Here is a 72,089-nt window from a genome sequence, read left to right as displayed (position 1 = left end):
CAATAAACCATGAATTCTCAACACCCCGGGTTAATTAGGTCCGCTTAAATTAACCGTCAAGTTTTCCTTAAGTTAATGAATTGGATGATTGCATACGACAACCCAAAGCATTCCTCACAAGTTCCCTACATGAATTGCATAATAGAGATACAAGCAAGAATCATTAAGCATCATGAAAACTATAAGTGTTGACTAGGCATTCGTTACTATGATTGCATGAAACTTATGCCAAGAATTTGTTTAACGCGATTGTTTATAAGCAACCTCCACTACTTGTGAATATAAGTTCATAACTATTACGTGAAACTCACTTATATTCTAGCGTCAAATTCATGCATGAAAATTAAGCGTTCATTCTTAATAAACATACATAAATAGGTTATCAATCAAACAGTTAAACAAATTGAATTCACAATTTATGAAACGTAATTAAGAGTAATCAAATCATATTATAAACATAAACATAATTTCGAATCACCCCCTAGCTAAAGGGGGGTTTAGTTCCTCATACAAAACAAAGAGAATTAAAATTAAACATTGAAATCAAAGAAACACCTAAACATTCCAACAACTCAAACTTGAATTGTATGAACGTTTAGGCCCTCTTCTCTTCCTCTTTATTGTAGCATAAGGTCTAAGGATAGTTGGTTTGGGGGAATGGAAGTGTGGAATGGAGTGAGGAGTGATGGAAATGGAAAGATGGTTTTTGGATTCTAAGGGAGACTCACGGCTAAGAGAGAAAGGGATGTGTTTGTGGTGTGTTGTGTATGAAATGAGATGTGAATTGAATGGGGAATGAATGAATGCAAGGGTATTTATAGGAGTAGTGGAGGGAACATATGGCTATGTCATTTGTAGGTGAAGTAAGTGTGTGAGGTTGGTGAAGTAAGTGGAGGTTGTAGGTGAAGTAGGTGGAGGTTGTAGGTGAAGTAGGTGGATGTTGTAGGTGATTATGAGTGATAAGTGTATGATATGTTAAGTGATAAGTGAATGATTATGATAAGTGATAAATGAATGTATGATATGATAAGTGGTGAATGATATGTGGAATAAAGATGGAGAAGGTGGTGTAATGATGCATGGTTGTAGTTTAAGGTGTTGAATATGGATTTGCATGGCCTTTGAAGTGATTGTGGGTTTTGGAATTGGAAGGAAATGCATGGCCTTGGGGTTGGTTTAAGAGAGAATGGGCTAGGCCCTTTGTTTTATGTCCAAAGTGAAAATAAGGCCTTCAAATTCGTCCAAACTTTGGCTCCATGGATAAGCTATCCAATCCATGCCCAAAAATGCTCCAAAAGTCTCCAAAATGCATCTTTTTGCTCCTTTAGCCCTTTGGACCTATAAACACACGAAAATAGCTTAAAGTACTAAAATAACTAAAGAAACATAACGTAAATGCACGAGAACAAGCCATTTAAGTCGCATGAATATGCTCCTATCAGATAGGCATTAGATCTATCGGCTAATTGTATGATCACACCATCGTTTTTCAACGCTCCTAGGTTCATAGATGCATAAATTGAATATGGCATGACATTTATAGATGCACCTAGGTCTAACATGGCAGATTCAAACCTAGAATTACCAATAACACACGGAATTGTAAAACTACCCGGATCTTTGCATTTTGGGGGCAGCTTGCGTTGTAAGATGGCTGAGACGTTTTCACCTACTTTGACCACCTCCTTGGTCGAAATCCTCCTCCTATTGGTGCAAAGTTCCTTCAAGAACTTGGCGTACCTCGGGACTTGCTTGATTGCATCCAAAAGGGGGATATTAACTTGAACTTTCCGAAACGTCTCCAAAATGTCCTTTTCCACTTCTTCTTTCTTTGTTTGCTTAAACCTACTAGGAAAAGGAACATTCGCAGGAAAATCATTAGTAGGAACCGAACTTGACACGTTCTTACCTTTATTGGATGAATTGGACGACTTGGGATCACTTGGAACTTGCGGCACATTTGGTTCCACCTTGGCCGTTGGTGGCCTTTGCTCCTCCTCTTCAATTCTCAACTCATCCTCCTCGTTGGAACGTGATTTGGATGGGTTGAGGTCAGATCCGACTTGCTTTCCACTTCGCAAATGCATAGCTTTTGCAGATTCGAATTCACCTTTCGGATTGACCACCGTTGAGCTAGGCAACCTTCCTTGCTCACGAAATTGCCCCATAAACTCGGCAATTTGTCCCACTTGCTTTTCTAAGTTGTCCACCCTCTTGTCTTGGATTTGCCTTTCTTTGTTTTGAGTTTGGACTTCCTGCGTCAAAGTAGTAAGTAATTGAAAAATCTTATCATTATCACTTGAATTACCTCCATTGCTTTGGGCAGGTTGTGCTTGGGCTTGTGGTGGTGCCAACGGCTTTTGATAGAAACCCGGGGGTTGTTGCCTAAATCCGCTTTGTTGTTGACCTTGTTGGGGGTCTCGCCATTTGAAATTTGGATGATCACGCCAACCGGGATTGTAAGTATTAGAGAACGGATCACCACGTGATTGGTATTGGTTGCCATATCCCACGACATCGAGTGTCTCCCACCCTCCATTCTCGATCAATTGTGGGCACTTGTCCGTAGGGTGTTCTTGCATGGAGCATACGCCACAAGAAGCTACGGTTTTGACTTTTGGACCTTCCACCACCTGAGAAAGCAACGTAGTAAGGTTAGCCATTTGATTTTGAAGTTCGGTTATGGCACTTACCTCATTGACTTGGTGTTGCCGTGGGGTACTCCTCTGTCCAACGCCTTCGTATTGTTGAGCATTCAATGCTCGATTAGCAATCAAGGACTTTGCAGCCGTGGGGGTCTTGTCCACCAAGGCTCCTCCCGCTGAGGCATCTAGCATTTGACGTTCAATAGGTAGAAGTCCCTCGTAAAAGTATTGTAAAAGTAGTTCCTCCTTCATTTGATGCTGTGGACATGAAGCAACAAGAGATTTAAAACGTTCATAATAAGTAGGAAAGGATTCACCTTCATCTTGTTGAATTCCACTTATCCTTTTTCGTAGGAGGATGACTCGAGAAGTTGGGAAAAACTTCTCCAAGTAAGCTCGTTTCATGCTCTCCCATGATGTGACAGTTCCGGGAGCCAATTCGTACAACCAATCTTTCGCTTTCTCTTGGAGAGAAAAGGGAAAGGCCTTCATCTTCAAGATGCTCTCATCTACGTTCACCGGAGTCATGCTTGAGCAAACGACTTCAAACTCCTTCAAATGCTTGTTCGGATCTTCCATGGATAGCCCATGGTACTTCGGAATGTGATGTAACAGGCTTGACTTCAATTCGAACTCAGCAGTCTTGTCTTGAGCCGCCCTTGGGTACTGGATGCACAAGGGTGCGGCATTGGCCAATCCCGAAGCGGAAAGCTCCTTGATTGTTCGGTTGTCCGCTGCCATGTCTTCCACTTCTTCTTCAAATTCAGAAACGGACTCGGAACTTGCACTTGATTCACTAGGTTCCGGGTTCTTCCTCTTACGTCTCAACTCACGCTCAAAATCGTCGTCAAAGTCTAAAATATGTTCGTGAACCGGATTAGAACTCCGAGTCATAAACAAGTACCTAAAACAAGAAACAAAATAACATAAGAATCTGATCTAATAAGAAAAACGAAAATAACAATCCAAGGGATTAGCAAAGTTGCTAATCCCCGGCAACGGCGCCAAAATTTGATGCGAGAATTATACGCACACAAATTAAACCCTCTTTTTATCAATTGTAGTGAAGAATGTAAGTAGGGATCGTTCTGGACCGGGGATTAGGAGGGATTGTTAATCACTTGGATTTGACTCAAAAACGTAAAAACACAATATAAAACACCAAACTAGACCCAAAGAATGCAAAACTAAAGTTTAAAACACTAAGACAAACCAAAAGACTCAAAACAGCACCAAAACACTCAAAACTGCCTTAAAAACACAATCTGGGCAGTTTTGAGCACTTTGACTACTTTGGACGAAATTGGGTAATAAATTGATTCAAAACACTTAGAAACACAAACTAAGACACTTTCTAACTAAATTGGACACTAAAGTAAAGGGGGATTGAGGTTTTGACGAATTTGAAAACAAAACTTAAAACTTTGTAAAACGAACAGATTTTTAAACGAATTTGGATTTAATGAATGGAATGAAGGCTAGCTAAGGGGTTCATCTCCACACATGTTATACTTGCATATAAAACGATTTCCAATTGCTTTTCAATAACCCATGAATTCTCAACGCCCCAAGTTAATTAGGTTCGCTTAAATTAACCTTCAGATTTTCCTAACGTTATTGAATTGGATGATTGCATACGACAACCCAAAACATTCCCCACAAGTCCCCTACATGATTGCATAATAGAGATACAAGCAAGAATCATTAAGTTCTATGAAAACCATAAGCATTGACGAAGCACTTGTTACTATGATTGCATGAAACTTATGCCAAGAATTTACTTAACGCGATTGAGATCATCAACCTTTACTACTTGTGAATATAATTCCATAACGATTAGGTGAAATTTCCTTATATCCTAGCATCCAATTTATGCATGATAATTAAGCGTGCACTCTCAACCAACACACATAAATCAATGTAATTCACATAGATAAGTAAATTGAATTCACAACTTATGAAACGCAATTAGAAGTAATCAAATCATATCGCAAGCATAAACATGTATTTCGAATCCCCCCCTTAGCCAAGGGGGGGGTTTAGTTCCTCATACGCACAAAACAAAGAGAATTGAATTTAAACATTGAAATCAAAGGAAAAGAAACACCTAGAAATTCCAGCGACGCGAACTTGAATTGCATGAACTTCCGAGCTTCCTTCTCCTCCTCCTTGGTGCGGCAAAGGTCTAGGGACAGATTTAGGGCCTTAGGTGTATGGATGCATGGTTATGGAGGGATGTAGTAGTGTTTAGGGGAAGGGGATGGTGCGGCAAGGCTTAAAACTAAGGAGAAAGGTGTTTGGTGGCTGCGGCAAGGGTGTGGAGAGGGTTGGACGAATTTCTGAAATTAATGAATGTGTATGAGAGGTGGTGATCTGATCTAGGGGTTAATATGAGTATATATAGGCACTTAAAACCCTAGGGTAATCAGATATGGACTTGAATAACCCAAATCCACAAGGAAATAGGCTTAGAAATCAGAAATAGAAAGGGATAATGCTTCCTAGGTGCGGCAGGTAAGGAGATAAGGTGATAAGGCTTCTAGAATGCCTTGCAAGGCAAGGGAAATCAGCTTTCTAGAAGGATTTGGGGCGGCACTTAAAGGATAGGGCAGATTAGGGCTTCTAGAAACCCTCTAATGCAAGGAAAACTCATGGCAAGGATGGATAAGGGTTCTAGAACAAGGATAAGGTTTCTAGAACAAGGATAAGGTGCCCTAAATGGATAAGGACTCCTCATTGCACATGGAAACTTTGCCTATTAGGATTAGGAAACCTTGTCTTTGTCATTCCTTCTTCATCTTGGACTCCTTTTCCTTCTTGGACTTGGAAAACTTCTTTGTTGCTTCACTTGAGACCATTTGGATTTTGACTTTCCTTCATCAAGTAGGAAACCTTATTTGAGTAGGAAACTTTGTTCTTCTAGGAATCCTAATTCAACTAGGAAACCCATTTTAACTAGGAATCCTAATTCAACTAGGAAACCATCTTCCATCAGGGACTTTCCTACTTCAACTAGGCAACCTTGCTCAAGTAGGAATTATCATCTTCAAGTCTTCAATTTTGTCCATCCTCTTGGCTCCAAGCATATGATGTCCCTTCCAAGCTCTAATTTGCTCCAAAAGGCTCCAAAATGCATCCTTTTGCATACTTTGCCCTTAAAACCTGAAAACACATAGAACTAGCTTAAAAGACTACTTTACTAAGGAAAAACACTATAAATGCACAAAAACAAGCTAAACTAAGGTGCATAAATATGCTCCTATCATTGTCCACCCTCTTGTCTTGGATTTGCCTCTCTTTGTTTTGAGTTTGGACTTCCTGCGTCAAAGTAGTAAGTAATTGAAAAATCTTATCATTATCACTTGAATTACCTACATTGCTTTGGGCAGGTTGTGCTTGGGCTTGTGGTGGTGCCAACGGCTTTTGATAGAAACCCGGGGGTTGTTGCCTAAATCCGCTTTGTTGTTGACCTTGTTGGGGGTCCCGCCATTTGAAATTTGGATGGTCACGCCAACCGGGATTGTAGGTAGTGGAGAAGGGGTCACCACGATTTTGGTATTGATTCCCATATCCCACGGCATTGAATGTCTCCCACCCTCCATTCTCGATCAATTGTGGGCACTTATCCGTGGGATGTCCTTGCATGGAGCACACACCACAAGAAGCTACGGTTTGGACCTTTGGACCGTCCATCACCTGAGAAAGCAAAGTAGTGAGGTTAGCCATTTGATTTTGAAGTTCCGTTATGGTACTTACCTCATTGACTTGGTGTTGCCGTGGGGTACTCCTCTGTCCAACGCCTTCGTATTGTTGAGCGTTCAATGCTCGATTAGCAATCAAGGTCTTTGCAGCCGTGGGGGTCTTGTCCACCAATGCTCCTCCCGCTGAGGCATCTAGCATTTGACGTTCAATAGGTAGAAGTCCCTCGTAAAAATATTGTAGAAGTAGTTCCTCCTTCATTTGATGCTGTGGACATGAAGCAACAAGAGATTTAAAACGTTCATAATAAGTAGGAAAGGATTCACCTTCATCTTGTTGAATTCCACTTATCCTTTTTCGTAGGAGGATGACTCGAGAAGTTGGGAAAAACTTCTCCAAGTAAGCTCGTTTCATGCTCTCCCATGATGTGACAGTTCCGGGAGCCAATTCGTACAACCAATCTTTCGCTTTCTCTTGGAGAGAAAAGGGAAAGGCCTTCATCTTCAAGATGCTCTCATCCACGTTCACCGGAGTCATGCTTGAGCAAACGACTTCAAACTCCTTCAAGTGCTTGTTCGGATCTTCCATGGATAGCCCATGGTACTTCGGAATGTGATGTAACAGGCTTGACTTCAATTCGAACTCGGCCGTCTTGTCTTGAGCCGCCCTTGGGTATTGGATGCACAAGGGTGCGGCATTGGCCAATCCCGAAGCGGAAAGCTCCTTGATTGTTCGGTTGTCCGCTGCCATGTCTTCCACTTCTTCTTCAAATTCAGAAACGGACTCGGAACTTGCACTTGATTCACTAGGTTCCGGGTTCTTCCTCTTACGTCTCAACTCACGGTCAAAATCGTCGTCAAAGTCTAAAATATGTTCGTGAACCGGATTAGAACTCCGAGTCATAAACAAGTACCTAAAACAAGGAACAAAATAACATAAGAATCTGATCTAATAAGAAAACGAAAATAACAATCCAAGGGATTAGCAAAGTTGCTAATCCCCGGCAACGGCGCCAAAATTTGATGTGAGAATTAAACGCACACAAATTAAACCCTCTTTTTATCAATTGTAGTGAAGAATGTAAGTAGGGATCGTTCTGGACCGGGGATTAGGAGGGATTGTTAATTACTTGGATTTGACTCAAAAACGTAAAAACACAATATAAAACACTATACTAGACTCAAAGAATGCAAAACTAAACTTTAAAACACCAAAACAAACCAAAAGACTCAAAACTGCCTTAAAAACACAATCTGGGCAGTTTTGAACACTAGACACAACTTTGGACGAAAATTGGTTTTAACTTGACCTAAGACACTCAAAACTACAAACTAAAGTGATTTCTAACTACTATGACTCAACAAAGTAAAGGGGGATTGGTTTTGGACGAATTTAAAAACAAAACAAACTTTTTAAATTAGAACAGATTGTAAAAACGAATTTGATGGAATTGAATGGATGGGAAGCTAGCTAAGGGGTTCATCTCCACACATGTTATACTTGCATATAAAACGATTTCCAATTGCTTTTCAATAACTCATGAATTCTCAACGCCCCAAGTTAATTAGGTTCGCTTAAATTAACCTTCAGATTTTCCTAACGTTATTGAATTGGATGATTGCATACGTGATAGGAGCATATTTATGCACCTTAGTTTAGCTTGTTTTTGTGCATTTATAGTGTTTTTCCTTAGTAAAGTAGTCTTTTAAGCTAGTTCTATGTGTTTTCAGGTTTTAAAGGGCAAAGTATGCAAAAGGATGCATTTTGGAGCCTTTTGGAGCAAATTAGAGCTTCGAAGGGACATCATATGCTTGGAGCCAAGAGGATGGACGAAATTGAAGACTTGAAGATGATGATTCCTACTTGAGCAAGGTTTCCTAGTTGAAGTAGGAAAGTCCCTGATGGAAGATGGTTTCCTAGTTGAATTAGGATTCCTAGTTAAAATGGGTTTCCTAGTTGAATTAGGATTCCTAGAAGAACAAAGTTTCCTACTCAAATAAAGTTTCCTACTTGATGAAGGAAAGTCAAAATCCAAATGGTCTCAAGTGAAGCAACAAAGAAGTTTTCCAAGTCCAAGAAGGAAAAGGAGTCCAAGATGAAGAAGGAATGACAAAGACAAGGTTTCCTAATCCTAATAGGCAAAGTTTCCATGTGCAATGAGGAGTCCTTATCCATTTAGGGCACCTTATCCTTGTTCTAGAACCCTTATCCATCCTTGCCATGAGTTTTCCTTGCATTAGAGGGTTTCTAGAAACCCTAATCTGCCCTATCCTTTAAGTGCCGCCCCAAATCCTTCTAGAAAGCTGATTTCCCTTGCCTTGCAAGGCATTCTAGAAGCCTTATCACCTTATCTCCTTACCTGCCGCACCTAGGAAGCATTATCCCTTTCTATTTCTGATTTCTAAGCCTATTTCCTTGTGGATTTGGGTTATTCAAGTCCATATCTGATTACCCTAGGGTTTTAAGTGCCTATATATACTCATATTAACCCCTAGATCAGATCACCACCTCTCATACACATTCATTAATTTCAGAAATTCGTCCAACCCTCTCCACACCCTTGCCGCAGCCACCAAACACCTTTCTCCTTAGTTTTAAGCCTTGCCGCACCATCCCCTTCCCCTAAACACTACTACATCCCTCCATAACCATGCATCCATACACCTGAGGCCCTAAATCTGTCCCTAGACCTTTGCCGCACCAAGGAGGAGGAGAAGGAAGCTCGGAAGTTCATGCAATTCAAGTTCGCGTCGCTGGAATTTCTAGGTGTTTCTTTTCCTTTGATTTCAATGTTTAAATTCAATTCTCTTTGTTTTGTGCGTATGAGGAACTAAACCCCCCCCTTGGCTAGGGGGGGATTCGAAATACATGTTTATGCTTGCGATATGAGTTGATTACTTCTAATTGCGTTTCATAAGTTGTGAATTCAATTTACTTATCTATGTGAATTACATTGATTTATGTGTGTTGGTTGAGAGTGCACGCTTAATTATCATGCATAAATTGGATGCTAGGATATAAGGAAATTTCACCTAATCGTTATGGAATTATATTCACAAGTAGTAAAGGTTGATGATCTCAATCGCGTTAAGTAAATTCTTGGCATAAGTTTCATGCAATCATAGTAACAAGTGCTTCGTCAATGCTTATGGTTTTCATAGAACTTAATGATTCTTGCTTGTATCTCTATTATGCAATCATGTAGGGGACTTGTGGGGAATGTTTTGGGTTGTCGTATGCAATCATCCAATTCAATAACGTTAGGAAAATCTGAAGGTTAATTTAAGCGAACCTAATTAACTTGGGGCGTTGAGAATTCATGGGTTATTGAAAAGCAATTGGAAATCGTTTTATATGCAAGTATAACATGTGTGGAGATGAACCCCTTAGCTAGCCTTCATTCCATTCATTAAATCCAAATTCGTTTAAAAATCTGTTCGTTTTACAAAGTTTTAAGTTTTGTTTTCAAATTCGTCAAAACCTCAATCCCCCTTTACTTTAGTGTCCAATTTAGTTAGAAAGTGTCTTAGTTTGTGTTTCTAAGTGTTTTGAATCAATTTATTACCCAATTTCGTCCAAAGTAGTCAAAGTGCTCAAAACTGCCCAGATTGTGTTTTTAAGGCAGTTTTGAGTGTTTTGGTGCTGTTTTGAGTCTTTTGGTTTGTCTTAGTGTTTTAAACTTTAGTTTTGCATTCTTTGGGTCTAGTTTGGTGTTTTATATTGTGTTTTTACGTTTTTGAGTCAAATCCAAGTGATTAACAATCCCTCCTAATCCCCGGTCCAGAACGATCCCTACTTACATTCTTCACTACAATTGATAAAAAGAGGGTTTAATTTGTGTGCGTATAATTCTCGCATCAATACGACAACCCAAAACATTCCCCACAAGTCCCCTACATGATTGCATAATAGAGATACAAGCAAGAATCATTAAGTTCTATGAAAACCATAAGCATTGACGAAGCACTTGTTACTATGATTGCATGAAACTTATGCCAAGAATTTACTTAACGCGATTGAGATCATCAACCTTTACTACTTGTGAATATAATTCCATAACGATTAGGTGAAATTTCCTTATATCCTAGCATCCAATTTATGCATGATAATTAAGTGTGCACTCTCAACCAACACACATGATAGGAGCATATTCATGCGACTTAAATGGCTTGTTCTCGTGTATTTACGTTATGTTTCTTTAGTTATTTTAGTACTTTAAGCTATTTTCGTGTGTTTGTAGGTCCAAAGGGCTAAAGGAGCAAAAAGATGCATTTTGGAGACTTTTGGAGCACTTTTGGGCTAAGGATGGATAGCTTATGCTTGGAGCCAAAGTGTTGGACGAAATTGAAAACCTAATTGAAGACCAAAGTGTTGAAACCTTGTTCCCTTTAGTTTTAGGACATTTAAAACCATTCATATTCTCCCGTAGCCGTGACTTCCCCTTCTTTCCAACATAATTCACATGCATTTCAGATTGCATTCCCATTCTTTAAATTCAACCAACACAACCATGCACTCCACATGCATTTCCACCCTTACAAGACCCTAATCATTCATCCACACAATCTGCCATCATTCACACAAACACCATCATTGCCATGCATCCCATTCCATCTCCCATTTCAGATTGCATTTCATTCATTCCAACCAAGCCACATGCACTCCCTTTAAATATATTCAACCTAGCTGTCATTCCACTTCATTGCACATGCATTCCCTTCATAAATAATTCACATGCATTCATCATCATTCCCCCTTTAATCCACTTGCTCTCCCATTTCAAATTACATTACCATTCACCACAGAAAAACACCATCATTGCCGTGGCTTACATGCACTCCCATCCTTTACCATTTCAGCCACATGCATTCATACAAAGCTTAATCCACATGCATTTCTACCTAGCTTTCCACCTCACAACCACCAGAAATCAACCAAAACCGTGCATTCCCTTTCATTTCTGTCAAAGCACATGCACTCCCACCCTTTAATCACATGCATAAATCAGCACATGCATCTCCCATTCCCATCAGATTTCCATCATATTCACATGCATTCCATCCTTTAAAACATTGCACATGCACTCCCTTTAATTAATTAAGCCACATGCACTCCCATCCATTTCATCATTGCAGCCAACACATGCTTTCACATGCATTTTCAGATTGTCCCCTTGCACATGCAGCCACATATTCATTGTACATGCAATTCCAACCCACATGCATCCTTTAATCATTCAAACATGCAGCCACATTCCCTCCTAGCTGTCATGTTCCCCCCATTTCACCTATAAATAAGCATCCATTGCATTCATTCTCATACACACTCATTCATACACATTTCAGTCACAACACTCTTCCATATCCATTGTACATACCACAAACACTTCCCCCTTTGTGCCGTGAGTTTCCCTATTAATCCAAACACCACTCCCCAAACCATTCACACCATCAAACTATCCTTAGACCTTGTGCCACAACAACGAGGAAGAGAAGAGGGCCTAAACGTTCATACAATTCAAGTTTGAGTTGTTGGAATGTTTAGGTGTTTCTTTGATTTCAATGTTTAAATTCAATTCTCTTTGTTTTGTACGTATGAGGAATGGAAGAGAAGAGTGCCTAAACGTTCATACAATTCAAGTTTGAGTTGTTGGAATGTTTAGGTGTTTCTTTGATTTCAAAGTTATGAGGAAATAAACCCCCCTTGGTTAGGGGGTGATTCGAAATAAATGTTTATGCTTGCATTTTGATTTGATTACTTCTAATTACGTTTCATAAGTTGTGAATTCAATTTGTTTAACTGTTTGATTGATAACCTATTTATGTATGTTTATTGAGAGTGCACGCTTAATTTTCATGCATGAATATGACGCTAGAATATAAGTGAGTTTCACCTAATCGTTATGAACTTATATTCACAAGTAGTGGAGGTTGCTTATAAACAATCGCGTTAAACGAATTCTTGGCATAAGTTTCATGCAATCATAGTAACGAATGCCTCGTCAACACTTATAATCTTCATAGAGCGTAATGATTCTTGCTTGTATCTCTATTATGCAATCATGTAGGGGACTTGTGGGGAATGTTTTGGGTTGTCGTATGCAATCATCCAATTCAATAACGTTAGGAAGATTTGAAGGTTAATTAGTGCATCACGGTTAACTTGGGGTGTTGAGAATTAATAGTTTATTGAAATGCAATTGGAAATCGTTTTATTATGCAAGTATAACATGTATGGAGATGAACCCCTTAGCTAGGTTCCCATCCATTCAATTCCATCACATTCATCTTTACTTTCTGTTTTTACTTACAATCTGTTCATTTTATTTAATTTCGTCAAAACCCAATTCCCCCTTTACTTTAATGTCCAATTTAGTTAGAAAGTGTTTTAGTTTGTGTTTATAAGTGTTGTGATTCAATTTGTTACATAAATTCGTCCAAATTCACCAAAGTGCTCAAAACTGCCCAGAAAGTGATTTTAAGGCAGTTTTGAGTGTTTTGGGTGATGTTTGAGTCTTTTGGTTTGTTTTAATGTTTTAAGTGTTTAGTTTTACATTCTTTGAGTTAGTTTAGTGTTTTATATTGTGTTTTTACATTCTTGAGTCAAGTTATTACTTAATTTCGTCCAAATTTGTGTTTGTGCTCAAATCTGCCCAGAAAGTGGTTTTTAGGCAGATTTGAGTGTGTTTGTGTTGTTTTGAGTCTTTTGGTTTGTTTTAATGTTTTAAGTGTTTAGTTTTACATTCTTTGAGTTAGTTTAGTATTTTAAACTTTATTTTACGTTTTTAAGTCAAATCCAAGTGATTAACAATCCCTCCTAATCCCCGGTCCAGAACGATCCCTACTTATACTTATACTACAATTGACAAAAAGAGGGTTTAATTTGTGCGCGTATAATTCTCGCATCAAATTTTGGCGCCGTTGCCGGGGGTTAGCAACTTTGCTAATCCTTTGGATTGTTATTTTCGTTTTCTTATTAGATCAGATTCTTATGTTGTTTTGTTTCTTGTTTTAGGTACTAGTTTATGACTCGGAGTTCTCATCCGATTCGTGAACGTATCCTGGAGTGATTGGGTTCTTCATCCGGCTGCAAGACGTAAAAGAAAGCGCTACTTGGGAGGCAACCCAATACATTGAAAAAAAAAAAAAGAAGAAAATAAAAAAAAAAAAAAAGAAAAAAAAAAAGGAAAAAAAAAACATGGCAGAATGTAACTTTCACAAAGGTCGTTTGCTTGAAGCCCCACTACGTGGCACCATTCTAGAGGCGGGAGGCATCTGAGCAGGAGGCATCGGAGCGGGAGACGTTGAAGATGGATCATTCGAGGCCTCAACACTTGGTGGAACACTTGATGAGCCAGGAAAAATGTGCCTCTGGAAGAAAGCCGCAAGCCTTTGACGGTCACTTTGCATTCGACCATTGGATTCTTGCAGCTCATCAAGCTTCCTCTTCATGCCCGACGAATAGTTATTTGCAAGCACATGCAAACTTCTATTCTCGTACTTAAGCAGTTTGATCTCTTGCTTAAGCCTTTCCACCTCCGCCATCAAGGATTCAACCTGACGGGAGCGGGCAAGCAGGCGTTGGCCCATGTTGGACACAGAACTCGCACACTGAACACTAAGTGCGAGGGACTCTTGAACGGCCAACTCATCGGACCGTCCTGACAGCAGCCTACAATCTTTTGGAGTAAGGAGGTTTCTAGCTACTATTGTAGCTGTTGTGGCGTCCTGCATCACGGAGTCTTCACCTGTAAGAAGACCGTTAGAAGATAAGAAAGAAGGGCGCCATACGTTACCTTGACGCGGCGCGCCCGTATCACTGCTGAGACTCAATTCTAAGCTAAGGTTCGATGGGTTTGCCATTTTTCAAAAGTGTTCAAAGAGATGGGGTGGATGGAGTTAATTCTCAAAAGGCCTGAGTCGATCTTCAAGAATGGGAAATCTTCAGAGTGTGTTTGTTGGCGGTGATCGATACATCTATAAGAAGCCAAGGCGACGCGTCCACCGATTCAAAAAGCCGGAATTTCCGGCGTAATTTTGGCGACGCTTTCTCGGCTTTTCAGAAGACGTGTTCAACTTTGTCAAAAGATATCTGACAAAGTCGAAAACACGTGGAGGCCATCATCGTAACTACACATCTTTAGCCGACAAGCGCAAAGTTCGGCGACGCTTTCTCTGCTTTTCGGAAAACGCGTGCAGCTTTGTCAAAAGGAGCCGCATCCGCACTACTACGTGTCGTTCAGAAAGCGAAGGGGTGTCGTTCAGAAATCGAAGGGGCGTCGTTCAGAAATCGAAGAGGCGCCACTATTTCAAAAAGCCGGATTTGCGGGATCAAAACGTTTGTCAACAAGGGTAAAAGAACAGTACCACCACTTGATATTATCTCTATATATGTCGACCTTCATCTTTTATGGCAAGGCAGACCTGAAGAAAATGCCCAACTCTTCCTCACCTCTGAGGGCGCACTCCCAGCAAAGCCTCTTGAAATACTCAATTTTTTCTCCCCCAAAGAAGATACCAGAAACCTGGAGTACAAATGAGGCAGAAGGAAACGGTCGATCGAAGCATGTGGAGACAACCACAACAAATACATGTGCTGCTTCATTCGCCGTTTCTTCAAAAGCAAAGGTATCTCATATCATCAAGGTCTAAAGCAAAAGTATCTCATATCATGCTCTTTCCCTATCTTTTCCTTTGCCCTTGTTATTACTCGCATGGCAAAGTAAACGAAAGCAATCAGAGGCACTTGGAGTCAGTCTTCTGTTCTGGAACCGACTGCCTGGAATCCATTCCTGATTGCTTACCTAGCATTGCTCTCGAGTAGTCATCTTCAACGGTTGACACACTTCCAGAGAAGGGACCACTTCTGCAAGGGGAGCAAGCAAGGCAAGTGAAAATGATACATTGAAGCATGTGGAGACAAACATAGGCTGAGTTATCCTCCAACCCTTTTCAATACGAATTGGAAAGATTGAACAAAGAAACAGACCAAATGAGTAAGCTCAGACCTTCGGGGGAGACCAAAAGAATCCTGCTGCCCAGTTCAAGAGTAGCACAAAGGAAAATCAACGATGGGAGGAACCCCTGTGGAATCAACAAAATCAAGCATCAATGCAATCACCAAGGAGAAGATGGAATTTACATTCCACAACCAGATTTGCGTCCCTAAACTCTTCTCTTTGTTATTTACATTATGCCATGTTTAGTATGTTTAGTTGCTGTTTTTATGTTTACTTTTGTTTGGTGTGATTTTAAGCTTAAAACATTGAGGACAATGTTTGATTTAAGTGTGGGGGGGGTAACTAATGTTGTTGATACAAATTCGTGAGATTTTATCACCCATAACTTCAAATGTTGTTCCTTACTGTTTTAAGGTGTTTTTAAGTTATTTTAGAGTGTTTTAGTATGTTTTGTTTTTATAACTCCGAAAATACCATAAAAATTTGAAAAAAATTGTTTTGAAAAGCCTAAAAAGAGTGTTTTGAGTCGTTTTTGTGTGTTTGTGTCTTAGGATACCTTCCAACACAATGATAAGGATTTGGTTTGTAATTGCATGACGGTTAAAAAGAGTTATTAACATAGAGAAAAGTTTGATTTACTCTTGGTATATGCTTGGTTATGGTTATAATGTATGACTTCACATGCAATCATAAAAGAAAATTCGTTTTTGTAACATGCTTGAAGGAAGGAACTCAAACAAACGCTACAACCTTGCAAGACTTGAGCCTAAACGTTCTTTGGAGAGTTATTTTCTGTGATTCTTTGTTTTCTAAAGTTGTTGCATGATCTCATTATTCCTTGCTCGGTTACTATTTAGAATGCAATTGTATCATGATAGAACTAAATGCTAGAACTTATATCCGTTTCATTCAAAGCATGACATTGAATTGCATAATATATATCAAGATGAAGTTGTGTAATTGCCACCATAACCAAATAGCCTTACTTCCCATATTTCGTATATATTAGTTTTAACCCCGTTGAGCCTCGTTTAGCCTATTTTCTTTACTAACCACATCAACCATTACCTAGCCTAGAGTAGGACTTTCCTATACCCTTGTTCTTGAAGTATAGTGAGCATGACTTAAATGATTTCCTTTTGAGTTACATTATACAAGAAAATGAGTGTGGGGGAGTAAAAGTTTGTTCTTACGTTTATATGTATGTTTTGAGATACAAAAGAAAAAGAAGAAGAAAAGAAAGAAAAGGAGTGAAAATAAGTGAGAATGAACTCACGAGCATTGATGGTTGAAGAAAGGGTCCAAAAAAGTTGAATATGGCCCTAAGTTTTGTGTGACTTCCCCTTGGGTGTTCAAAGTTGATTTTTGCGTTCTAAAGGAAATTCTAAGTGCCTAATTCAATACTTTGCTCACTATTGCTTTAAGAACCTTTGTTTTACTTTACCTTTCTTTGTTAAACCATTACCCTTAGCCCCGTTACAACCCTCAACTTCTATCTTGAGTGTTATGTGTTTCAAAATGTGGAGTTTGGAATTGATATGAGCTTATGGAATCACTGGTTCTCATTCTAAGTAGTAGCATTCCATTCATGAGATCATATTCAATGTCATTATCGTAAATCCAGAAAATGCTTTCTTGGTTATAACATATGTGAGTGTTCGACTACATGTTTACATCAATCTTCTCACATATACCTAGTGTAGGGAGTGTAGTCAGAAAATCTGTGTAAAAAAACGAGAGTACATCTACTAAGGAATTGAGGGAATTCTCTAAGCATGTTACTACAGGATAGGTGCGGCACTAAAGGATAGGGCAGATTAGGGCTTCTAGAAACCCTCTAATGCAAGGAAAACTCACGGCAAGGATGGATAAGGGTTCTAGAACAAGGATAAGGTTTCTAGAAACTGAATTAGGTGCTTAAATGTGTAATTGATTCCCCCTAATTAGCTAGGTTTAAGCCCCCACCTGATTTGGATAGGATAGAATAGGATAATGTTAGAGATAGGATAGGATAAGGTTTCTAGGATAGGATAAGATAAGGTTGGATAAGGTTCCTTGTTTCTTGCTTCTTCCTTATCTTCATTGTATTAGGACTTCTTCCACCAGATTTGTAGCCTTTCCTAACTCTTCTAGTCTTCAATTTCGTCCATCCTCTTTGCTCCATGGTTAAGCTATCCAATCCATGCCCAAAAATGCTCCAAATAGCCTCAAAATGCACTTTATTGCTTCCTTTGCCATTAGAACCTAAAAACACACGAAAATACTTTAAAAGACTAAAACAACTATGAATTAATAACATAAATGCATGAAAACAAGCTAAGTAAGTCGCCTAAATATGCTTCTATCAAATTCCCCCACACTTAGCTTTTGCTAGTCCTCGAGCAAGACAAAATGAAACAAAGTAAATAAACGAAGTAAAACGAATAAAACACAACCTACACCTTCCAACAATCGCCTCAGGGATTTCCAATGCACATGACATGTTAAAAATCATCATTCCCACAGATTTTAGCCATCTTTACACTCGAGCAGATGCTTAATCATGGTCACTACTCATTAGTTCACAAATAACCACTTAAAACATGATTTTGAATGTAGTAACATGCCTTAGAGAATTTCCTCAATTCCTTACTAGATATGCACTCAATTTTCACACAGATTTTCTGACTACGCACCCTATACTAGTTATATGTGAGAAGATTGATGTAAATATAAAAACGAATGCTCACATATATGTATAACAAAGAACGCAATTTCCGAAGTTAATAACATGTTTAGATATGATCTCATGAATGGAACGTTACTACTTAGATGCGAGAACCAGTGACACCATATTCTCGTACCAAATTCAAACTCCACATATTGAACACATAACATCAAGATAGAAGTTGAGGGTTGTAAGGAGGCTAAGGTATTGGCTAACAAAGAAAGGTAAGGATAAACAAAAGTTCTTAAAGCAATAGTAAGCAAAGTAATGAATTTGACACTTAAACTCTCTTCAAATGGCCGAAATCAATTTGTACACACAAGGGAAGATTCATGCAACATTTAGGGTCAAATTCACTCTTTTGGACCCTTCCTTCAACAACCAACACTTGTGAGTTCATTGTCACTTGTTTTTCAACTCCTTTTCCTTCTTTTGAACACTTTTCTATTTTCTTTTGATTTTCCACGAAAATTTTTTCTTTTTTTTCTTTTCTTTTCTTTTCTTTTTCGTGCCCTATCATCTTCCCCCACACTCGTTTTCTGCCATAAATTGACCAAAGGAGTTCACCCTAAGTCGTGCTTTACTATCCTTTTAAGAACAAAGGTATGGAAAGTCCTAATCTAGGCTAGGTGAGGATAATGTGGCTAACAAAGAAAATAGGCTTTGAAAAGGCTCAAGAGGGTTAATCCTACAATACATATGAAAAGGGGTAGGCTTTTTGGCTCTGGCTTGACTAACAACTTCATCTTATTGTATGTTATGCAATCAATACCATGCTTTGAATGAAATGGGCATGAGTTCTAGTATTTGGAACTATAATGAAATGCATTCTAAATAGCAACCAAGCAAAGAATGATGAGATCATGCAACGACTTTAGAAAACAAAAAATCACAGATTGTACTCTCCAAAGAACGTTATAAGCTCAAGTCTCTTAGGGTTGTAGCGTTAGTTTGAGTTTCTTCCTTCAAGCATGTTACAAAAACTGATTTTTTTCCTTTGTGATTACATGTGAAGTCATAAGTTATAACCACAACCAAGCATAAACAAAGAGTAAATCAAACTTTCATCCATGTTAATCATTCTCTTTAATAGTCATGCAATTACAAACCGAATCCTCATCATTGTGTTGGAAGGTACCCTAAGCCACAAACAAACACACAAAAACAACTTAAAAACAACTCTTTTTGGGTTTTCAAAACAATTTTTTCAATTTTTTCTGGGATTTTCGGATTTTTAGAACAACAAATACTAAAACACACCAAAACAGCCTAAAAACACCTAAAAACAGCAAGAAACAACATTTGAAATTATGGGTGACAAAACCCTACGAATTTGCATCAAAACACTTTGGTTACCCCCCCACACTTAAATCAAACATTGTCCTCAATGTTTCAAGCATAGACTCACACAAATAACAAACAAACAAACAAAACAACATCTAACAACCTAACTTGGCAGAAACAAAATCAACAACAAAGAGAAATGAATGAGTTGAAGACTTGAAGAAACGATGAATTCCTACTCCAACGATGAATTCCTACCAAAACGAGGATTCCTACTCAGACAAGCATTCCTACTTGAAATAGGAAAGTTAACCCTAGGTTTCCCGTTTTGGTAACCTTTCCTAATCTTAAACGTCCGTATTTTCTAGCCACTTTGAAGGCCTTGTAGGCACTTTAGGACACAAAACGAAGGCCCTAGGCCCCTTAAACACCCTTGCCGTGCAAGGGAGGGCAATTTTGTCCTAGGTTTGCACTTAAAACACATGCTTTTAAACCTTAGCCGCACCTTGTCCTTTTATTTCTGAATTAAACCTATTTCTCTCCCAAATTCAATCCTAGCCGCACCTTTATATTTCTGATTTAATTTCCTAATTTTGTAAGCCTTTGAATTAACTTTAATTTAATTTTAATAAGCTAGGGTTTATTTTCTGAAACCCTACACATTTTTACAACCTAGCCGCACCCTATTCTACTCATTGACAATTTTCATTCAGCCACTAATTCCATCTCAGCCGCAAGTCCCCAATCATTCACCCTAAGAACCCAAAAATCCATATCAGCCGCACCCTTTTATTCACCCTAGCTCTCTCTTCTCTGATTCACTTATCATTCATATTATTCAGCCACCAAAACCTAATGATCCCACCTAAGCCGCAGCCACCCATTCATCTTCTCCCTTTGCCGTAGCTTCTCCATCAATTCCAGCCACCATCCAACCTTGCCGCAGCCTTCCCCCACCATTCCAGCCATCATCCAACCTTCATACACCTTCCACAACCCCTTGCCGCACCACTTCATCTCCCTAAATCCATTCCCTACCCAAAATAACATCCAAAAATCACCCACACCATCTCTGCCGCAGCAAGGAGAAGAAGAAAGAGGACCTTAAACATGCAGAAATTCAAGTGGATTCCTTGGGCGTTTTAGGTGTAATCAATCCTTTGTTCTTTATGTTAAAATTCAATTTTGTTTCTCTTTCTGTGAACATGAGAGGCTAAATCCCTAGTTAGCTAGGGGGTGATTCGAAACTATGTTTATGCTTGTAATATGAATTGATTACCTTTGGTTGGAATTTCATGAGTTGTGGATTCAATTTGTTTAACTGCTTGATTGATAACTTATTTGTGTATGTTTATTGAGAGTGCACGCTTAATTTTCATGCATGAATATGACGCTAGAATATAAGTTAATTTCACCTAATAGTTATGAACTTATATTCACAAGTAGTGGAGGTTGCTTATAAACAATCGCGTTAAATGAATTCTTGGCACTAGTTTCATGCTCATCATAGTAACGAATGCCTCGTCAACACTTATAGTTTTCATGTTGCTTAATGATCTTTGATTGTATCTTTATTGTGCTTTTCACGTAAAGGACTTTTGGAGAATGTTTTGAATTGTGTATGCGCTGTCCCATCCAATTCATTAACTTAAGGAGAACTTGAAGGTTAATTTAAGCGGACCTAATTAACCCGGATTGTTGAGTTTCATAATTCATCGAAAGACCAACTAAAAATCATCTTGTATGCAAGTGTGACATGTGTGGAGAAGAACCTTCTAGCTAGCATTCCATCCATATTTTCATCAAATTCATCTTTACAACCTGTTTTAATTACAATCTGTGCATTTTATTTAATTTCGTCAAAAACTAAATCCCCCTTCACTTTAGTGTCCAATTTAGTTAGAAAGTGTCTTAGTTTGTGTTTCTAAGTGTTTTGATTCAAGTTATTACCCAAATTCGTCCAAATTAGTGAAAGTGCTCAAAACTGCCCAGAAAGTGTTTTTAAGGCAGTTTTGAGTGTTTTGGGGCTGTTTTGAGTCTTTTGGTTTGTTTTAGTGTTTTTATTGTTTAGTTTTGCATTCTTTGAGTCTAGTTTAGTGTTGTAACCTTTGTTTTACGTTTTTGAGTCAGTTTCGAAGTGATTTAGCAATCCCTCCTAATCCCCGGTTTAGAATGATCCCTACTTATACATATACTACAATTGTCAAAAGAGGGTTTTAATTTGTGTGCTTAAATATTACGCATCAAATTTTTCGCACCGTTGCTAGGGATTGGCAACTTTGCTAATCCCTTGGATTGTTATTTTCTGTTTATTTTTGTTTGTAAAGTTTCTGACCTTGTTTTGTTTTTCTTGTTTTAGGTACTAGTGTATGACTCGGAGTTCTCAATCGATTCGTGAGCATATCTTGGACTTTGACAGCGATTTTGAGAGGACTTTGAGACGAAAGAGGAAGCAACACGAATCAAATCCACAAAGCCCGGAACCTGACCTTGAAGAACAAGTTCTAGAAGAGGAGGAGGAACCTGATAGGAGCATATTTAGGCGACTTAACTAGCTTATTCTTGTGCATTTGTGCTATTATTTCTTAGTTAATGTCGTATTACAACTCAATTTCGTGTGTTTGTAGGTCCTATGGGTTAAAGTATCAAGAAAGTGCATTTTGGTGCATTTTGGAGCTATTTTGGACACTAGGTGGTGAGCTTGCACGTGGGCTAACATGGATGGACGAATTTGGACGTCAAGAAGGTGGAAATGTGATAAGAAGAGGAAGGAACTAAGCTAAGGACAAAGTGGATAAGGAAAGTGCAAGAAAAGAGGAAACATTATCCAAAACATTATCCAACCTTATCCAACATTATCCAATTATCCAAAACATTATCCAAACCTTATCTCATCTTATCCTATCCAAACCTTATCATGTCTTACTCCTAATTGCATGGGAACCTAAATGGATCATTCTAGAACCTATTTCTAGAAGACCCCTTATGCTAGACAGAAAACCCTTGTGCCGCACCTCCATTCTCCATTCTAAGCCTCCATAGACCTCCCTACACATCCATACATCTCTGCCACACCCTTCCCCACCATAATCAACCATCCTCCATCCCTCCAAACAAGAAAACACCATCCAAAACCACCAATTCCAGCACCCACACTTTGTGCCGCAGCAAGGAGGAGGAAGAGGAGCCAATTTGTGCATCGAATCCATCTTGGAATTGCTGAGCATTTAGGGGTATTCTTTCTTCTGATTTCAATGTTTAAATTCAATACTTTTTGTTGTGCAAGCATGAGGAACTAATCCCCCCTTTGGCTAGGGGGGAATTTCGAAACCATGGTTATATTTGCATGATGATTTAATTACTTTTAGTTGTGATTTCATGAATGATGAATTCAATTTGCTTATCTGTTTTAATTAAAACTTGCTTATGTATATGAATTGAGAGTGCACGCTTAATTTGCATGCATAAACATGATGCTAGGGTATGAGGGAACTTCACCTAATCGTTGGGAACTTATATTCATGAGTAGTTAAGATTGTTGGTCACAATTATGATAAGTGAATTCTTGGCATAAGTATCATGCGCTTTCATAGTTACGAATGCCTCGTCAACACCTATGATTTCCATAGAACCTAATGATCTCTATCATGCGCTTTCATATAGAAAACTTTTAAGGAATAATTTGATTGCAATGTGCTAATTCCATTCAATTCAATGACCTAAGGGAAATCTGAGAGTTAATTTAAGCGTACCTAATTAACTTGGGGTGTTGAGGTTCATAAATTCATCGAATAAGCAACTGGAGATTATTTTGTATGCAAGTATGCCATGTGTGGAGAAAAACCTCCTAGCCATCTCACCATCCATTTAATTCCACCAATTTCGTCAAAATCTGCCTAGTTTACATATTTGTTTTGTTTTGTTTGATTTTCGTAAAAAAACCAATCCCCTATGTGTCTTAGAGTGTCTAATTGGTCCAAATATGTTTTAGATTGTGTTTTTTTTGAGTTTTGAGTCAAGTTAGAACCAATTTTCGTCCAAGTTTGTGTTTAGGTTCAAAACTGCCCAGATTGTGTTTTTAAGGCAGTTTTGAGTGTTTTTAGCCTATTTTGAGTCTTGTGAACGTAGTTGAGTCTTTTTACGTGAGTTTAAGTGTTTGAAAGGTTAATTTTAGTTATTTGAGTCAGTTTAGAGTGTTTAGCAAGCCCTCCTAATCCCCGGTGTAAGAACGATCCCTACTTACTTATATGCTACAATTGTCACAGAGGGTTAATTTGTGTGTTAAGTTAATTTTCGCATCAGAACCCACGGCAAGGGTTTCTGAAGAACCACAAGTCATGGCCATGGACAATCGGACACTCAAGGAGCTTTCTGCCTCGGGATTGGATAATGCCGCACCTTTGTGTATCCAATATCCCCCGCCTGCCCAAGGGAAGACCGAAGAGTTCGAGTTGAAGTCAAGTTTGCTCCACCATATTCCGAAATACCATGGGTTGTCCATGGAGGATCCGAACAAGCATCTGAAGGAATTCGAGGTGGTGTGTTCAAGCATGACTCTCGTCAACGTCGATGGAAGTATTCTGAAGATGAAGGCTTTTCCATTCTCTTTAATGGACAAAGCTAAAGATTGGTTGTACGAGTTAGCTCCCAGAACCGTCACATCATGGGAAAGTATGAAGAGGGCATTTCTGGAGAAGTTTTTCCCAACTTCTCGAATCATCCTTTTACGTAAAAGGATAAGTGGAATCCAACAAGAAGAAGGTGAGTCTTTCCCTACGTATTATGAACGTTTTAAATCCCTTGTTGCTTCTTGTCCACAGCATCAGATGAAGGAGGAGTTACTTCTGCAATACTTCTACGAGGGGCTCCTACCAATTGAACGTCAAATGCTCGATGCCTCGGCGGGTGGAGCATTGGTGGACAAGACACCCATGGCTGCCAAGGTCTTGATTGCTAACCGAGCGTTGAACGCTCAACAATACGAAGGAGTAGGCCAAAGAGGACCCCCACGGCAGCAAGTACATAAGGTAAGTTCCACACCCGACATTCATTCACAATTAGCTAATCTTACTTCCATTGTGTCTCAGATGGCCGAAGGAGTGAGGATGCAAGGACCAATTGTATGCGGGGGTGTGTTCTATCCAAGGACATGCTTCTGAGAAGTGCCCGCAACTCATTGAAAATGGTGGATGGGAAAGCGCAAATGCAATTGGATTTCAAGGCCAAAACCAACCAAGGAACGATCCGTATTCCAACACCTACAATCCCGGTTGGAGAGACCACCCGAACTTCAAGTGGAGGGAGCCCCAACAACCACCACAACAAGGAGGCTTTAGACAACAACCCCCGAGCTTCTACAACAAGCCATACGCACCCACACAAGCACCTCCACAATCTGCCCAAACAAGTTCAGGTAACACTTTAGACAATGATACACTTCTTAAGTTACTAACTAATTTGTCTCAGGGGCAAGAAAATCAAGCCAAAGCCATGCAAAACCAAGATAAGAGGGTGGAGCAATTGGAGAAACAAATTGGGCAGATTGCAGATTTTGTAGGGAAGTTTCGTGAGCAAGGCCAACTTCCTAGTTCTACCATTCCAAACCCAAAGGGAGGTTTCGAAAGTGCAAAGGCTATACTCTTGAGAAGTGGAAAAGAAGTTGGGGCAGGTTCTACACCATCACCATCAGGTCCTAACGAGGACGAAAAACTGAGAATTGAAGAGGAGGAATCAAGCCAACCCACGGCAAAGGTGGAAACACCTTTGCCGCAAGCTTTAAGTGACCCCAAATTGTCCAATTTGTCCAAAAAGGGTAAGAATGTGTCAAATTCGGTTCCTACTAATGTTTTTCCTTCGAATGTGCATTTTCCTAATAGGTTCATGCAAACAAAGAAAGAAGAAGCCGAGAAGGACATACTTGAAACATTTCGGAAAGTTCAAGTAAACATACCCCTTTTGGATGCAATCAAGCAAGTCCCGAGGTATGCCAAGTTTTTAAGGGAGCTTTGCACCACTAGGAAGAGGATGTCGACGAAAGAGGTGTTAAAGGTAGGTGAAAATGTCTCCGCCATCTTGCAACGCAAACTACCCCCCAAATGCAAAGATCCGGGTAGTTTTACCATTCCTTGTGTGATAGGTAACACTCGTTTCGAATCTGCCATGTTAGACCTAGGTGCTTCTATAAATGTCATGCCATATTCAATTTATGCATCTATGAACCTAGGAGTATTGAAAAATGATGGTGTAATCATACAATTGGCCGATAGATCTAATGCCTATCCAAAGGGAGTTTTGGAAGATGTGTTAGTGCAGGTAAATCATTTAATCTTTCCGGCGGACTTCTATGTGCTCAAGATGGATGAATCTGACCATGCCCCTACGTTGCCAATCCTCCTTGGGCGGCCATTCATGAAGACGGCTCGGACGAAGATTGACGTGTTTAATGGAACTTTGTCCATGGAATTTGATGGGGAAGTTGTTAATTTTAGTCTTTCTGATTCTATTAAGTATCCTAGTGAGGATCATTCATGTTTCTCCATTGACGTATTTGACTCGTTGGCGCAGGGATACCTTGAAGATTTGAACGCCGATGCACTTGAAAACATCATTACACGAAGCATGGAACTCAAAACCAAGGGTGGGGGATTGTTGCTAGGCCACGGCACACACACTCCATTGCATGCCGTGCATCCTAGTGTGGAATGTATCGAGTTGGTTGCTGCCCTTGAGTCATTGCCTAAGCATGATGGTAAGTTTTCTAACTTTGAGTCAATTCCCATTTCGACTAACAAGTTGCTTCCATCTATAGTTCAGGCACCTACCCTTGATCTCAAACCACTACCTAGCCATTTGAAGTACATTTTCTTGGGGGAAGAGGAGACCTTATGATGCGAAAATAGTTAAGCACACAAATTAACCCTCTTGTTGTCAAATTGTAGTAAGGATGCAAGTAGGGATCGTTCTGGACCGGGGATTAGGAGGGCTTGCTAAAACCTCTAAACTGACTTAAAAACATAAAAACAAAGTTAAAAACGTTCACAAAGACTCAAAGGACTCGAAACAAGTTCAAAAGACTCAAAACTGCCTAAAAACACTAACTAGGCAGTTTCTGACTCCAAACACAATTTTGGACGAATTTAAGATTATAGGTTGATTCAAAACACTTTAAAACACAAACTAAACAGATTCTAAACACTATAGAACAAGAAAGTAAAGGGGGGTTTTGATTTGACGAAAATTGAAATAACAAAACAAGTTATAAAACTAGGCAGATTGTAAAACGAATTTTTGGAAACAAGATGATGGATGGATTAGTTAGAGGTCCATTCTCCACACATGACACATTTGTATATGAATCGATTTTCCAATTTCTTTTCACTAACTATGATGCTCAACACCCCAAGTTAACCGTGATGCACTAATTAACCCTCAGATTTCCTTATGTCATTGAATTGGATGATGCATGCGACAATTCAAATCATTCTCCAACGGTTCTCAACATGAATGCATAGAAGAGATACAGTGAGAGATCATTATGCTCCATGAAAATCATAAGTGTTGACGAGGCAATTGTAACTATGAATGCATGATACTCTTGCCAAGAATTCAATTAACGCGGTTGTGACTAGCAACCTTCACTACTCATGTTTATAAACTTGTGACGATTAGGTGAAACTTGTTCATAAACTAGCATCAAGTTCATGCATGAAAACTAAGTATGCATCCTTAATCAACATACAAGAACAAGTTTTGAATAAAACAGATAATTGAATTGCAATCACAACTTAACAAATCACAATTGGAAGAAATCAATTCATATCTCAAACATGTTCATGGCTTCAAACTTTCCCCTAACTAATTAGGGGTTTAGCCACTCATGATTACAGCAAACTCAGAAAGTAATAACAAAGTAAACATTGAAAACAGGAACGAAGTACACCTAAGAACGCTCCAATCTGTGAGCATGAAACGTTCAAGGCCTCCTTCCTCTCCTAATTGCTGCGGCACAAGAGGTTATTGTGAGTTTAGGGGGTTATGGATGATGTAGAATGATGGATTTAGGTTTGGGATGGATGTAGGGGATGGCAAGGGTTGGTTTTGGGCAGAAAAAATGGGGAATGGTGAAGTATGGATGTGTTAGAGGGAAGGGATGAATTTCTGGCGTGAATGGTGAATGAATTCCCCCCCCCCCTTGTGGCTGCAACAAGGAGGTTTTATTATAGGATTTCAGGAATTAAACCCTAGGTTATTTAGGTAATCAGAATTTAAGTCAAAAGCTTTTAGAAATAGGAAATCAAATCAGAAATTTAAAGGAAACTACCTAAAAGTTGCGGCAATGGCATAAAACACAAAAGGAATGTGTTTTAATGCAATGAAATAGGAAAGAACCCTCTCCCTTGCACGGCAAGGAAGAGGAAAGGTCAAGGGAGGTGCACGGCAAGGCTTGCATAGGAAATAAGTAAGTGATTAATTCCCCAAATTCATTCTAAGAATCAGGAATTAAGTTGAATCCCTTTAGAATAGGTAATTGAAATCAGGAATTAGGGGAAAAAGCTAAGTCTTGCGGCAAAGGGAGGAAAAGAAGGGGAAAGTGCAATTAAACTTGCAGATTTTGAGTGAAAGGGAATGTATAGGTGCGGCTAAGACTTTTAAGAAAGGGATTGTGACATAATCTTGCAGATTTTGGGAGAGAAAAGAAAGGTAAGGTGCGGCACAATTTAGGACATGTCTAGGGCTTCTAGAACATGTGATTTAGGTAACCAACATTATTTGGAAACTTCAAAAATGGACACCTTCACAAATGGAAACTCCCAATAATGGAAACTGGTTTCCAATTGTTGATTCCTCCTTCTTCCTTCGATTCTAGGCTCACTTGGTCTTCAATATCGTCCAACACTTTGGCTCCAAGCATAAGCTATCCATCATTAGCCCAAAAGTGCTCCAAAAGACTCCAAAATGCACTTCTTTGCTCCTTTAGCCCTTAGAACCTGAAAACATACGAAAATGGCTTAAAAGACTTAAAGAACTAAGAAAACACAACGTAAATGCATGAGAACAAGCCAATTAAGTCGCATAAATATACTCCTATCACCTTACCTGTCATTATTTCTTCATCACTCACGGCACAAGAAGAACAGAAACTAGTGCGTGTTTTGAAGGAGTTCAAATCTGCCCTAGGTTGGACCTTGGCCGATATCAAGGGTATTAGTCCCGCCACATGTATGCATCACATATTTCTTGAGGAGGGGGCCAAACCAACGAGAGAGGCTCAACGCCGTCTCAACCCTCCGATGATGGAAGTGGTGAAAAAGGAGATAATCAAACTCCTTGATTGTGGAGTGATTTACCCCATCTCCGATAGTCGTTGGGTTTCACCTATCCAATGTGTTCCCAAGAAATCTGGAGTGACGGTTGTGGAGAATGCGGAGCATGAGCTTGTGCCCACCCGAATCCAAACCGGTTGGCGCGTATGCACTGATTATAGGAAGATAAACGCCACCACAAGGAAGGACCACTTCCCATTGCCGTTCCTAGATCAAATGCTTGAGAGGTTAGTGGGTCATTCATTTTATTGTTTTCCTGATGGATATTCTGGTTATAATCAAATTGTTATTTCCCCGGATGATCAAGAAAATACCACTTTTACTTGTCCCTTTGGAACGTTTGCATATCGACGCATGCCATTCGGTTTGTGCAATGCTCCTGCCACGTTTCAAAGGTGTATGGTTAGCATATTTTCTGATTATGTTGAGAGGATTATTGAAATATTCATGGATGACTTTAGTGTGTTTGGTGATTGCTTTGATCATTGTTTAAATAATTTGACCTTAATTTTGAAACGTTGTGTTGAAACAAATCTGGTGCTTAATTGGGAAAAATGTCACTTCATGGTTAAGCAAGGTATTGTTCTAGGACATATTATTTCTGAAAAAGGCATTGAAGTAGATAAATCTAAGGTAGACCTTGTTCGTCACTTACCCTCTCCAACTTCGGTTAGAGAGATTCGTTCGTTTCTTGGTCACGCAAGTTTTTATAGGCGTTTCATAAAGGATTTCTCCAAGATTGCGCAGCCACTATGCCGATTGCTCCAAAAAGAGGTGGTTTTCGAGTTCAACGAGGCGTGTGAGAAAGCATTCAACCACCTCAAGGACCTCCTCACCACGGCACCAATCATCACTCCACCAGATTGGTCCATTCCCTTTGAGTTGATGTGTGATGCATCGGATTATGCCCTTGGAGCTGTTTTGGGCCAAAGGAAAAACAAACAGCCACATGTTATTTATTATGCTTCACGCACTTTAAATGATGCTCAATTAATTATTCTACGACCGAAAAAGAACTTTTGGCGGTTGTATTTGCATTAGATAAGTTTAGATCATATCTCATTAGTACTAAAGTAATTGTTTTCACTGACCAAGGCTCATTCGTTGGATGCTCCTACTTCAAGAATTCGACATTGAAATTAGGGACAAGAAGGGATGTGAAAATGTGGTGGCTGACCACCTAAGTCGAATGGTGCGTGAAGAAGAGGACCTTCCCATTTTAGAAACGTTTCCGGATGAACAACTTCTGTCCGTTGAGGTAAGTACCCCTTGGTATGCCGATTTGGTTAATTTTTTGGTGTCTAAGCAAGTTCCTAACACTTTAAGCAAGGCCCAACGTGATAAACTAAAAAAGGATGCACGTTTTTATGTTTGGGACGACCCTTATTTGTGGAAAATATGCCCGGATCAGATTGTGCGTCGTTGTGTTCATGAAACTGAGTTTAATTCCATTTTGAGTTTTTGCCATACATATGCATGTGGTGGACACTTTGGCACACAACGCACAACGTTTAAAGTTCTTGAAAGTGGTTTTTATTGGCCTACATTGTTTAGAGATGCTAGGGCTTTTTGCTTAACATGTGATCGATGTCAAAAGACCGGAAGTTTAGGCCAAAGAGACCAAATGCCGCAAACCCCAATCCTTGTTGTTGAAATCTTTGATGTTTGGGGTATTGATTTTATGGGTCCTTTCCCTATGTCGTTTGGTTATACTTACATTTTACTTGCCGTTGATTATGTGTTAAAGTGGGTGGAAGCTAAAGCCACCCGAACTAACGATTCTAGAGTTGTTGCAGATTTTGTAAAATCTAACATTTTCTCTAGATTTGGGATGCCTCGAGTGCTCATAAGCGATGGTGGGTCTCATTTTTGCAACCGCACCATTGCGGCGTTGCTCAAGAAGTACAACGTGATGCATAAGGTTTCCACACCTTATCACCCCCAAACCAGTGGCCAAGCCGAAGTTTCAAATCGAGAAATAAAGCAAATCCTGGAAAAGACCGTTGGGCCGAATAGAAAAGATTGGAGCTTGCGTTTGGAAGATGCACTGTGGGCCTATCGAACGGCTTACAAAACGCCCATTGGTATTTCCCCATTTCGGCTAGTCTATGGCAAGCCATGCCATCTACCCGTGGAGCTTGAGCACAAGGCACATTGGGCGGTCAAGAACTTCAATATGGATGTGGACGCGGCTGGAAATTGATAGGAGCATATTCATGAGACTTAATTAGCTTGTTCTCGTGCATTTATGTTGTGTTTCCTTAGCTATTTTAGTGTTTAAAGTCACTTTTGTGCATTTTCAGATTATAAAGCCAAAGTGTGCAAGAAGATGCAAATTGGAGTCTTTTGGAGCAAAAGAGGAATGAATGAGTTGAAGACTTGAAGAAACGATGAATTCCTACTCCAACGATGAATTCCTACTCCAACAATGAATTCCTACTCAAACGAGGAATCCTACTCCAACAAGGATTCCTACTTGAAATAGGAAAGTTAACCCTAGGTTTCCCGATTTGGTAACCTTTCTTAATCTTAAACGTCCGTATTTTCTAGCCACTTTGAAGGCCTTGTAGGCACTTTAGGACACAAAACAAAGGCCCTAGGCCACTTTAAACCCTTTGCCGTGCCTTAACCCTAACTCCCTTCCCTTGCAGTGCAAGGGGGGGCATTTTTGTCCCCTTTTATGCATCTAAACCCTAACCCTTTTTCCTTGCAGCCACTCTCCCTTTTATTTCTGAAATTTAAACCTATTTCCCTTTCAAATAAACCCTAGCCGCACCTTGCCCTTTTATTTCTGATTTAAACATATTTCTCTCTAAAAACAAAACCCTAGCCGCACCCTAGATTGATTATTATTCAATTTTCATTCAGCCACCAAAAAACCTATTTTTCCCTCTCTAAGCCGTAGCCTCCCATTTTTATCATTCACCCTAATAACCCAAAAATCCATCACAGCCGCACCTAATTTTCACCCTAGAGCCTATTCATTCATTCACACTTTTCACCCATTCATCTTCTTTTTGCTGCAGCCTTCCCCCACCATTCCAGCCACTTCCCAACCTTGCCGCAGCCATTCCACCATTGCAGCCACCATCCACACCTCCATACATCACCTCATGATATGAGAATTATACGCACACAAATTAAACCCTCTTTTTATCAATTGTAGTGAAGAATGTAAGTAGGGATCGTTCTGGACCGGGGATTAGGAGGGATTGTTAATCACTTGGATTTGACACAAAAACGTAAAAACACAATATAAAACACTATACTAGACTCAAAGAATGCAAAACTAAACTTTAAAACACCAAAACAAACCAAAAGACTCAAAACAGCAAGAAAGCACTCAAAACTGCCTTAAAAACACAATCTGGGCAGTTTTGATCACTAGACACAACTTTGGACGAAAATTGGTTTTAACTTGACCTAAGACACTTAAAAACACAAACTAAAGTGATTTCTAACTACTATGACTCAACAAAGTAAAGGGGGATTGGTTTTGGACGAAATTAAAAACAAAACAAACTTTTTAAATTAGGACAGATTGTAAAAACGAATTTGATGGAATTGAATGGATGGGAAGCTAGCTAAGGGGTTCATCTCCACACATGTTATACTTGCATATAAAACGATTTCCAATTGCTTTTCAATAACCCATGAATTCTCAACGCCCCAAGTTAATTAGGTTCGCTTAAATTAACCTTCAGATTTTCCTAACGTTATTGAATTGGATGATTGCATACGACAACCCAAAACATTCCCCACAAGTCCCCTACATGATTGCATAAGAGAGATACAAGCAAGAATCATTAAGTTCTATGAAAACCATAAGCATTGACGAAGCACTTGTTACTATGATTGCATGAAACTTATGCCAAGAATTTACTTAACGCGATTGAGATCATCAACCTTTACTACTTGTGAATATAATTCCATAACTGATGCGTGATTTATACGCACACAAATTAAACCCTCTTTTTGTCAATTGTAGTATAAGTATAAGTAGGGATCGTTCTGGACCGGGGATTAGGAGGGATTGTTAATCACTTGGATTTGACTCAAAAACATAAAAACAAAGTTAAAAACGTTCACAAAGACTCAAAGGACTCAAAACAAGTTCAAAAGACTCAAAACTGCCTAAAAACACTAACTAGGCAGTTTCTGACCTTAACCCCAATGTTGGACGAATTTAGGATTATGGCTTGATTCAAACGTAAAATAACAATTTAAAACACTATACTAGACTCAAAGAATGCAAAACTAAACTTTAAAACACTAAAACAAACCAAAAGACTCAAACATCACCCAAAACACTCAAAACAGCCTTAAAATCACTTTCTGGGCAGTTTTGAGCACTTTGGTGAATTTGGACGAATTTTGGGAAATAAATTGAATCAAAACACTTTAAAACATAAACTAAACAAAGTCTAAACACTAAAGAACAAGAAAGTAAAGGGGGGGGTTAGGTTTTGACGAATTTAAACTAAAAGAACAGATTGTAAGTAAAAGCAAAATGTAAATGTGAATGTGTGATAGAATTGAATGGAATGAAGGCTAGCTAAGGGGTTCATCTCCATACATGTTATACTTGCATAATAAAATGATTTCCAATTGCATTTCAATAAACTATGATACTCAACACCCCAAGTTAACCGTGATGCACTAATTAACCTTCAAATCTTCCTAACGTTATTGAATTGGATGATGCATGCGACAATTCAAAACATTCCCCACAAGTCCTCAACATGAATGCATAGAAGAGGTACAAGCAAGAATCATTACGCTCTATGAAAATTATAAGTGTTGACGAGGCATTCGTTACTATGATTGCATGAAACTTATGCCAAGAATTTGTTTAACGCGATTGTTTATAAGCAACCTCCACTACTTGTGAATATAAGTTCGTAACTATTAGGTGAAACTCACTTATATTCTAGCGTCATATTCATGCATGAAAATTAAGCGCGCATTCTCAATAAACATACATAAATAAGTTATCAATCAAACGGTTTAAACAAATTGAATCCACAACTTATGAAACGCAATTAGAAGTAATCAAATCAAAATGCAAGCATAAACATATATTTCGAATTCCCCCCTAGCCAAGGGGGGTTTAGTTGAATTTAAACATTGGAATCAAAGAAACACCTAAACATTCCAACAACTCAAACTTGAATTGTATGAACGTTTAGGCACTCTTCTCTTCCATTCCTCATACGTACAAAACAAAGAGTATTGAAATTAAACATTGAAATCAAAGAAACACCTAAACATTCCAACAACTCAAACTTGAATTGTATGAACGTTTAGGCACTCTTCTCTTCCTCTTCGTTGTAGCACAAGGTCTAAGGATAGTTTGATGGTGTGAATGGTTTGGGGAGTGGTTGGAGTGGCTGCAATGGAGGAGAAAAGTGTTTTGGTGGCTGCAATGAGGGTGTGGAGAGGTTTTGACGAATTTCTGGAATATGGAAGAGTGTATGTATGAAATGTGTATGCAATGGATGCTTATTTATAGGTGAAATGGGGGGAACATGACAGCTAGGAGGGAATGTGGCTGCATGTTTGAATGATTAAAGGATGCATGTGGGTTGGAATTGCATGTGCAATGAATATGTGGCTGCATGTGCAAGGGGACAATCTGAAAATGCATGTGAAAGCATGTGTTGGCTGCAATGATGAAATGGATGGGAGTGCATGTGGCTTAATTAATTAAAGGGAGTGCATGTGCAATGTTTTAAAGGATGGAATGCATGTGAATATGATGGAAATCTGATGGGAGATGGAATGGGATGTTTTGCATGTGAATTAAAGAGTAAATGCATGTGAATTAAAGAGTGAATGCATGTGCAATGACAGCTAGGTTGAATATGCATGTGGAATGGCTGATTTATTTGAAGATGCATGTGCAATGAAGTGGAATGACAGCTAGGTTATGATGATGAATGCATGTGGCTGATTTAATTGAATAGGAAAGCATGTGGATTTAATGGTTTAAAGGGTGAATGCATGTGGATGCATGTGTTGATGAATGGGATTAGGAAAGGTTTAAATGTCCTAAAACTAAAGGGAACAAGGTTCCAACACTTTGGTCTTCAATTAGGTCTTCAATTTCGTCCAACACTTTGGCTCCAAGCATAAGCTATCCATTCTTAGTCCAAAAGTGCTCCAAAAGTCTCCAAAATGCATCTTTTTGCTCCTTTAGCCCTTTGGACCTACAAACACACGAAAATAGCTTAAAGTACTAAAATAACTAAAGAAACATAACGTAAATGCACGAGAACAAGCCATTTAAGTCGCATGAATATGCTCCTATCAAATACCCCCACACTTATCTTTTGCTAGTCCTCGAGCAAAACAAAACAAAAGAAACCAAAAACAAAACAAAACGAACAAAACACAACCTATACCTTCCAACAATCGTCTCAGGGATTTCCAATGCACATGACAAGTTAAAAATCATTATTCCCACAGATTTTAGCCATCTTTACACTTAAGTACATTTTTAATCATAGTCACCACATACTAGTTCACAATTAAGCATTTAAAACCATGTTTTGAATGTAGTAACATGCCTTAGAGAATTCCCTCAATTCCTTACTAGATGTACTCTCGTTTTTCACACAGATTTTCTAACTTCACACCCTACACTAGTTATATGTGAGAAGATTGATGTAAACATGAAAACGAACACTCACATATATGTATCATAAAGAGAGCAATTTCTGGAGTTAATAAGCATGTTTAGGTATGATCTCATGAATGGAATGCTACTACTTAGAAGCGAGAACCAGTGACACCATAAGCTTATACCAAGTTCAAACTCCACAAATTGAAACACATAACAATCAAGATAGAAGTCAAAGGGTTGTAACGAGGCTAGGCTATTGGCTAACAATGAAAGGTGAAGGATAAGCAAACATTCTTAAAGCAATAGTGAGCAAAGTATTGAATTAGGTACTTAGAATTCCCTTTAGCACGCAGAAGTCAACTTTGAACACCCAAGGGGAAGTCACAAAACTTAGGGCCATATTCAACTTTTTGGGCCCTTTCTTCAACAATCACACTTGTGAGTCCATTCTCACTTATTTTCACTCTTTTTCTTTCTTTTCTTCTTCTTTTTCTCACAATTTTTTTTTCTTTTTCCCGTGCCTCCTTTAAGACTTAGGCACATACATACACACAAAAATCCCTTCCCCCACACTTATTTTCTGCAACATATTAATCAAAAGGAATTCATTATCCGTCATGCTTACTATGCTTCAAGAACAAGGGTACGGATGGTCCTAATCTAGGCTAGGTGAGGATGATACGGGTTAACAAAGAACATGGGCTAAACAAGGCTCAACGGGGTTAAAACTTACAACATATACGAAATATGGGAAGTAAGGCTATTTGGCTATGGTGGCAACTACACAACTTCATCTTGATATATGTTATGCAATTCAATGTCATGCTTTGAATGAAACGGATATAAGTTCTAGCATTTAGTTCTATCATGATACAATTGCATTCTAAGTAGCAACCAAGCAAGGATAATGAGATCATGCAACAACTTTAGAAAACAAAGAATCACAGAAAATAACTCTCCAAAGAAAGTAATGGCTCGAGTCTCACAGGGATGTAGCGTTATTATGAGTTTCTTCCTTCAAGCATGTTACAAAAACAAATTTTTCTTTTATGATTGCATGTGAAGTCATACATTATAACCATAACCAAGCATATACCAAGAGTAAATCAAACTTTCATCCATGTTTATAACTCTCTTTAACAGTCATGCAATTACAAACCAAATCCTTATCATTGTGTTGGAAGGTACCCTAAGACACAAACACACAAAAACGACTCAAAACACTCTTTTTAGGCTTTTCGAAACATGTTTTTCAAATTTTTATGTGATTTTCGGAGTTATAAAACAAAACATACTAAAACACTCTAAAACAACTTAAAAACACCTTAAAACAGCAAGGAACAACATTTGAAGTAATGGGTGATAAAATCCCACGAATTTGCATTAACAACATTAGTTACCCCCCCCCACACTTAAATCAAACATTGTCCTCAATGTTTTAAGCATAGATTTAAACAAAGCATAAGTAAACACACAAAAAGCATTTAAACATACTAAACATGGCAGAATGTAATTAACAAAGAGAAGAGTTTAGGGACGCAAATCTGGTTATGGAGTGTAAATTCCCTCTTCTCCTTGGTAATTGCATTGAGGCTTTGATCATAGTGACTCCACAGGCTTACTCTTGAACTGGTTTCCGCCCATCATTGATTTTCCTTTGTGCTACTGTTGAACTGGGCAGCAGGATTCTTTTGGTCTCCTCCACCTGTTGATTTTCCTTTGTGCTACTGGGCTGGAGGATTCTTTTGGTCTTCCCCGAAGGTCTGAGCTTACCCCTTTGGTCTGTTTCTTTGTTCAATCTTTCCAATTCGTATTGAAAAGGGTTGGAGGATAACTCAGCCTAAGTTTGTCTCCACATGCTTCAATGTATCATTTTCACTTGCCTTACTCGCTCCCCTTTGCAGAAGTGGTCCCTTCTCTGGAAGTGTATCAACCGTTGAAGATGACTACTCGAGAGCAACGCTAGGTAAGCAACCAGGAATAGATTCCAGGCAGTTGGCTCCAGATCGAAAGACTGACTCCAAGTGCCGGCTGATTGCTTCTTTCACTTTGCCATGCGAGTAAGAACAAGGACAAAGAAAAAGACAGGGAAAGAGCATGATATGAGATACTTTTGCTTTTGACCTTGATGATATGAGATACCTTTGCTTTTGAAGAAGCGGTGAATGAATCAGCACACTTCAATCCGCCGTTTCCTCCTGGTCATCTGTACTCCAGGCATCTGGTATCATCTTTGGGGAAGAAGAAAGAATTGAGTATTTCGAAAGACTTTGCTGGGAGTGCGCCCTCAGAGGTGAGAGAGAGTTGGGCATGGTTCTTCAGGTTTGCCTTGCCATAAAAGACGAAGGTCGACATATATAGAGATAATATCAAATGGTGGTACTATTCTTTTACCCTTGTCGACAAATGTCTCTTCGATATCAGAACGACGCCTCTTCGATTTCTGAGCAGGCGCCCCTTCGATTTCTGAACGACGCCCCTTTGCTTTCTGAACGACACGTGGTAGTGCGGATGCGGCTCCTTTGACAAAGCTGCACGCGTTTTCTGAAAAGCAGAGAAAGCGTCGCCGAACTTTGCGCTTGTCGGCTAAAGACGTGTAGTTGCGATGATGGCCTCCACGTGTTTTCAGCTTTGTTAGAAATCTTTTGACAAAGTTGAACGCGTTTTCTGAAAAGCCGAGAAAGCGTCGCCTAAATTTCGCCAGAAATTCCGGCTTTTTGAATCGGAGGACGCGTCGCCTTGGCTTCTTATAGAGGTATCGATCACCGCCAACAAACACACTCTGAAGACTTCCCATTCTTGAAAATCGACTCCGGCCCTTTGAAATTTAACTCCATCCCTTCTCTTTGAACACTTTTGAAAAATGGCAAACTCATCGAACCTTAGCTTGGAATTGAGCCTTAGCAGTGATACGGGCGCGCCGCGTCAAGGTAACGTATGGCGCCCTTCTTTCTTATCTTCTAACGGTCTTCTTACAGGTGAAGACTCCGTGATGCAGGACGCCACAACAGCTACAATAGTAGCTAGGAACCTCCTCACTCCAAAAGATAGTAGGTTGCTGTCAGGACGGTCCGATGAGTTAGCCGTTCAAGAGTCCCTCGCACTTAGTGTTCAGTGTGCGAGTTCTGTGTCCAACATGGGCCAACGCCTGCTTGCCCGCTCCCGTCAGGTGGAATCATTGATGGCAGAAGTGGAAAGTCTTAAGCAAGAGATCCAGCAGCTTAAGTACGAGAATAGAAGTTTGCATGTGCTTGCAAACAACTATTCGACGGGCATGAAGAGGAAGCTTGATGAGCTGCAAGAGTCTGAAGGTCGGATTCACAGTGACCGTCAAAGGTTTTCGTCTTTCCTCCAGAGGCACCTTTTTCCTGGCTCATCCAGCGCTTGGCCAAGTATTGAGGCTTGGAATGCTCTAGCTCCGATGCCTCCCGCTCCGATGCCTTCCGCTCCGATGCCTTCCGCTCCGATGCCTTCCGCTCCGATGCCTTCCGCTTCGACGCCTTCCGCTTCGACGCCTCGTAGTGGGGCTTCACGTAAACAACCTTTGTGAAGCTCCACCTTTCTCCATGTTTAGTATTTTTTTTTTTTTTTTTTTTTTTTTTTTTTTAAATGCATAAATAAAATCAAACGGCATGGAATTTGTCCTTGAATGGAGGGTGATACTTGAAGTGAACCGGCATTGGTTTGAATTCTAGTGTAGGTGCCTGATTCATAAAAAACAGTAAGTTAGTATAAAATGTAATGGAATTTGGAAAAGATAACTTACTTGTTTTGTCCGACAAGAACTCAATGACAAACACCACTCCTTTGAAAGTTTCAAGGATATTGAACTTGGCCAGATTGCATGTGATGGTTTCAAGAACGTCCTCTTTGATGAATTCATGACATTCTCTACTTTTCACCTTTGGAAGGGCTTCCGAGGTGTCTTTTTCACTTTCTTCTTCCTTGGAATTCATGAACCTGCAAGGAATAGGAATATTAGTTGGAACGGGGTTAGAACTAATTGGAACAACCTTACTTGAATTAGATGGCGTAGGAGCAATAGGTGCCTCCGGCAAAGGTGTTTCCACTCTTGCCGTGGGTTGGGTGTATTCCTCTTCCTTGTGATTTGATTTTGATGGTTGAGGGTCCGTTCCAACCTCCTCGTCACTGCTCAATATGATTTCCTTGGCAAGTTCAAATTCTCCCTTCGGATTTGCAATGGTTGAACTAGGGAGTTCGCCTTGGTCTTGAAACTGTCCTACGAACTCCGCGATCTGCCCTATTTGCTCTTCCAAGTGGTCCAACCTTTTGTCTTGATTTTGGCCCTCCTTGACTTGATTTTGTGATCCCTGCACCAAACAAATTAATTCATTAAGCTTTTGATTATAATCTATTGACGAACTTGAGTTTGGTTGGGCATATTGAATATGAGGTGGCTGCCAATATCCTTCTTGTTGAACATGTTGAGGTTCCCACCACATAGAAGTTGAATGATCACTCCAATCCGAATTGTAAGTATTGGAAAACACGTTATTCCTTGATTGAAGATCAAATATATCAACGCGTTGCAATTGGGACCTTTCCATGAGCTGTGACAAAAGAGAAGCATTGTCAAGTGCCATGTTGTTCTTTTCTAGTATTTGAATTCAACAAACAAAATTTGAATTCAACAAACGAACAATCCAAGAGATTAGCAAATTTGCTAATCCCCGGCAACGGCGCCAAAATTTGATGCGTGATTTATACGCACACAAATTAAACCCTCTTTTTGTCAATTGTAGTATAAGTATAAGTAGGGATCGTTCTGGACCGGGGATTAGGAGGGATTGTTAATCACTTGGATTTGACTCAAAAACATAAAAACAAAGTTAAAAACGTTCACAAAGACTCAAAGGACTCAAAACAAGTTCAAAAGACTCAAAACTGCCTAAAAACACTAACTAGGCAGTTTCTGACCTTAACCCCAATGTTGGACGAATTTAGGATTATGGCTTGATTCAAACGTAAAATAACAATTTAAAACACTATACTAGACTCAAAGAATGCAAAACTAAACTTTAAAACACTAAAACAAACCAAAAGACTCAAACATCACCCAAAACACTCAAAACAGCCTTAAAATCACTTTCTGGGCAGTTTTGAGCACTTTGGTGAATTTGGACGAATTTTGGGAAATAAATTGAATCAAAACACTTTAAAACATAAACTAAACAAAGTCTAAACACTAAAGAACAAGAAAGTAAAGGGGGGGTTAGGTTTTGACGAATTTAAACTAAAAGAACAGATTGTAAGTAAAAGCAAAATGTAAATGTGAATGTGTGATAGAATTGAATGGAATGAAGGCTAGCTAAGGGGTTCATCTCCATACATGTTATACTTGCATAATAAAATGATTTCCAATTGCATTTCAATAAACTATGATACTCAACACCCCAAGTTAACCGTGATGCACTAATTAACCTTCAAATCTTCCTAACGTTATTGAATTGGATGATGCATGCGACAATTCAAAACATTCCCCACAAGTCCTCAACATGAATGCATAGAAGAGGTACAAGCAAGAATCATTACGCTCTATGAAAATTATAAGTGTTGACGAGGCATTCGTTACTATGATTGCATGAAACTTATGCCAAGAATTTGTTTAACGCGATTGTTTATAAGCAACCTCCACTACTTGTGAATATAAGTTCGTAACTATTAGGTGAAACTCACTTATATTCTAGCGTCATATTCATGCATGAAAATTAAGCGCGCATTCTCAATAAACATACATAAATAAGTTATCAATCAAACGGTTAAACAAATTGAATCCACAACTTATGAAACGCAATTAGAAGTAATCAAATCAAAATGCAAGCATAAACATATATTTCGAATTCCCCCCTAGCCAAGGGGGGTTTAGTTGAATTTAAACATTGGAATCAAAGAAACACCTAAACATTCCAACAACTCAAACTTGAATTGTATGAACGTTTAGGCACTCTTCTCTTCCATTCCTCATACGTACAAAACAAAGAGTATTGAAATTAAACATTGAAATCAAAGAAACACCTAAACATTCCAACAACTCAAACTTGAATTGTATGAACGTTTAGGCACTCTTCTCTTCCTCTTCGTTGTAGCACAAGGTCTAAGGATAGTTTGATGGTGTGAATGGTTTGGGGAGTGGTTGGAGTGGCTGCAATGGAGGAGAAAAGTGTTTTGGTGGCTGCAATGAGGGTGTGGAGAGGTTTTGACGAATTTCTGGAATATGGAAGAGTGTATGTATGAAATGTGTATGCAATGGATGCTTATTTATAGGTGAAATGGGGGGAACATGACAGCTAGGAGGGAATGTGGCTGCATGTTTGAATGATTAAAGGATGCATGTGGGTTGGAATTGCATGTGCAATGAATATGTGGCTGCATGTGCAAGGGGACAATCTGAAAATGCATGTGAAAGCATGTGTTGGCTGCAATGATGAAATGGATGGGAGTGCATGTGGCTTAATTAATTAAAGGGAGTGCATGTGCAATGTTTTAAAGGATGGAATGCATGTGAATATGATGGAAATCTGATGGGAGATGGAATGGGATGTTTTGCATGTGAATTAAAGAGTAAATGCATGTGAATTAAAGAGTGAATGCATGTGCAATGACAGCTAGGTTGAATATGCATGTGGAATGGCTGATTTATTTGAAGATGCATGTGCAATGAAGTGGAATGACAGCTAGGTTATGATGATGAATGCATGTGGCTGATTTAATTGAATAGGAAAGCATGTGGATTTAATGGTTTAAAGGGTGAATGCATGTGGATGCATGTGTTGATGAATGGGATTAGGAAAGGTTTAAATGTCCTAAAACTAAAGGGAACAAGGTTCCAACACTTTGGTCTTCAATTAGGTCTTCAATTTCGTCCAACACTTTGGCTCCAAGCATAAGCTATCCATCCTTAGTCCAAAAGTGCTCCAAAAGTCTCCAAAATGCATCTTTTTGCTCCTTTAGCCCTTTGGACCTACAAACACACGAAAATAGCTTAAAGTACTAAAATAACTAAAGAAACATAACGTAAATGCACGAGAACAAGCCATTTAAGTCGCATGAATATGCTCCTATCAATAACGATTAGGTGAAATTTCCTTATATCCTAGCATCCAATTTATGCATGATAATTAAGCGTGCACTCTCAACCAACACACACAAATCAATGTAATTCACATAGATAAGTAAATTGAATTCACAACTTATGAAACGCAATTAGAAGTAATCAAATCATATCGCAAGCATAAACATGTATTTCGAATCCCCCCCTAGCCAAAGGGGGGTTTAGTTCCTCATACGCACAACACAAAGAGAATTGAAATTAAACATTGAAATCAAAGGAAAAGAAACACCTAGAAATTCCAGCGACGCGAACTCAAATTGCATGAACCTCCGAGCTTCCTTCTCCTCCTCCTTGGTGCGGCAAAGGTCTAGGGACAGGTTTAGGGCCTTAGGTGTATGGATGCATGGTCATGGAGGAATATAGTAGTGTTTAGGGGAAGGGGATGGTGCGGCAAAGCTTAAAACTAAGGAGAGAGGTGTTTGGTGGCTGCGGCAAGGGTGTGGAGAGAGTTGGACGAATTTCTGGAATTAATGAATGTGTATGAGAGGTGGTGATCTGATCTAGGGGTTAATATGAGTATATATAGGCACTTAAAACCCTAGGGTAATCAGATATGGACTTGAATAACCCAAATCCACAAGGAAATAGGCTTAGAAATCAGAAATAGAAAGGGATAATGCTTCCTAGGTGCGGCAGGTAAGGAGATAAGGTGATAAGGCTTCTAGAATGCCTTGCAAGGCAAGGGAAATCAGCTTCCTAGAAGGGATAGGTGCGGCACTAAAGGATAGGGCAGATTAGGGCTTCTAGAAACCCTCTAATGCAAGGAAAACTCACGGCAAGGATGGATAAGGTTTCTAGAACAAGGATAAGGTTTCTAGAAACTGAATTAGGTGCTTAAATGTGTAATTGATTCCCCCTAATTAGCTAGGTTTAAGCCCCCACCTGATTTGGATAGGATAGAATAGGATAATGTTAGAGATAGGATAGGATAAGGTTTCTAGGATAGGATAAGATAAGGTTGGATAAGGTTCCTTGTTTCTTGCTTCTTCCTTATCTTCATTGTATTAGGACTTCTTCCACCAGATTTGTAGCCTTTCCTAACTCTTCTAGTCTTCAATTTCGTCCATCCTCTTTGCTCCATGGTTAAGCTATCCAATCCATGCCCAAAAATGCTCCAAATAGCCTCAAAATGCACTTTATTGCTTCCTTTGCCATTAGAACCTAAAAACACACGAAAATACTTTAAAAGACTAAAACAACTATGAATTAATAACATAAATGCATGAAAACAAGCTAAGTAAGTCGCCTAAATATGCTCTTATCAAATTCCCCCACACTTAGCTTTTGCTAGTCCTCGAGCAAGACAAAATGAAACAAAGTAAATAAACGAAGTAAAACGAATAAAACACAACCTACACCTTCCAACAATCGCCTCAGGGATTTCCAATGCACATGACATGTTAAAAATCATCATTCCCACAGATTTTAGCCATCTTTACACTCGAGCAGATGCTTAATCATGGTCACTACTCATTAGTTCACAAATAACCACTTAAAACATGATTTTGAATGTAGTAACATGCCTTAGAGAATTTCCTCAATTCCTTACTAGATATGCACTCAATTTTCACACAGATTTTCTGACTACGCACCCTATACTAGTTATATGTGAGAAGATTGATGTAAATATAAAAACGAATGCTCACATATATGTATAACAAAGAACGCAATTTCCGAAGTTAATAACATGTTTAGATATGATCTCATGAATGGAATGTTACTACTTAGATGCGAGAACCAGTGACACCATATTCTCGTACCAAATTCAAACTCCACATATTGAACACATAACATCAAGATAGAAGTTGAGGGTTGTAAGGAGGCTAAGGTATTGGCTAACAAAGAAAGGTAAGGATAAACAAAAGTTCTTAAAACAATAGTAAGCAAAGTAATGAATTTGACACTTAAACTCTCTTCAAATGGCCGAAATCAATTTGTACACACAAGGGAAGATTCATGCAACATTTAGGGTCAAATTCACTCTTTTGGACCCTTCCTTCAACAACCAACACTTGTGAGTTCATTCTCACTTGTTTTTCAACTCCTTTTCCTTCTTTTGAACACTTTTCTATTTTCTTTTGATTTTCCACGAAATTTTTTTCTTTTTTTTCTTTTCTTTTCTTTTCTTTTTCGTGCCCTATCATCTTCCCCCACACTCGTTTTCTGCCATAAATTGACCAAAGGAGTTCACCCTAAGTCGTGCTTTACTATCCTTTTAAGAACAAAGGTATGGAAAGTCCTAATCTAGGCTAGGTGAGGATAATGTGGCTAACAAAGAAAATAGGCTTTGAAAAGGCTCAGAGGGTTAATCCTACAATACATATGAAAAGGGGTAGGCTTTTTGGCTCTGGCTTGACTAACAACTTCATCTTATTGTATGTTATGCAATCAATACCATGCTTTGAATGAAATGGGCATGAGTTCTAGTATTTGGAACTATAATGAAATGCATTCTAAATAGCAACCAAGCAAAGAATGATGCGATCATGCAACGACTTTAGAAAACAAAAAATCACAGATTGTACTCTCCAAAGAACGTTATAAGCTCAAGTCTCTCAGGGTTGTAGCGTTAGTTTGAGTTTCTTCCTTCAAGCATGTTACAAAAACTGATTTTTTTCCTTTGTGATTACATGTGAAGTCATAAGTTATAACCACAACCAAGCATAAACAAAGAGTAAATCAAACTTTCATCCATGTTAATCATTCTCTTTAATAGTCATGCAATTACAAACCGAATCCTCATCATTGTGTTGGAAGGTACCCTAAGACACAAACAAACACACAAAAAAACTTAAAAACAACTCTTTTTGGGTTTTCAAAACAATTTTTTCAATTTTTTCTGGGATTTTCGGATTTTTAGAACAACAAATACTAAAACACACCAAAACAACCTAAAAACACCTAAAAACAGCAAGAAACAACATTTGAAATTAAGGGTGACAAAACCCTACGAATTTGCATCAAAACACTTTGGTTACCCCCCCACACTTAAATCAAACATTGTCCTCAATGTTTCAAGCATAGACTCACACAAATAACAAACAAACAAACAAAACAACATCTAACAACCTAACATGGCAGAAACAAAATCAACAACAAAGAGAAGAGTTTAGGAACGCAAATCTGGAATTGGAGTGCTTTCTCGGTCTTCCTTTGTTGAATGCATGGGTTGCCTCCCAAATAGCGCTTGCTTTAACGTCGTACAGCCGGACGAAGACCTCATTCACTCCTTACTAGGGCCCACGGCTTCCAAGGGTATGTCCTCCACGGCATGCTCCACAAAGGTGTCATAATAGGGCTTCAAACGATGCCCGTTCACCTTGAATTCTTGTCCCGTTTTCAAGCTTTGGATTTGGACTGCACCATGAACAAAAACATTAGTAATAACAAATGGTCCAATCCACTTAGAACGTAACTTACCGGGAAACAGACGTAAACGAGAATTGAACAATAGCACTTTCTGCCCAATGGAGAAGGATTTCCCACGGATCATGTTGTCATGGAAAGCTTTGGTCTTTTTCTTGTAAATGCTTGCATTCTCGTACGCCTCGTGCCGTATTTCATCAAGCTCATTCAATTGGAATTTCCTCAGACTTCCCGCTTCATCTAAGTGCATGTTGAACTTCTTGACGGCCCAAAGAGCTTTATGCTCCAACTCCACGGGAAGATGGCACGCCTTGCCATAGACAAGTCGAAAGGGGGACATCCCAATGGGGGTTTTGTACGCCGTACGATACGCCCAAAGTGCATCATCTAACCGTAAGCTCCAATCCTTCCTTGTTGGCCCAACGGTCTTCTCAAGTATTTGCTTGATCTCTCGGTTAGAAACCTCGGCTTGGCCATTCGTTTGAGGATGGTAAGGTGTAGAAACCTTATGGGTGACATGGTATTTCCTCAATAACGCTTCAATGGTCCGATTGCAAAAGTGTGACCCTCCATCACTAATGATCACTCGTGGCATTCCAAACCTTGCAAAAATGTTAGTTCTAATAAAATATGCAACCACTTTAGAATCATTAGTCCGGGTGGCCTTGGCCTCCACCCATTTTGACACATAATCAACCGCAAGCAAAATATACATGAAACCATACGATGAAGGGAAGGGACCCATAAAATCAATACCCCAAACATCAAAAATTTCAACATTTAGGATAGAAACCTGCGGCATTTGGTCCCTTGCACTAATACCACCCATTCTTTGGCATTTATCACATGTTAAGCAAAACGTTCTAGCATCCTTAAAAATACTAGGCCAATAAAATCCACATTGTAACACTTTGAGGGCCGTGCGTTGTGTGCCAAAGTGCCCTCCACATGCATATGTATGACAAAAACTCAAAATTGAATGACATTCAGAATCATGCACACAACGACGTTGAAGAAACGATGAATTCCTACTCAAACGAGGATTCCTACTCAAACAAGGTTTCCTACTTGAAATAGGAAAGTTAACCCTAGGTTTCCCGTTTTGGTAACCTTTCCTAATCTTAAACGTCCGTATTTTCTAGCCACTTTGAAGGCCTTGTAGGCACTTTAGGACAGAAAACAAAGGCCCTAGGCCACTTTAAACCCTTTGCTGTGCCTTAACCCTAATTCCCTTCCCTTGCCGTGCAAGGGGGGGCATTTTTGTCCCCTTTTATGCATCTGAACCCTAACCCTTTTTCCTTGCAGCCACTCTCCCTTTTATTTCTGAAACTTAAACCTATTTCCCTTTCAAATAAACCCTAGCCGCACCTTTTAATCATTCCCTCTTTAATTTCTGATTTTATTTCCTAATTCTAGAAGCCTTTGAATTTATTTTAGTTAATAAAAATAAGCTAGGGTTAATTTCTGGAACCATACATATTTCAAACACTAGCCGCACCCTATTCTATACATTCACAATTTTCATTCATCCATCATCCATATCAGCCGCAAGTCCCCATCCATTCACCCAAAAAAGCCTTCTAACTCCCATCTCAGCCGCACCCTTTAATTGACCCTAGCTCTCTCATTTTTATTCTCTTCATCATTCACCCTAAAAACCCTAAGCCGCAGCCACCATCCCACTTTTTATTCTTCTCTGCCGCAGCCTATTCCCACCATTCCAGCCACTTCCCAACCTTGCCCCAGCCACTCCCTCCATTCCAGCCACCATCCACACCTCCATACATCATCCCACCACCTTGCCGCACCACCATCTCCCCATAAACTCATCCCTAAACCAGAAAATCATCCAAACTCACCATAAACCTTCTCTGCTGCAGCAAGAAGAAAGGAGAAAGAGGAATTTGAAACGTGCAAAAATTCAAGTGGATTCCTTGGGCGTTTTAGGTGTAATCAATCTTTTGTTCTTTATGTTTAATTTCAATTTTGTTTCTCTTGCTGTGAACATGAGAGGCTAAATCCCTAGTTAGCTAGGGGGTGATTCAAAACCATGTTTATGCTTGCAATATAAATTGATTACCTTTGGTTGGAATTTCATGAGTTGTGGATTCAATTCGTTTAACTGCTTGATTGATAACTTATTTGTGCATGTTTATTGAGAGTGCACGCTTAGTTTTCATGCATGAATATGATGCTAGAATATAAGTGAGTTTCACCTAATAGTTACAAACTTATATTCACAAGTAGTGGAGGTTGCTTATAAACAATCGCGTTAAATGAATTCTTGGCACTAGTTTCATGCTCATCATAGTAACGAATGCCTCGTCAACACTTATAGTTTTCATGTTGCTTAATGATCTTTGATTGTATCTTTATTGTGCTTTTCACGTAAAGGACTTTTGGAGAATGTTTTGAATTGCGTATGCGCTGTCCCATCCAATTCATTAACTTAAGGAAAACTTGAAGGTTAATTTAAGCGGACCTAATTAACCCGGAGTGTTGAGTTTCATAATTCATCGAAAGACCAACTGAAAATCATCTTGTATGCAAGTGTGACATGTGTGGAGAAGAACCTTCTAGCTAGCATTCCATCCATATTTTCATCAAATTCATCTTTACAATCTGTTTTAATTACAATCTGTGCATTTTATTTAATTTCGTCAAAAACTAAATCCCCCTTTACTTTAGTGTCCAATTTAGTTAGAAAGTGTCTTAGATTGTGTTTCTAAGTGTTTTGATTCAAGTTATTACCCAAATTCGTCCAAAATAGTGTAAGTGCTCAAAACTGCCCAGATTGTGTTTTTAAGGCAGTTTTGAGTGTTTTGGGGCTGTTTTGAGTCTTTTGGTTTGTTTTAGTGTTTTATTGTTTAGTTTTGCATTCTTTGAGTCTAGTTTAGTGTTTTAACTTGTGTTTTACGTTTTTGATTCAGTTTTCAAGTGATTTAGCAATCCCTCCTAATCCCCGGAATAGAACGATCCCTACTTATTCATATACTACAATTATCAAAAGAGGGTTTTAATTTGTGTGCTTATATATTCCGCATCACTCACCTAGCCTAGATTAGGACCATCCGTACCCTTGTTCTTGAAGCATAGTAAGCATGAATGAATTCCTTTTGATTAATGTGTTGCAGAAAATAAGTGTGGGGAAAGGATTATTGATGTGAGTTATGTGCCATAGGCACGGCTAGACAAAAAAAAAAAGAAAAGAAAAGAAAAGAAAAAAGAAGTGAAAAAGAGTTGAAAAGAGGTAAAAAAAAAAAAAAAAAGAGTTCCAAAGTATTGGTTGTTGAAGTAAGGGTCCAAAACAATGAATTAGGCCCTAAGAGTTGTTTGAATCTCCCCTTTTTGTCTAAAAGTTGATTTCTGCATTCTAAGTGAATTCTAAGTCTCAATTTCATTACTTGGCTTGCTATTGCTTAAGGAACTTTTGTTTATCCCTATCTTTCCTTGTTAGCCAATAGAAAAGGAATATCTTTCCTTGACTTCTATCTTGAGTGTTGTGCATTTCAATTGTGGAGTTTGAATTTGGTATGAGCATATGGTGTCACTGGTTCTCGCATCTAAGTAGTAGCATTCCATTCATGAGATCATATCTAAACATGTTTAATTACTCCAGAAATTGCTTTCTTTGTTATAACATATGTGAGTACTAGTCTTTCATGTTTAAATCAATCTTCTCACATATAACTAGTGTAGGGGGTGTAATCAGAAAATCTGAGTGAAAATTGAGTGCATAACTAGTGAGGAATTGAGGGAATTCTCTAAGGCATGTTACTACATTCAAAATGTGTTTTAATTGATTAAATGCGAACTAGTGAATGGTGACTATGATTAAATATGTGCTCCGGGGGAAGGAAGACTAAAAGCTACGTGAGTAATGATCTTTGACATGTCATGTTTCATTGGAAATCCCTGAGGCAAACGTTGGAAGGTTTAGGTTTTGTTTTGTTTGTTTTGTTTCGTCTTATTTTCTTTAGTTGTTTTATTTTGCTCGAGGACTAGCAAAACTTAAGTGTGGGGGAATTTGATGGGAGCATATTCATGCGACTTAATTAGCTTGTTCTCGTGCATTTATGTTGTGTTTCCTTAGTTATTTTAGTGTTTAAAGTCACTTTTGTGTATTTTCAGATTATAAGGCCAAAGTGTGCAAGAAGATGCAAATTGGAGTCTTTTGGAGCAAAAGAGGAATGAATGAGTTGAAGACTTGAAGAAACGATGAATTCCTACTCCAACGATGAATTCCTACTTCAATGAGGATTCCTACTCCAACAAGGTTTCCTACTTGAAGTAGGAAAGTTAACCCTAGGTTTCCCGTTTTGGTAACCTTTCCTAATCTAAACGTCCGTATTTTCTAGCCACTTTGAAGGCCTTGTAGGCACTTTAGGACACAAAACAAAGGCCCTGGGCCCCTTAAACCCCTTTGCCGTGCCTTAACCCTTCTTCCCTTCCCTTGCTGTGCAAGGGGGGGCAATTTTGTCCTAGGTTTGCACTTAAAACACATGCTCCTAACCTAATTTAAAACCCTAGCCGCACCTTGCAGCCATTCCCTTTTAATTTCTGATTTTATTTCCTAATTTTAAAAGCCTTTGATTTAATTTTAATAAGCTAGGGTTTTATTTCTGAAACCATATATATTTTAAACCCCTAGCCGCACCCTAGTCTCTCCTCTCTCATTCAATTTTCATTCTTTTCATCAGCCACATTCTCTCCCACCTTTGCCGCAACCACCATCACCCAAAACCCTTCAATCCGTAGCTTCTCCATCAATTCCAGCCACCATCCAACCTTGCCGCAGCACCACCATCCATTCCCCACTCCATTCCACACCTCCATACACCATCCACACCCCTTGCCGCAACCCTTTACCACCCTAAACCCATCTATAACCCAGAAAACCATCCAAAAACACCATAAAACCTCTCTGCCGCAGCAAGAAGAAAGGGGAAAGAGGAGCTTAAACGCGCAGAAATTCAAGTGGATTCGTTGGGCGTTCTAGGTGTAATCAATCTTTTGTTCTTTATGTTTAATTTCAATTTTATTTCTCTTTCTGTGAACATGAGAGGCTAAATCCCTAGTTAGCTAGGGGGTGATTCGAAACTATGTTTATGCTTGCAATATGAATTGGATTACCTTTGGTTGGAATTTCATGAGTTTTGGATTCAATTCGTTTAACTGCTTGATTGATAACTTATTTGTGTATGTTTATTGAGAGTGCACGCTTAATTTTCATGCATGAATATGATGCTAGAATATAAGTGAGTTTCACCTAATAGTTACAAACTTATATTCACAAGTAGTGGAGGTTGCTTATAAACAATCGCGTTAAATGAATTCTTGGCACTAGTTTCATGCTCATCATAGTAACGAATGCCTCGTCAACACTTATAGTTTTCATGTTGCTTAATGATCTTTGATTGTATCTTTATTGTGCTTTTCACGTAAAGGACTTTTGGAGAATGTTTTGAATTGCGTATGCGCTGTCCCATCCAATTCATTAACTTAAGGAAAACTTGAAGGTTAATTTAAGCGGACCTAATTAACCCGGAGTGTTGAGTTTCATAATTCATCGAAAGACCAACTAAAAATCATCTTGTATGCAAGTGTGACATGTGTGGAGAAGAACCTTCTAGCTAGCATTCCATCCATATTTTCATCAAATTCATCTTTACAACCTGTTTTAATTACAATCTGTGCATTTTATTTAATTTCGTCAAAAACTAAATCCCCCTTCACTTTAGTGTCCAATTTAGTTAGAAAGTGTCTTAGTTTGTGTTTCTAAGTGTTTTGATTCAAGTTATTACCCAAATTCGTCCAAATTAGTGAAAGTGCTCAAAACTGCCCAGAAAGTGTTTTTAAGGCAGTTTTGAGTGTTTTGGGGCTGTTTTGAGTCTTTTGGTTTGTTTTAGTGTTTTTATTGTTTACTTTTGCATTCTTTGAGTCTAGTTTAGTGTTTTAACCTTTGTTTTACGTTTTTGAGTCAGTTTCCAAGTGATTTAGCAATCCCTACTTATACATATACTACAATTGTCAAAAGAGGGTTTTAATTTGTGTGCTTAAATATTACGCATCAAACTTCCATCATTGGAGGGTTGAGTTGGCGTTAAGCTTCTCGAGATGCTTTAGACCCCTCCTCCAAAAGTATACGGTGCATGCACGTGGTAGGGCTTATTCCCTTGATGTCGGCCAAGGTCCAACCAATTGCTGTTTTGTACTCCTTTAACACCCTCACTAACTTACCTTCTTCTTGTGCCGTGAGTGAGGAGGAAATAATGACGGGCAAGGTCTCTTGGTCTCCCAAGAAAACATACTTTAAATGGCTTGGAAATGGTTTAAGTTCAAGGGAAGGTGGTTGCACAACTGAAGGAATGGGCTTATTAGTCGAAATTGGAATTGAAATTGGGTCCAAAGACTTACCAGATTGTAGTGGCAATGACTCAAGGGCAGCCACTATCTCAATCTTATCTACATTAGGGGGCACGGCATGGGGTTCTCCATGCATACCGTGGGTAGCCAATGGGGCTAGTTCCTTGTTTTTGAGTTCCATTCCTCTTGTAATGACCAATTCAAGTGCATCTTCATTCAATTGTTCAAAATGGTCCTGCGCCAACGAATCAATTACATCAATAGCAAAACATGAATGATCATCAATAGGGTACTTGATAGATTCAGAAAGATTGAAATTAATAACTTCCCCATCAAATTCCATTGTCAACATCCTATTAAACACATCAATCTTAGTGCGGGCAGTTTTCATGAATGGGCGTCCAAGAAGGATTGGCAACGAAGGGGAATGGTTTGATTCTTCCATTTCAAGCACGTAGAAATCCGCCGGAAAGATTAAATGATTGACCTGCACTAAAACATCTTCCAAAACACCCTTTGGATAGGCAGTAGATCTATCGGCCAATTGAATAATCACACCATCATTTTTTAACTCACCTAGGTTCATAGATGCATAAATTGAGTAAGGCATAACATTAATAGATGCACCTAAGTCTAGCATGGCATGTTCAAAACGATTATTGCCAATAACACAAGGAATTGTAAAACTACCCAGATCTTTGCATTTAGGGAGCAATTTACGTTGCAAGATGGCTGAGACATTTTCACTTACCTTGACAACCTCTTTGTTCGAAATTCTCTTCCTAGTAGTGCAAAGTTCTTTTAAAAAACTTAGCATACCTTGGAACTTGCTTAATTGCATCCAAAAGTGGTATATTGACTTGTACTTTTCTAAATGTCTCCAAAATGTCCTTCTCAGCCTCCTCCTTCTTCGTTTGCATGAATCTACGAGGAAATGGTACATTTGGAGGAATAACATTAGAAATGATTGAATTTGGAACCTCCTTACCCTTGGAAGCCGAATGGGGTTGTTTGGGTGGCTGCGGCATGGGTGGTGTTACCCTTGCCGTGGCTTGCTCTTGCTCCTTGATGCGAAAATAGTTAAGCACACAAATTAACCCTCTTGTTGTCAAATTGTAGTAAGGATGCAAGTAGGGATCGTTCTGGACCGGGGATTAGGAGGGCTTGCTAAAACCTCTAAACTGACTCAAAAACATAAAAAAAACAAAGTTAAAAACGTTCACAAAGACTCAAAGGACTCAAAACAGGTTCAAAAGACTCAAAACTGCCTAAGAACACTAACTAGGCAGTTTCTGACCTTAAACACAATTTTGGACGAATTTAAGATTATGGTTTGATTCAAAACACTTTAAAACACAAACTAAACAGATTCTAAACACTATAGAATAAGAAAGTAAAGGGGGGTTTTGATTTGACGAAAATTGAAATAACAAAACAAGTTATAAAACTAGGCAGATTGTAAAACGAAATTGTGAAAACAAGATGATGGATGGATTAGTTAGAGGTCCATTCTCCACACATGACACATTTGTATATGAATCGACTTTCCAATTGCTTTTCACTAACTATGATGCTCAACACCCCAAGTTAACCGTGATGCACTAATTAACCCTCAAAATTTCCTTATCTTATTGAACTGGATGATGCATGCGACAATTCAAATCATTCTCCAACGGTTCTCAACATGAATGCATAGAAGAGATACAATGAGAGATCATTATGCTCTATGAAAATGATAAGTGTTGACGAGGCAATTGTAACTATGAATGCATGAAACTCTTACCAAGAATTCAATTAACACGGTTGTGACTAGCAACCTTCACTACTCATGTTTATAAACTTGTGACGATTAGGTGAAACTTGTTTATAAACTGGCATCAAGTTCATGCATGAAAACTAAGTATGCATCCTTAATCAACATACAAAAACAAGTTTTTAATAAACAGATAATTGAATGGCAATCACAACTTAGCAAATCACAATTGGAAGAAATCGAATCATATTTCAAACTTGTTCATGGCTTCAAACTTTCCCCTAACTAATTAGGGGTTTAGCCACTCATGATTACAGCAAACTCAGAGATTAATAACAAAGTAAACATTGAAAACAAGAACGAAGTACACCTAAAACACTCCAATCTACAAGCATGAAACGTTTTAGGCCTCCTTCCTCTCCTAGTTGCTGCGGCACAAGGGGTTATGGTGAGTTTTGGGGATTATGGATGATGTAGAATGATGTGTTTAGGATAGGGATGGATGTAGGGGACGGCAAGGGTTGTTTTTGGGCAGAAAGTATGAAGAATGGTGAAGTCTGGATGTGTTAGAGGGATGGCAAGAATTTCTGGCGTGAATGGTGAATGAATGAATGTTTTATGGCTGCAACAAGGAGGTTTATTAATAGGATTTCAGGAATTAAAACCCTAGGTTATTTAGGTAATCAGAAATTAAGTCAAAGACTCTAGAAATAGGAAAGAATCCTCCCCCTTGCACGGCAAGGAAGAGGAAGGGTCAAAGGAAGTGCACGGCAAGGCTTGCATGAAATAAGTAAGTGTTTAATTCCCTAAATCAATTCTAAGAATCAGGAATTAAGTTAAATCCCTTTAGAATAGGTAATTGAAATCAGGAATTAGGGGAAAAAGGCTAAGTCTTGCGGCACAAGGGAGGAAAAGAAAGGGAAAGTGCCAAACTTGCAGATTTTGGGAGAAAAGGAGTGTATAGGTTCGGCTAAGGCTTTTAAGAAAGGGATTGTGACATAATGTTGCAGATTTTGGGAGAGAAGAGGAAGGTAAGGTGCGGCACATGTCTAGGGCTTCTAGAACATGTGATTTAGGCAACCACATTATTTGGAAACTTGCATAATTGGAAACCTTTCAAGAATAGAAACTCCCCATAATGGAAACTAGTTTCCAAATCTTGATTCCTCCTTCTTCCTTCGATTCTAGGCTCACTTGGTCTTCACTTTCGTCCAATGCTTTGGCTCCAAGCATAAGCTATCCATCCGTAGCCCAAAAGTGCTCCAAAATGCACTTCTTTGCTCCTTTAGCCCTTAGAACCTGAAAACATACGAAAATGGCTTAAAGGACTAAAATAACTAAGGAAACACAACGTAAATGCACAAGAACAAGCCAACTAAGTCGCCTAAATATGCTCCTATCAAATTCCCCCACACTTAGCTTTTGCTAGTTCTCGAGCAAAACAAAACAACAAAAGAACACGAAACTAGACAAAACGAACAAAACACAACCTAAACCTTCCAACATTTGCCTCAGGGATTTCCAATGCACATAACATGTTAAAATTCATTATCTCCACAGATTTCAGTCATCTTTACACTTGAGTAGGGGTGGGCATAAAAACCGCCAAACCGCAAAACCGCATCGAACCGTAAGAAAAAAAACCGAAAAAAACTGTGTTGACCGGAAAAGTCAACTTTGAGTGAAAAACCAAACCGAACCGTTCAAACCGGTTCCGGTTCCGGTTTCGAATGACCAAGAACCGGCTGAACCGAACCGAACCGTTTTATTAATAATAAATAAATAAATTATATATACACACACATGTCATGGTATAATAGGTTGAAAAATAGGTTGAAAAATTGTGTACAGGAGCTGCTGCTTCTTGCTTGCTCTCTGAAGTCTGAAAACTTGCAATTTGTTTCATCATTTTTTTGTTTGTTGACTGATTGACCAGTGCATATGTATTTTAGTATCTCTTTTTGTTGACTTGGTGCCACTACCAAAGACATTTGCATTAAAAAGGATGTGTTGTATGCAACTTTATGTAATCAGTTTTAGAAGATGTATTTGAATGCATAATGATTTGGTGTTCAAATAATTTATTATTAGGAACCGTAAACCGGCAAGAACCGAATCGGAACCGGTGTAGACCGAACCGTAAGGTTCTAGTCATAAATTTAAGTGGAACCGCACCGAATCGAACCGTTAATATATTTCGGTTCCGGTTCCAATTTAGGGGTGGAACCGCACCGAACCGCACCGTGCCCACCCCTACACTTGAGCACATACTTAATCATAGTCACCACATACTAGTTCACAATTAAGCATTTAAAACCATGTTTTGAATGAAGTAACATGCCTTAGAGAATTTGCTCAATTCCTTACAAGATATGCACTCAATTTTCACTCAGATTTTCTAACTACACACCCTAATCTAGTTATATGTGAGAAGATTGATGTAAACATGAAAACGAACACTCACATATATGTATCACAATGAAGGCAATTTCTGGAGTTAATAAGCATGTTTAGATATGATCTCATGAATGGAATGCTACTACTTAGATGCGAGAACCAGTGACACCATATGCTCATACCAAGTTCAAACTCCACAAATTGAAACACATAACACTCAAGATTGAAGTCAAGGGTTGTAATGGGGCTTGGGGTGTTTGGCTAACAAAGAAGGGATATGGAAAACAAAGGTTCTTAAAGAAATAGTGAGCAAAGCAATTGAATCAACTTAGAATTCACTTTTGAATACAAACTCAACGTTGAACAAAAAGGGAGAATTTAGATCATTTAGGGCCAGATTTGGTGTTTTGGACCCTTTCTTCAACATTCAACACTTAATCACTCATTCTTACATCTTTTCAAGCTCTTTTTCCTTTCTTTCTTTCTTTTCTTTTCTGTTTTTCTTTTTCATACGTTTTTCACAACTTTTCCTTTTCTTTTGAATCTCAAAACATACATATATACTTAAGAACACACATTCTCTCCCCCACACTCATTTTCTTGCATAATGTAACTCAAAAGGAATTCATTTAAGTCATGCTCACTAACTTTTAAGAACAAGGGTGTGGACTGTCCTAAACTAGGCTAGGTGAGGATAATGTGGATTAACAACGAATAAAGGCTAAACAAGGCTCAACGGGGTTAACTTAAACATAAAATGAAGTAGGATACACGGCAATTTGGCTCTGGTGGTGGTCACTACACAACTTCTTCTTGAATATGTGTTATGCACATCAATAACATGCTTCGAATGAAATGGGCATGAGTTCTAGCATTTGGAACTATATGATGAAACGCCTTCTAAGTAGTAACCAAGCAAGAATAATGAGATCATGCAACGACTTTAGAAAACAATAATACACAGATTTTTAACTCTCCAAATAACGTTTAGGCTCAAGTCTCACAAGGTTGTAGCGTTTGTTTGAGTTCCTTCCTTCAAGCATGTTACAAAAACGAATTTTTCTTTTATGATTGCATGTGAAGTCATACATTATAACCATAACCAAGCATATACCAAGACTAAATCAAACTTTTCTCCATGTTTATAACTCTTTTTAACAGTCATGCAATTACAAACCAAATCCTCATCATTGTGTTGGAAGGTACCCTAACACACAAAAACGACTCAAAACACTCTTTTTAGGCTTTTCAAAACATGTTTTTCAAATTTTTATGTGATTTTCGGAGTTATAAAACAAAACACACTAAAACACTCCAAAACAGCTTAAAAACACTTTAAAACAGCAAGGAACAACACTTGAAGTTATGGGTGATAAAATCCCACGAATTTGCATCAAATATACTTAGTTACCCCCCCCACACTTAAATCAAACATTGTCCTCAATGTTTTAAACATAAATTCACACAAAACACAAGTAAATATGCAAACAGCAACTAAGCAACATAACATGGCAGATTAGAAATAACAACAAAGAGAAGGGTTTTAGGAACGCAAATCTGGAATTTGGGGGATTCCGAGGGCTTCCTTTGTTGAATGGATGGGTTGCCTCCCATATAGCGCTTGCTTTAACGTCGTCCAGCCGGACGAACACCTTCATCAAGCTTCAGGGGAGGCCACGGCATGGAGGGGTGTTTCCTCCTTCTTCCTTTCAATACTTTCGTAATATGGCTCAATGAATGGGAGGGGATAGTGATCCTCCCCAATGGTGGTGTTTTGGTGTCGAAAGTCCATGTAATCACCACCTTTAAATCGGTTGGGCACCTGCACCAAAGAAGGTAACAACCTATTAATTGAAATAGGAATTGAAATTGGGATTGGAGACTTACAAACATGTTGTGGTGAAGGCTCAAAATCAGCAGCCCTATCAACAATGTCACCATGGCTACTTTCGGCCATATTGGGTGGTTGTAGGGCAATCACTCCAAGTTCTTCTCCAATAGTGGTTCTTGATACATCCTTCGTGATAAGTGGGGATTCTTTCGGCCCTATGTCCTCATGCACATCTATGACAAAACAAGATTGACTATCGTTAGGATTCTTAATAGAGTCATAAACATTGAACTTAATTACATCACCACCAAACTCCATTGTTAGTGCTCCCTTGGCCACATCGATCTTTGTTTGGGCTGTTTTCATGAACGGACGGCCTAGCAAGATTGGCAATGATGGAGCATGGTTCGAATCCTCCATTTCTAAGACATAAAAATCTGCAGGAAAGATGAGATGATTGACCTGCACTAAAACATCCTCAAGGACTCCCTTGGGATAAACATTAGATATATCGGCCTATTGTATAATAACACCATCGTTTTTCAATGCTCCTAGATTCATAGATGCATAAATTGAATATGGCATGACGTTTATTGATGCACCTAAATCTAACATGGCAGATTCAAAACGAGTGTTACCAACGACACATGGAATTGTAAAACTACCCGGATCCTTGCATTTAGGGGGCAGTTTTCTTTGCAAGATGGCTGAGACGTTTTCACCCACTTTTACAACCTCCTTGGTCGAAATCTTCCTCTTATTAGTGCAAAGTTCCTTCAAGAACTTGGCGTACCTCGGGACTTGCTTAATTGCATCCAAAAGAGGGATATTGACTTGAACTTTCCGAAACGTCTCGAGAATGTCCTTTTCTGCTTCCTCTTTCTTTGTTTGCATGAACCTGCTAGGAAAAGGCACATTCGGAGGAAAAACATTAGTGGGAACTGAACTTGACACGTTTTTACCTTTAATGGACCGATTTGAGGTCTTAGAACCATTCAAGGCCGGCGGCAAAGGTGTTTCCACCTTTGCCGTGGGTAGGCTTTGTTCCTCTTCTTCGATTCTCAACTCTTCCTCCTCATTGGAATGTGGTTTGGATGGTCCGTGGTCAGATCCAACTTGCTTCCCACTTCGCAAACTTATGGCGTTGGCAGATTCGAATCCACCTTTTGGATTCACCTGCGTGGAACTTGGTAACTTACCTTGTTCTCTACTAAATTGCCCCATGAATTCAGCCATTTGTCGCACTTGTCTCTTCAAATCCGTCACTTCTCGAGCTTGATTTTGTACCTCATTGGCGTAATTTTGCATGTCCTTGGCTTGTTTTTCTTGCCCCTGCGCCAATGTAGTTAGTAATTGAATAACTTGAGAATTATCAAAAGACGAACCTGAGTTGTTTTGGGACTATGGTGGTTGGTTAGATTGGTATGGCCGTGGGAACCCAGGGGGGTTTTGTTGAAATCCCCTTTGTGGTGCAGATTGTTGGGGCTCTCTCCACTTGAAATTAGGGTGATCTCTCCATCCGGGGTTGTAGGTGTTGGAGTATGGATCATGTTTCGGTTGGTTTTGGCCTTGGAAACCAATGGCATTGGCAGATTCCCATCCTCCATTCTTTATCAACTGAGGGCATGTCTCGGATGGATGCCCTTGTATTGAACACACGCCACACACTTGGTTTTCTTGTGGTTTTGACCCCTTGACAACCTGAGACACGAGAGAAGTAAGATTAGCCAATTGTGATTGAATATCAGAAATTGCACTTACCTCATTCACACTTTGTTGCTGTGGCATCTCTCTTTGTCAAACACCTTCATATTGTTGAACGTTGTGTGCTCGGTTGGCAATTAGAGCTTTGGCATCCACTAGAGTCTTGTCCACTAATGCACCACCCGCCGAAGCATCTAGCATTTGACGTTCCATGGGAAGGAGTCCCTCATAGAAATATTGAATGAGCAGCTCCTCCTTCATTTGGTGCTGTGGACATGAAGCAACAAGTGATTTAAAACGTTCATAATAAGATGGAAACGACTCACCTTGATTTTGTTGGATGCCACTAATTCGTTTCCTCAAGAGAATGATCTTTGCAGTGGGAAAGAATTTCTCTAAGAATGCACGTTTCATACTCTCCCAAGAATTGACAGTTCCAGGGGACAATTCAAACAACCAATCTTTGGCCTTGTCCATAAGTGAGAATGGAAAGGCCTTCATCTTCAAAATACTCCCATCCACGTTGATGGGTGTCATACTTGAGCAAACTACTTCAAATTCCTTAAGATGTTTGTTAGGATCTTCCATGGACAACCCATGGAATTTAGGAATATGATGTAATAAACTAGACTTAAGTTCAAATTCTTCCGTCTTACCTTCAGCTGCCGTAGGGTATTGTATGCATAAAGGAACAGCATTGCCCATACCTGAGGCAGAGAGCTTTTTGATGGTTCGATTGTCCACGGCCATGGTTTGTACTTCCTCCACAACCTGTGCCGTGGCTTCTCCTTCCTCACCTCCTTCGTCAAACTCGGATGTAGAGCTAGAAGACGGTGGGTTAGGGTTGTGTTGATTCTTTTGCTTCCTCAAGGTCCGCTCAAAATCGTCGTCAAAGTCCAAAATATTCTTATGAACAGGTTGGGAACTTCGAGTCATACACTAGTACCCTAAAAACAATGAAATAAACAAATTAGTAACTAAGATAGAAAACAAACGAAAAATAAATAAAAAGAAATAACGAGGGATTAGCAAAGTTGCTAATCCCCGGCAACGGCGCCAAAATTTGATACGAAAATAGTTAAGCACACAAATTAACCCTCTTGTTGTCAAATTGTAGTAAGGATGCAAGTAGGGATCGTTCTGGACCGGGGATTAGGAGGGCTTGCTAAAACCCCTAAACTGACTCAAAAACATAAAAAAAACAAAGTTAAAAACGTTCACAAAGACTCAAAGGACTCAAAACAGGTTCAAAAGACTCAAAACTGCCTAAGAACACTAACTAGGCAGTTTCTGACCTTAAACACAATTTTGGACGAATTTAAGATTATGGTTTGATTCAAAACACTTTAAAACACAAACTAAACAGATTCTAAACACTATAGAATAAGAAAGTAAAGGGGGGGGTTTTGATTTGACGAAAATTGAAATAACAAAACAAGTTATAAAACTAGGCAGATTATAAAACGAATTTGTGTAGGTTGTGCTTGGGCTGGTGTGGGTGCATACGGCCTTTGGTAGAATCCCGAAGGTTGCTGCCTAAATGTGTTTTGTTGTTGGGGTTATTGTGGCTCCCTCCATTTGAAATTTGGATGATCTCGCCAACCGAGATTGTATGTGTTAGAGAAAGGATCACTCCATGGTTGGTTTTGGCTCCCATAACCCACTGCATTGGCAGATTCCCACCCTCCGTTCTCAATCAATTGAGGGCACTTGTTCGTGAGATGTCCATTCATGGAGCACACACCACAAATAGCCACACTTTGTACCTTTGGTATTTCAACCACCTGCAAAAGAAGAGAATTAAGATTAGCCATTTGATTTTGAAGTTCGGAAATAACACTTACCTCATTAACTTGTTGCTGCCATGGTATGTCTTTTTGACCAACGCCTTCGTATTGTTGAGCATTCAAAGCTCGGTTGGCAATGAGAGTCTTGGCGGCCATGGGTGTTGTGTCCACTAAAGCTCCACCCGTTGAGGCATCTAGCATTTGACATTCAATTGGTAGAAGCCCTTCGTAGAAATATTGAAGAAGAAGCTCTTCCTTCATTTGAAGAAGAAGCAGCCGCATGTCATATACTATGTATCTCGGACCCTAAATGATGCTTAATTGAACTACTCCACAACGGAAAAAGAACTTCTTGCTGTTGTTTTTGCTTTAGATAAGTTTCATTCTTATTTACTTGGTACTAAAGTTATAATCTACTTTGATCATGCAGCGTTGAAGTACTTACTTACGAAGAAGGGGGCCAAACCAAGGCTTATTTGTTGGATGCTTCTTCTTCAAGAGTTCGATATCGAAATCCGGGACAAGAAAGGAAGTGAAAACGTGGTGGCTGACCACTTGAGCCGTATGGTGCATGAGGAGGATGCCGTGCCTATCCCAGAGACATTCCCAGATGAGCAGTTGCTGTCCATTGAGGTAAGTGCACCATGGTATGCCGATTTAGTGAACCATTTAGTGTCTAAACAAGTTCCAAGCACCCTAAACAAGCACCAATGTGATAAACTTAAAAAGGATGCACGTTTTTATGTGTGGGATGACCCATATTTGTGGAAATATTGCCCTGATCAGATTCTACGTAGGTGTGTTCATGAAACGGAGTTTAATTCAATTTTAAGTTTTTGTCACACATATGCATGTGGGGGTCATTTTGGCACTCAAAGAACAACACATAAAGTTTTAGAATGTAGATTTTATTGGCCTACTATATTTAAGGATGCTAGAACTTTTTGCGTGACTTGTGATCGTTGCCAAAGAATGGGCAATATAGGTGCCAAAGACCAAATGCCTCAACATCCCATTTTTGTAATCGGACCATAGAGGCGTTGCTCAAGAAGTACAATGTCACACATAAGGTGGCAACACCTTATCATCCTCAAACAAGTGGGCAAGCCGAGGTTTCTAATCGAGAAATCAAGCAGATTTTAGAGAAGACCGTTGGGCCAACTCGGAAGGATTGGAGCTTGCGTTTGAATGACACATTGTGGGCGTATCGTACCGCCTACAAAACACCAATTGGGATGTCTCCATTTCGGCTCATTTGTGGGAAACCATTCCATCTTCCCGTTGAATTGGAGCATAAAGCACATTGGGCCGTAAAGACATTCAATATGGACATAGATGCTGCTGGAGTTCATAGGAAGCTTCAATTGAATGAGCTTGAGGAGATAAGGAATGAGGATTATGAGAACGCGCGCATTTACAAAGAGAAAACAAAGGCTTACCATGATAGGATGATTCGGAGCAAGACATTCTCAATAGGGGTAGAAAGTGTTACTTTTCAATTCTCGCCTTCGCTTGTTCCCAGGTAAGTTACGTTCTAAATGGATAGGTCCTTTTGTTATTACTAATGTCTTTCCTCATGGTGCAGTCCAAATTCAAAGTTCGAAGACGGGACATGAATTTAAAGTGAATGGACATCGTTTGAAGCCCTACTACGACAATTTCAAGGAGCATTGATAGGAGCATATTTAGGCGACTTACTTAGCTTGTTTTCATGCATTTATGTTATTAATTCATAGTTGTTTTAATCTTTTAAAGTATTTTCGTGTGTTTTTAGGTTCTAATGGCAAAGGAAGCAATAAAGTGCATTTTGAGCATTTTTGGGCGTGGATTGGATAGCTTAACCATGGAGCAAAGAGGATGGACGAAATTGAAGACTAGAAGAGTTAGGAAAGGCTACAAATCTGGTGGAAGAAGTCCTAATACAATGAAGATAAGGAAGAAGCAAGAAACAAGGAACCTTATTCAACCTTATCTTATCCTATCCTAGAAACCTTATCCTACCCTATCTCTAACATTATCCTATTCTATCCTATCCAAATCAGGTGGGGGCTTAAACCTAGCTAATTAGGGGGAATCAATTACACATTTAAGCACCTAATTTAGTTTCTAGAAACCTTATCCTTGTTCTAGAACCCTTATCCATCCTTGCCGTGAGTTTTCCTTGCATTAGAGGGTTTCTAGAAGCCCTAATCTGCCCTATCCTTTAGTGCCGCACCTATCCCTTCTAGGAAGCTGATTTCCCTTGCCTTGCAAGGCATTCTAGAAGCCTTATCTCCTTACCTGCCGCACCTAGGAAGCATTATCCCTTTCTATTTCTGATTTCTAAGCCTATTTCCTTGTGGATTTGGGTTATTCAAGTCCATATCTGATTACCTAGGGTTTTAAGTGCCTATATATACTCATATTAACCCCTAGATCAGATCACCACCTCTCATACACATTCATTAATTCCAGAAATTCGTCCAACCCTCTCCACACCTTTGCCGCAGCCACCAAACACTTTTCTCCTTAGTTTTAACCCTTGCCGCACCATCCCCTTCCCCTAAACACTACTATATCCCTCCATGACCATGCATCCATACACCTAAGGCTCTAAACCTGTCCCTAGACCTTTGTCGCACCAAGGAGGAGGAGAAGGAAGCTCGGAGGTTCATGCAATTCGAGTTCGGGTCGCTGGAATTTCTAGGTGTTTCTTTTCCTTTGATTTCAATGTTTAATTTCAATTCTCTTTGTGTTGTGCGTATGAGGAACTAAACCCCCCCTTGGCTAGGGGGGGATTCGAAATACATGTTTATGCTTGCGATATGATTTGATTACTTCTAATTGCGTTTCATGAGTTGTGAATTCAATTTACTTATCTATGTGAATTACATTGATTTGTGTGTGTTGGTTGAGAGTGCACACTTAATTATCATGCATAAATTGGATGCTAGGATATAAGGAAATTTCACCTAATCGTTATGGAATTATACTCACAAGTAGTAAAGGTTGATGATCTCAATCGCGTTAAGTAAATTCTTGGCATAAGTTTCATGCAATCATAGTAACAAGTGCTTCGTCAATGCTTATGGTTTTCATAGAACTTAATGATTCTTGCTTGTATCTCTATTATGCAATCATGTAGGGGACTTGTGGGGAATGTTTTGGGTTGTCGTATGCAATCATCCAATTCAATAACGTTAGGAAAATCTGAAGGTTAATTTAAGCGAACCTAATTAACTTGGGGCGTTGAGAATTCATGGGTTATGGAAAAGCAATTGGAAATCGTTTTATATGCAAGTATAACATGTGTGGAGATGAACCCCTTAGCTAGCTTCCCATCCATTCAATTCCATCAAATTCGTTTGTACAATCTGTTCTAATTTAAGAAGTTTGTTTTGTTTTTAAATTCGTCCAAAACCAATCCCCCTTTACTTTGTTGAGTCATAGTAGTTAGAAATCGCTTTAGTTTGTGTTTTTAAGTGTCTTAGGTCAAGTTAAAACCAATTTTCGTCCAAAGTTGTGTCTAGTGATCAAAACTGCCCAGATTGTGTTTTTAAGGCAGTTTTGAGTGTTTTCTTGCTGTTTTGAGTCTTTTCGTTTGTCTTAGTGTTTTAAACTTTAGTTTTGCATTCTTTGGGTCTAGTTTGGTGTTTAATATTGTGTTTTTACGTTTTTGAGTCAAATCCAAGTGATTAACAATCCCTCCTAATCCCCGGTCCAGAACGATCCCTACTTACATTCTTCACTACAATTGATAAAAAGAGGGTTTAATTTGTGTGCGTATAATTCTCGCATCAAATTTTGGCGCCGTTGCCGGGGATTAGCAACTTTGCTAATCCCTTGTATTGTTATTTTCGTTTTTCTTATTAGATCAGATTCTTATGTTATTTTGTTTCTTGTTTTAGGTACTTGTTTATGACTCGGAGTTCTAATCCGGTTCACGAACATATTTTAGACTTTGACGACGATTTTGAGCGTGAGTTGAGACGTAAGAGGAAGAACCCGGAACCTAGTGAATCAAGTGCAAGTTCCGAGTCCGTTTCTGAATTTGAAGAAGAAGTGGAAGACATGGCAGCGGACAACCGAACAATCAAGGAGCTTTCCGCTTCGGGATTGGCCAATGCCGCACCCTTGTGCATCCAATACCCAAGGGCGGCTCAAGACAAGACGGCCGAGTTCGAATTGAAGTCAAGCTTGTTACATCACATTCCGAAGTACCATGGGCTATCCATGGAAGATCCGAACAAGCACTTGAAGGAGTTTGAAGTCGTTTGCTCAAGCATGACTCCGGTGAACGTGGATGAGAGCATCTTGAAGATGAAGGCCTTTCCCTTTTCTCTCCAAGAGAAAGCGAAGGATTGGTTGTACGAATTGGCTCCCGGAACTGTCACATCATGGGAGAGCATGAAACGAGCTTACTTGGAGAAGTTTTTCCCAACTTCTCGAGTCATCCTCCTACGAAAAAGGATAAGTGGAATTCAACAAGATGAAGGTGAATCCTTTCCTACTTATTATGAACGTTTTAAATCTCTTGTTGTTTCATGTCCACAGCATCAAATGAAGGAGGAACTACTTCTACAATACTTTTACGAGGGACTTCTACCTATTGAACGTCAAATGCTAGATGCCTCAGCGGGAGGAGCCTTGGTGGACAAGACCCCCACGGCTGCAAAGTCCTTGATTGCTAATCGAGCATTGAACGCTCAACAATATGAAGGCGTTGGACAGAGGAGTACCCCACGGCAACACCAAGTCAATGAGGTAAGTGCCGTAGCCGAACTTCAAAATCAAATGGCTAACCTTACTACGTTGCTTTCTCAGGTGGTGGAAGGTCCAAAAGTCAAAACCGTAGCTTCTTGTGGCGTATGCTCCATGCAAGAACACCCTACGGACAAGTGCCCACAATTAATCGAGAATGGAGGGTGGGAGACACTCAATGCCGTGGGATATGGCAACCAATACCAATCACGTGGTGATCCGTTCTCTAATACTTACAATCCCGGTTGGCGTGATCATCCGAATTTCAAATGACGAGACCCCCAACAAGGTCAACAACAAAGCGGATTTAGGCAACAACCCCCGGGTTTCTATCAAAAGTCGTTGGCACCACCACAAGCCCAAGCACAACCTGCCCAAAGCAATGTAGGTAATTCAAGTGATAATGATAAGATTTTTCAATTACTTACTACTTTGACGCAGGAAGTCCAAACTCAAAACAAAGAGAGGCAAATCCAAGACAAGAGGGTGGACAACTTGGAGAAACAAGTGGGACAAATTGCCGAGTTCATGGGGCAATTTCGTGAGCAAGGAAGGTTGCCTAGCTCAACGGTGGTCAATCCGAAAGGAGGATTCGAATTTGCAAAAGCTATGCATTTGCGAAGTGGAAAGCAAGTCGGATCTGACCTCAAACCATCCAAATCACGTTCCAACGAGGAGGACGAGTTGAGAATTGAAGAGGAGGAGCAAAGGCCACTCACGGCCAAGGTGGAACAAAATGTGCCGCAAGTTCCAAGTGATCCCAAGTCGTCCAATTCATCCAATAAAGGTAAAAACGTGTCAAGTTCGGCTCCTACTAATGATTTTCCTGCGAATGTTCCTTTTCCTAGTAGGTTTAAGCAAACAAAGAAAGAAGAAGCGGAAAAGGACATTTTGGAGACGTTTCGGAAAGTTCAAGTCAATATCCCCCTTTTGGATGCAATCAAGCAAGTCCCGAGGTACGCCAAGTTCTTGAAGGAACTTTGCACCAATAGGAGGAAGATTTCGACCAAGGAGGTTTTAAAAATGGGTGAAAATGTCTCAGCCATCTTACAACGCAAGCTGCCCCCAAAATGCAAAGATCCGGGTAGTTTTTCAATTCCATGTGTTATTGGTAATTCTAGGTTTGAATCTGCCATGTTAGACCTAGGTGCATCTATAAATGTCATGCCATATTCAATTTATGCATCTATGAACCTAGAAGCGTTGAAAAACGATGGTGTGATCATACAATTAGCCGATAGATCTAATGCCTATCCAAGGGGAGTTTTGGAAGATGTGTTAGTGCAGGTTAATCATTTGATCTTCCCGGCGGACTTCTACGTACTTGAGATGGATGAATCGGACCATGTCCCGTCATTACCCATTCTCCTTGGAAGGCCATTCATGAAAACTGCTCGGACGAAGATCGACGTCTATAATGGCACGTTGGCAATGGAATTTGATGGGGAAGTTATTAATTTTAATCTTTCTGATTCTATGAAGTACCCTAGTGAGAATCATTCATGTTTTGCTACTGATGTGATTGACTCTTTGTCGCAGGACTATTTTGACAAATTGAACAACGATGCACTTGAATTGGTCATTGCACAAGGCATGGACAAGAAAGACATTGAAGCCACAACCTTGGGAACCTACGGCATGCATGATCATTCTTGTGTCGTGCCCCCTAATGATGAGGTCATTGAGATGGTGGTTGCCCTCGAGTCATTGCCATCACAATCGGGTAAGTATTCGGACCCTATTTTAAGTTCAGTTTCGGCTAATAAAATGCTTCCCTCAGTTGTGCAGCCACCCACACTTGAACTTAAGCCGTTGCCTAGTCATTTGAAGTACGTTTTCTTGGGCGAGGATGACACGTTGCCCGTCATTATTTCATCCTCACTCACGGCACAAGAAGAGAGCAAATTGGTGCGAGTGCTTAAGGAGTACAAAACGGCAATTGGATGGACCTTGGCCGACATCAAGGGAATTAGCCCTACTACATGCATGCATCGCATACTTCTAGAGGAGGGGTCCAAAACATCCCGAGAGGCTCAACGCCGTCTCAACCCTCCGATGATGGAAGTTGTGAAGAAGGAGGTAATCAAGCTTTTGGATTGTGGAGTAATCTATCCAATCTCGGATAGTAAGTGGGTCTCACCCGTTCAATGCGTTCCGAAGAAATCTGGAGTGACTGTGGTTGCAAATGCCGAGAATGAACTTGTTCCTCAACGCATTCAAACCGGTTGGAGGGTGTGCATCGATTATAGGAAGCTAAACGCCACAACAAGGAAGGATCACTTCCCATTGCCGTTCATCGACCAAATGCTTGAGAGGTTAGCCGGTTATGCTTTCTATTGTTTTCTTGATGGTTATTCTGGTTATAATCAAATTGTCATAACACCCGAAGATCAAGAAAAAACCACTTTTACATGCCCCTTCGGTACTTTTGCATATCGTCGCATGCCTTTTGGTTTATGTAATGCACCTGCTACATTTCAACGATGCATGATGAGCATATTTTCTGATTATGTTGAGAAAATCGTTGAAGTGTTTATGGATGATTTTAGCGTGTTTGGTAATTCTTTTGATGGTTGCTTGCATAATCTTAGTTTAATCTTAAAACGTTGCGTTGAAACTAACCTTGTTCTTAATTGGGAGAAATGCCATTTCATGGTTAAACAAGGCATAGTTTTAGGTCATATAGTATCTGAAAACGGTATTGAGGTTGATAAGTCGAAAATAGATCTTGTACGTCACTTACCCTCTCCAACTTCGGTTAGAGAGGTTCGTTCTTTTCTTGGCCATGCAGGATTCTATCGTAGGTTTATCAAGGATTTCTCGAAGGTTGCACAACCTCTTTGCCGTCTCCTACAAAAAGACGTGACGTTTGAATTCACCAAGGAGTGTGCGGCATCATTCAACCAACTTAAGGAGTTGTTGACCACGGCACCCATCATTGTTCCACCGGATTGGAGTCTACCTTTCGAGCTCATGTGTGATGCGTCCGACTATGCTTTAGGAGCAGTTTTAGGACAAAGAAAGGACAAGAGGCCGCATGTCATCTACTACGCCTCACGGACATTGAACGATGCACAATTGAACTACTCCACTACGGAAAAAGAACTTTTTGCCGTTGTCTTTGCTTTAGATAAATTTCGATCATATCTAATTGGTACTAAAGTCATTGTTTTCACTGATCATGCAGCTCTGAAGTACTTGCTCACTAAAAAGGAGGCCAAGCCACGGCTAATTCGATGGATGTTGCTACTTCAAGAGTTCGACATAGAGATTCGGGACAAGAAGGGAAGTGAAAATGTGGTGGCTGACCACCTAAGCCGAATGGTGCACAATGAAGAAGCCCTACCCATTGCCGAGACATTCCCCGATGAACAATTGCTGTCCATTAAGGTTAGTGCACCTTGGTATGCCGATATTGTTAATTTTTTGGTGTCAAAACGTATTCCAAGTGAGTTCACTAGGCACCAACGTGATAAACTTAGGCATGATGCACGGTTTTATGTGTGGGATGATCCGTACTTATGGAAATTTTGTCCCGATCAGATTATACGTCGTTGTGTGCATGATTCTGAATGTCATTCAATTTTGAGTTTTTGTCATACATATGCATGTGGAGGGCACTTTGGCGCACAACGCACGGCCCTCAAAATGTTACAATGTGGATTTTATTGGCCTAGTATTTTTAAGGATGCTAGAACGTTTTGCTTAACATGTGATAAATGCCAAAGAATGGGTGGTATTAGTGCAAGGGACCAAATGCCGCAGGTTTCTATCCTAAATGTTGAAATTTTTGATGTTTGGGGTATTGATTTTATGGGTCCCTTCCCTTCATCGTATGGTTTCATGTATATTTTGCTTGCGGTTGATTATGTGTCAAAATGGGTGGAGGCCAAGGCCACCCGGACTAATGATTCTAAAGTGGTTGCAGATTTTATTAGAACTAACATTTTTGCAAGGTTTGGAATGCCACGAGTGATCATTAGTGATGGAGGGTCACACTTTTGCAATCGGACCATTGAAGCGTTATTGAGGAAATACCATGTCACCCATAAGGTTTCTACACCTTACCATCCTCAAACGAATGGCCAAGCCGAGGTTTCTAACCGAGAGATCAAGCAAATACTTGAGAAGACCGTTGGGCCAACAAGGAAGGATTGGAGCTTACGGTTAGATGATGCACTTTGGGCATATCGTACGGCGTACAAAACCCCCATTGGGATGTCCCCCTTTCGACTTGTCTATGGCAAGGCGTGCCATCTTCCCGTGGAATTGGAGCATAAAGCTCTTTGGGCCGTCAAGAAGTTCAACATGCACTTAGATGAAGCGGGAAGTCTTAGGAAATTCCAATTGAATGAGCTTGATGAAATACGGCACGAGGCGTACGAGAATGCAAGCATTTACAAGCAAAAGACCAAAGCTTTCCATGACAACATGATCCGTGGGAAATCTTTCTCCCTTGGGCAGAAAGTGCTATTGTTCAATTCCCGTTTACGTTTGTTTCCCGGTAAGTTACGTTCTAAGTGGATTGGACCATTTGTTATTACTAATGTTTTTGTTCATGGTGCAGTCCAAATCCAAAGCTTGAAAACGGGACAAGAATTCAAGGTGAACGGGCATCGTTTGAAGCCCTATTATGACACCTTTGTGGAGCACATCGTGGATGACACCCCCTTGGATGCCGTGGGTTCTAACTTGGAATGAAAGAGTTCTTCGTCCGGCTGTACAACGTTAAAGCAAGCGCTACTTGGGAGGCAACCCATGCATTCAACAAAGGAAGACCTAGAAAGCACTCCAATTCCAGATTTGCGTTCCTAAACTCTTCTCTTTGTTGTTGATTTTGTTTCTGCCATGTTAGGTTGTTAGATGTTGTTTTGTTTGTTTGTTTGTTATTTGTGTGAGTCTATGCTTGAAACATTGAGGACAATGTTTGATTTAAGTGTGTGGGGGGGGGGGGGGGGGGGGGGGGGGTAACTAAAGTGTTTTGATGCAAATTCGTAGGGTTTTGTCACCCATAATTTCAAATGTTGTTTCTTGCTGTTTTTAGGTGTTTTTAGGCTGTTTTGGTGTGTTTTAGTATTTGTTGTTCTAAAAATCCGAAAATCCCAGAAAAAATTGAAAAAATTGTTTTGAAAACCCAAAAAGAGTTGTTTTTGTGTCTTAGGGTAACTTCCAACACAATGATGAGGATTCGGTTTGTAATTGCATGACTATTAAAGAGAGTTGTAATGGATGAAAGTTTGATTTACTCTTGGTATATATGCTTGGTTGTGGTTATAACTTATGACTTCACATGTAATCAAAAAGAAAAAAAAATTAGTTTTTGTAACATGCTTGAAGGAAGGAACTCAAACTAACGTTACAACCCTGTGAGACTTGAGCCTAAACGTTTATTTGGAGAGTTAATAATCTGTGCATTGTTGTTTTTTAAAAGTCGTTGCATGATCTCATTATTCTTTGCTTGGTTGCTAATTAGAAGGCGTTTCATCATTTAGTTCCAAACACTAGAACTCATGCCCAATTCATTCAAAGCATGTTATTGATTTGCATAACACATATTCAAGATGAAGTTGTGTAGTGACCACCATAGCCAAATTGCCATATTTCCCTATTTCATTTGTTTTGTAGGATTAACCCCGTTGAGCCTTGTGTAGCCTACTTTCTTTGTTAACCCACAATTATCCTCACCTAGCCTAGAGTAGGACCACCCATACCTTTGTTCTTGAAGCATAGTAAAAGCATAACTCAAGATGAATTCCTTTTGATCATTGCAT

The sequence above is a fragment of a genome, unplaced genomic scaffold, assembly GCF_019419815.1.
Source record: "Pyrus x bretschneideri cultivar Hongxiangsu unplaced genomic scaffold, Pyrus_bretschneideri_v1 Contig60, whole genome shotgun sequence".
In the NCBI taxonomy this organism is placed as follows: domain Eukaryota; kingdom Viridiplantae; phylum Streptophyta; class Magnoliopsida; order Rosales; family Rosaceae; genus Pyrus; species Pyrus x bretschneideri.
This window is presented reverse-complemented; position numbering follows the sequence as displayed.